Genomic DNA, 72,089 nt, shown 5'->3' with positions numbered 1-72,089 from the left:
CCTTTACGACGAACCTTTTGTCACCTCCATAATCGAGAAACATATCCTTATTCCACTAAGGATAATTTTGACCAATTTCCAGTGATCTACTCCTAGATCACTATTGTACTCCCTTGCCAAACTCAGGGCAGGGTATACAATAGGTCTGGTACACAGCATGGCATACTTTATAGAACCTATGGTTGAGGCATAGGGAATGACTTTCATTCTCTCTCTATCTTCTGCCGTGGTCGGGCTTTGAGTCTTACTCAATTTCACACCTTGTAATACAGGCAAGAACTCTTTCTTTGACTGTTCCATTTTGAACTACTTCGAAAACTTGTCAAGGTATGTACTCATTGAAAACTTATCAAGTGTCTTGATCTATCTCTATAGATCTTGATGCTCAATATGTAAGCAGCTTCACCGAGGTCTTTCTTTGAAAAACTCCTTTCAAACACTCCTTTATGCTTTGCAGAATAATTCTACATTATTTCCGATCAACAATATGTCATACACATATACTTATCAAAAATGTTGTAGTGCTCCCACTCACTTTCTTGTAAATACAGGCTTCATCGCAAGTCTGTATAAAACTATATGCTTTGATTAACTTATCAAAGTGTATATTCCAACTCCGAGATGCTTGCACCAGTCCATAGATGGATCGTTGGAGCTTGCATATTTTGTTAGTACCTTTAGGATTGACAAAACCTTCTGGTTGCATCATATACAACTCTTCTTTAATAAATCCATTAAGGAATGAAGTTTTGTTTATCCATTTGCCATATTTCATAAAATGCGGCAATTGCTAACATGATTCGGACAGACTTAAGCATAGATACGAGTGAGAAACTCTCATCATAGTCAAAACCTTGAACTTGTCGAAAACCTTTTGCGACAATTCTAGCTTTGTAGATAGTAACACTACTATCAGCGTCCGTCTTCCTCTTGAAGATCCATTTAATCTCAATGACTCGCCGATCATTGGGCAAGTCAATCAAAGTCCATACTTTGTTCTCATACATGGATCTCATCTCAGATTTCATGGCCTCAAACCATTTCGCGGAATCTGGGCTCATCATCGCTTCCTCATAGTTCGCAAGTTCGTCATGGTCTAGTAACATGACTTCCAGAACAGGATTACCGTACCACTCTAGTGCAGATCTCACTCTGGTTTACCTACGAGGTTCGGTAGTAACTTGATCTGAAGTTACATAATCATCATCATTAGCTTCCTCACTAATTGGTGTAGTAGTCACAGGAACAGATTTCTGTGATGAACTACTTTCCAATAAGGGAGCAGGTACAGTTACCTCATCAAGTTCTACTTTCCTCCCACTCACTTCTTTCGAGAGAAACTCCTTCTCTAGAAAGGATCCATTCTCAGCAATGAATATCTTGCCTTCGGATCTGTGATAGAAGGTGTACCCAACATTTTCTTTTGGGTATCCTATGAAGATTTACTTCTCCGATTTGGGTTCGAGCTTATCAAGTTGAAATTTTTTCACATAAGCATCACAGTCCCAAACTTTAAGAAACGACAGCTTAGGTTTCTCGCCAAACCACAGTTCATACGGCGTCGTCTCAACGGATTTAGATGGTGCCCTATTTAACGTGAATGTAGCTGTCTCTAATGCATAACCACAAAACGATAGTGGTAATCGGTAAGAGACATCATAGATCGCACCATATCTAATAAAGCACGGTTACGACGTTCGGACACACCATTACACTGTGGTGTTCCAGGTGGCGTGAGTAGTGAAACTATTTCACATTGTTTTAACTGAAGGCCAAACTCGTAACTCAAATATTTTACTTCTGCGATCATATCGTAGAAATTTTTATTTTTGTTACGATGATTCTCCACTTCACTCTGAAATTCTTTGAACTTTTCAAATATTTCAGACTTGTGTTTCATCAAGTAGATATACTCATATATGCTCAAATCATCTATGAAGATCAGAAAATAATGATACCTGCCGCGAGCCTCAATATTCATCGGACCACATACATCAGTATGTACGATTTCCAACAAATCTGTTGCTCGCTCCATTGTTCCGGAGAACAGAGTCTTAGTCATCTTGCCCATGAGGCATGGTTCGCAAGCATCAACTGATTCATAATCAAGTGATTCCAAAAGCCCATCAGCATGGATTTTCTTCATGCGCTTTACACCAATATGACCTAAACGGCAGTGCCACAAATAAGCTGCACTATCATTATTAACTTTGCATCTTTTGGCTTCAATATTATGAAAATGTGTATTACCACGATCGAGATCCAACAAACCATTTTCATTGGGTGTATGACCATAAAAGGTTTTATTCATGTAAACAGAACAACAATTATTCTCTAACTTACATGAATAACCGTATTGCAATAAACATGATCCAATCATATTTATTCTTAATGCAAACACCAAATAACATTTATTTAGGTTCAACACTAATCCCGAAAGTATAGGGAGTGTGCGATGATGATCATATCAATCTTGGAACCACTTCCAACACACATCGTCACTTCACCCTTAACTAGTCTCTGTTTATTTTGCAACTCCCATTTCGAGTTACTACTCTTAGCAAATGAACCAGTATCAAGTACCGAGGGGTTGCTATAAACACTAGTAAAGTACACATCAATAACATGTATATCAAATATAGCATTGTTCAGTTTGCCATCCTTCTTATCCGCCAAATACTTGGGGTAGTTCCGCTTGCAGTGACCAGTCCCTTTGCAGTAGAAGCACTTAGTCTCAGGCTTAGGTACAGACTTGGGCTTCTTCTATTGAGTAGCAACTTGCTTGCCGTTCTTCTTGAATTTCCCCTTCTTCCCTTTGCCCTTTTCTTGAAACTAGTGGTCTTGTCAACCATCAACACCTGATGCTTTTCTTGATTTCTACCTTCGTCGATTTCAGCATCACGAAGAGCTTGGGAATTGTTTTCGTCATCCCTTGCATACTATAGTTCATCACGAAGTTCTACTAACTTGGTGATGGTGACTAGAGAATTCTGTCAATCACTATTTTATCTGGAAGATTAACTTCCACTTGATTCAAGCGATTGTAGTACCCAGACAATCTGAGCACATGCTCACTGCTTGACCTATTCTCCTCCATCTTTTAGCTATAGAACTTGTTGGAGACTTCATATCTCTCAACGATCGGGTATTTGCTTGAAATATTAACTTCAACTCCTAGAACATCTCATATGGTCCATGATTTTCAAAACGTATTTGAAGTCCCGATTCTAAGCCGTTTAAGCATGGTGCACTAAACTATCAAGTAGTCATCATATTGAGCTAGCCAAACGTTCATAACATCTGCATCTGCTCCTGCAATAGGTTTGTCACCTAGCGGTGCATCAAGGACATAATTCTTCTGTGCAGCAATGAGGATAAACCTCAGATCACGGACCCAATCCGCGTCATTGCTACTAACACCTTTCAACTTAGTTTTCTCTAGGAACATATCAAAGATAAAACAGAGGAGCTAAACGTGAGCTATTGATCTACAACATAGATATGCTAATACTACCAGGACTAAGTTCATGATAAATTTAAGTTCAATTAATCATATTACTTAAGAACTCCCACTTAGAAAGACATCCCTCTAATATTCTAAGTGATCACGTGATCCAAATCAACTAAACCATAACCGATCATCACGTGAAATGGAGTAGCTTACAATGGTGAACATCAATATGTTGATCATATCTACTATATGATTCATGCTCGACCTTTCGGTCTCAGTGTTCCGAGGCCATATCTGCATATGCTAGGCTCGTCAAGTTTAACCTGAGTATTCTGCGTGTGCAAAACTGGCTTGCACCCGTTGTAGATGGACGTAGAGCTTATCACACCCGATCATCACGTGGTGTCTGGGCACGACGAACTTTGGCAATGGTGCATACTCAGGGAGAACACTTTTATCTTGAGATTTAGTGAGAGATCATCTTATAATGCTACCGTCAATCAAAGCAAGATAAGATGCATAAAAGATAAACATCACATGCAATCAATATAAGTGATATGATATGGCCATCATCATCTTGTGCTTGTGATCTCCATCTCCGAAGCACCGTCATGATCACCATCGTCACCGGCGTGACACCTTGATCACCATCGTAGCATCGTTGTCGTCTCGCCAATCTTATGCTTCCACGACTATCGCTACCGCTTAGTGATAAAGTAAAGCATTACAGCGCAATTGCATTGCATACAATAAAGCGACAACCATATGGCTCCTGCCAGTTGCCGATAACTCGGTTACAAAACATGATCATCTCATACAATAAAATTTAGCATCATGTCTTGACCATATCACATCACAACATGCCCTGCAAAAATAAGTTAGACGCCCTCTACTTTGTTGTTGCAAGTTTTACGTGGCTGCTACGGGCTTAGCAAGAACCGTTCTTACCTACGCATCAAAACCACAACGATAGTTTGTCAAGTTGGTGTTGTTTTAACCTTCGCAAGGACCGGGCGTAGCCACACTTGGTTCAACTAAAGTTGGAGAAACTGACACCCGCCAGCCACCTGTGTGCAAAGCACGTCGGTAGAACCAGTCTCGCGTAAGCATACGCGTAATGTTGGTCCGGGCCGCTTCATCCAACAATACCGCCGAACCAAAGTATGACATGCTGGTAAGCAGTATGACTTATATCGCCCACAACTCACTTGCGTTCTACTCATGCACAACATCAACGCATAAAACTTAGGCTCGGATGCCACTGTTGGGGAACATAGTAATTTCAAAAAATTTCCTACGCACACGCAAGATCATGGTGATGCATAGCAAAGAGAGGGGAGAGTATTGTCCACGTACCCTCGTAGACCGAAAGCGGAAGCATTAGCACAACGCGGTTGATGTAGTCGAACGTCTTCACGACCCGACCGATCCAAGTACCGAACGCACGGCACCTCCGAGTTCAGCACACGTTCAGCTCGATGACGTCCCGCAAACTCCGATCCAGCAGAGCTTCATGGGAGAGTTCCGTCAGCACGACGGCGTGGTGACAGTGATGATGTTGCTACCAACGCAGGGCTTCGCCTAAGCACCGCTACGATATGACCGAGGTGGAATATGGTGGAGGGGGGCACCGCACACGGCTGGGAGAGATCAACTGATCAACTTCTATCTAGAGGTGCCCCCTGCCCCTATATATAAAGGAGCAAGGGGAGAGGTGGCCGGCCTAGGAGGAGGGCGCGCCAAGGGGGGAGTCGGGAGTAGGACTCCTCCTTCCCTTGTTGGAGTAGGAGAGAAGGAAAGAGGGGGAGAGGAACAAGGAAAAGTGGGCTGCACCCCTTGTCCAATTCAGACCAGAGGGGGGGCGCGCGCCTCCTTCCTTTTGGCCTCTCTCCTCTATTCCTGTATGGCCCAATAAGGCCCATATACTCCCCGACGAATTCCCGTAACTCTCCGGTACTCCGAAAAATACCCGAATCACTTGGAACCTTTCCGATGTCCGAATATAGTCGTCCAATATATCGATCTTTACGTCTCGACCATTTTGAGACTCCTCGTCATGTCCCCGATCTCATCCAGGACTCCGAACACCTTCGGTACATCAAAACTCATAAACTCATAATATAACTGTCATCTAAACCTTAAGCGTGCGGACCCTACGAGTTCGAGAACAATGTAGACATGACCGAGACACGTCTCCGGTCAATAACCAATAGCAGAACCTGGATGCTCATATTGGCTCCCACATATTCTACGAAGATCTTTATCGGTCAGACCGCATAACAACATACGTTGTTCCCTTTGTCATCGGTATGTTACTTGCCCGAGATTTGATCATCGGTATCTCAATACCTAGTTCAATCTCGTTACCGGCAAGTCTCTTTACTCGTTCCGTAATACATCATCCCGCAACTAACTCATTAGTTGCAATGCTTAAGTGATGTGCATTACCGAGAGGGCCTAGAGATACCTCTCCGACAGTCGGAGTGACAAATCCTAATCTCGAAATACGCCAACCCAACAAGCACCTTCGGAGACACCTGTAGAGCACCTTTATAATCACCCAGTTACATTGTGACGTTTGGTAGAACACAAAGTGTTCCTCCGGTAAACGGGAGTTGCATAATCTCATAGTCATAGAAACATGTATAAGTTATGAAGAAAGCAATAACAACAAACTAAACGATCAAGTGCTATGCTAACGGAATGGGTCCAAGTCAATCACATCATTCTCCTAATGATGTGATCCCATTAATCAAATGACAACTCATGTCTATGGTTAGGAAACATAACCATCTTTGATCAACGAGCTAGTCAAGTAGAGGCATACTAGTGACACTCTGTTTGTCTATGTATTCACACATGTATTATGTTTCCAGTTAACACAATTCTAGCATGAATAATAAACATTTATCATGATATAAGGAAATAAATAATAACTTTATCATTGCCTCTAGGGCATATTTCCTTCACAAGATCGTACCACCTCAAGAACACGAGAGAGAGAGACCAAACACATAGCTACTGGTACATACCCTCAGCCCCGAGGGAGAACTACTCCCTCCTCGTCATGGAGAGCACCGGGATGATGAAGATGGCCACTGGAGAGGGATTCCCCCCTCCGACAGGGTGCCGGAACGGGTCTAGATTGGTTTTCGGTGGCTACGGAGGCTTCTGGCGGCAGAACTCCCGATCTATTATGCTCCCCGATCGTTTTAGGGTATATGGGTATATATAGGAGGAAGAAGTACGTCAGGGGAGCCACGAGATGCCCACGAGGGTGGAGGGCGCGCCCAGGGGGGGTGGGCGCGCCCCCTGCCTCGTGGCTTCCTCGTTGCTTCCGTTACGTGGTCTCCAAGTCTCCCGGGTTGCTTTCCTTCCAAAAATAAGTTCCGTGAAGTTTCAGGTCAATTGGACTCCGTTTGATTTTCCTTTTCTGCGATACTCTAAATCAAGGAAAAAAAAACAGAAACTGGCACTGGGCTCTGGGTTAATAGGTTAGTCACAAAAATAATATAAAAGTGTATAATAAAGCCCATAAACATCCAAAACACATAATATTATAGCATGGAAGAATCAAAAATTATAGATACGTTGGAGACGTATCACATAACAACCAAGAGATGGCAATATCTTCCATGCTACACACATTATAGGCGGTTCCCAAACAGAATGGTAAAGTTTATACTCCCCCTTCCACCAACAAGCATCAATCCATGGCTTGCTCGAAACAATGGGTGCCTGCAACTAACAAGAGTCCCAGGGGGAGTTTTGTTTGCAATTATTTTGATTTGATTTGCATAAAGCATGGGACTGGGCATCCCGGTGACCAGCCACTTTCTCGTGAGTGAGGAGCGGAGTCCACTCCTCTTGAGAATAACCCGCCTAACATGGAAGATACGGACAGCCCTAGTTGATACATGAGCTATTCGAGCATACAAAACAGGATATTTATTTGAAGGTTTAGAGTTTGGCACATACAAATTTACTTGGAACGACAGGTAGATACCGTATATAGGTAGGTATGGTGGACTCATATGGAAGAACTTTGGGGTTTATGGAGTTGGATGCACAAGCAGTATTCCCGCTTAGTACAAGTGAAGGCTAGCAAAAGACTGGGAAGCGACCAGCTAGAGAGCGACAATAGTCATGAACATGCATTAAAATTAATCAACACTGAATGCAAGCATGAGTAGGATATAATCCACCATGAACATAAATATCGTGAAGGCTATGTTGATTTTGTTTCAACTACATGCGTGAACATGTGCCAAGTCAAGTCACTTAAATCATTCAGAGGAGGATACCACCCTATCATGCCACATCACAACCATTTTAATAGCGTGTTGGCATGCAAGGTAAACCATTATAACTCATAGCTAATCAAGCATGGCACAAGAAACTATGATCTCTAGTTGTCATTGCAAACATGTTTATTCATAATAGGCTGAATCAGGAATGATGAACTAATCATATTTACAAAAACAAAAGAGGTTGAGTTCATACCAGCTTTTCTCATCTTAGTTAGTCCATCATATATCGTCATAATTGCCTTTCACTTGCACGACCGAATGATGTGAATAATAATGAACTAAGCTGGAATCTGCAAGCATTCAATAAACAGGAGAAGACAAGGCAATATGGGCTCTTTTGTCAGATCAACAATAATGCATATAAGAGCCACTTCAACAATTTAATTATGGTCTTCTCCTATCGACCCCCAAAGAAAAGAAAAGAAATAAAACTATTTACACAGGAAAGCTCCCAACAAGCAAAAGAAGAACATGAAATCTTTTTGGGTTTTCTTTTTAATTACTACTATAAGCATGGAAAGTAAACTAATTAAAAGCTACAACTAAGTTTTTTGATTTTTCTTAAGGTTTATTAAACACACAAGAAGAGAACATAAAAAGGAAAATAAACTAGCATGGATGATACAATGAAAAAGTATGAGCACCGACATCTAGCAATGATTGTGTGAACATAAATGTAATGTCGGTGAGAAATACGTACTCCCCCAAGCTTAGGCTTTTGGCCTAAGTTGGTCTATGGCCACGGCTGGCTTGGTGGATATCCATAATAGTAGTTGGGGTCGTACTGAGATGAAGAAGACTCTGATTGCCACTGGTTGGCAATCATCTCCGGATCCCACTGGTAATTAGACTGTCGTGGAGGATCAACTGGTGGTTCTGACTTTGGCTCTGTGGCTGGTGCAGGGTTCCGGTAGGCGTGAATGTCCTTCGGCGAGACAAGGTACTGGCCTGCAGGTAAATCAAACAAGCAAGGAGCAGGCAAGGTAATAGTCTCCGAATGATGTTTATCAAAGAACAATTTGTATTTAAGCTCCCCCTCCCTATTCTTTATAATGAAATCATGTCCTACCATACTCTTATAATCTAAATAAACACGAGGCAACAATTTTTCTTCCTTCTCATAATGCCTAATAGGTATGTTAAAATGTGCAGCTAGGCGTGAAGCATAGATACCACCAAAGATGGGGCCCTTTGTACGGTTCAGACTCAACCGTTTAGCAATAATACCGCCCATACTCACAGAATTATCACAGAATAACCCGTGGAACAAAATGATAATATCAGGAATACTAAGGTTTCCACAGTTTCCATGACCAATTAAGCAACGACTAGCAAATATTGCGAAGTAGCATAAAACAGGAAAATGTATGCTAGTGATTCGTGCATCGGAAACCTTCCTTGTTTCCCCTACAGTGATGGTATCAATAAACCCATCCACATCATCATGATGTGGTTACTCTATTTTGCCCTCGAAAGGGATCAAACAAACCCGACAAAAATCATAATGTGACATCTTCTTAACCACATCATATAAATGAAACTCTACTGAAGGAGGTGATTCCCTAGGATAATAGTAGAAATTTTGCACAAAAGTATTGGTGAGTAGATGCTGTTCGCGTTGGTCGTGGAGGAAGTCGGTGAGGCCTGCATTCTTAGCCAATTCATAAAAATCCTCATAAATCTCGGTGGCTCTCAAGAAATCATCGGAGGGCCATTCACACGGCCTAACCTCCGTGGTGCGAGGCAAATTATATTTGGGCTTCTGTGCCTCTTCATTTTGCTTTTCCCTTGAGCTTCGGCTCGATGAGCCCCTAAAAAATCTCTTCATCATTTTCTGAAAAATTCTGAAATTTTTAGTAACTTCAAAATAAAAGTGAACGAAACTCAATAATATTGATAGCAACTACTCCTACAAGTGCCTAGAGCCTTTATCATGCATCAAAACTACTTGGAACAATATAAATTTGACATGCAAGCTAAAAAACATGGTCATCTAGGCAGCACAAATTTGCAATGAATAAAGCACTAGAACAAAAACTAATTGGACCAATGGAAGAGTCACCTACCAAGGAACAATCTCCCCAAGCAGTTTTGTGAGAGGTGCTTTGAGCAAGGAGATCGAAAATGGCAGCAAAATGAGCTTGGACTCGGGTTTGAGCTGGTTATTCGTGTTTGTGGGAGGAAGGAGTGTGTGGGTGAAAGTATAAGTGGAGGAGGGCCACCGTAGGCCCACCAGGCAGGGGGCACGCCCAGGGGGGGTAGGGCGCGCCCCTGACCCTCGTGGCCAGGTGCCAGCTCCTCCTGATGTGTTCTCAGTGCCAGATATTCACAAATATTCCAGAAAAAATCATATTTAAATTTCATGGCATTTGGAGAACTTTTATTTTCGGGGTATTTTTATATTGCACGGATAATTCAGATAACAGACAGAAAATACTAATTTTATTTTATTTAATATAAATAACAGAAAGTAAAAGTGGGAAGAAGGTTGTGCCTTCTAGTTTCATCCATCTCATGCTCATCTAAAGGAATCCACTAACAAGGTTGATCAAGTCTTGTTAACGAACTCATTCCGAATAACATGGAACCGGAGAAATTTCGAATAACACTATGTTACCTCAACGGGGATATGCACATCCCCAATAATAAGAATATCATATTTCTTCTTGACAGTAGGAAGAGGAAATTCAAAACCTCCAAATATAACCGATGTAAATTTTCCAATAGAATTGATACTATGGACTTGAGGTTGTTTCCTCGGAAAGTGTACCATATGCTCATTACCATTAACATGAAAAGTGACATTGCCTTTAGTGCAATCAATAACAGCCCCTGCAGTATTCAAAAAGTGTCTTCCAAGAATAATAGACATACTATCATCCTCAGGAATATCAAGAATAACAAAGTCTGTTAAAATAGTAACGTTTGCAACTACAACAGGCACATCCTCACAAATACCGACAGGTATAGCAGTTGATTTATCAGCCATTTGCAAAGATATTTCAGTAGGTGTCAACTTATTCAAATCAAGTCTATGATATAAAGAGAGAGGCATAACACTAACACCGGCTCCAAGATCACATAAAGCAGTTTTAACATAGTTTCTTTTAATAGAGCATGGTATAGTGGGTACTCCTGGATCTCCAAGTTTCTTTGGTATTCCACCCTCAAAAGTATAATTAGCAAGCATGGTGGAAATTTCAGCTTCCGGTATCTTTCTTTTATTTGTAACAATATCTTCCATATACTTAGCATAAGGATTCATTTTGAGCATATCAGTTAATCGCATACGCAAAAAGATAGGTCTAATCATTTCAGCAAAGCGCTCAAAATCCTCATCATCCTTTTTCTTGGATGGTTTGGGAGGAAAAGGCATGGGTTTCTGAACCCATGGTTCTCTTTCTTTACCATGTTTCCTAGCAACAAAGTCTTTCTTATCATAACATTGATTCTTTGATTGTGGGTTATCAAGATCAACAGCAGGTTCAATTTCTATATCATTATCATTACTAGGTTGAGCATCATCATGAACATTATCATTAACATTATCACTAGTTTCAGGTTCATCACCAGATTGTGTTTCAGCATCAGAAATAGAAATATCATTTGGATTCTCAGGTGTTTCAGTAATAGGTTTACTAGAAGCATGCAAAGTCCTATCATTTTTCTTTTTCTTCCTATTAGAAGGACTAGGTGCATCTACATTATTTCTCTGACAATCTTGCTCAATTCTCTTAGGATGGCCTTCAGGATACAAAGGTTCCTTAGTCATTTTACCACCTCTAGTGATAACTCTAACAACATTATCATTATTTTTACTATTCAATTTATTGAGCAAATCATTTTGAGCTTTAAGTACTTGTTCTACTTGAGTGGTAACCATAGAAGCATGTTTGCTAATAAGTTTAAGTTCACCTTTAACATTAGCCATATAATCACCCAAGTGTTCAGGCATATTTCAATTGTATTTCAATTGTCTACCAAAATAAGCATTAAAATCTTCTTGCTTAGCCATAAATTTATCAAACTCATCTAAGCATGGGCTAGCAAACTTAGTAAATGGGATTTCAGCTTTATCATATCTATAGAGAGAATTTACCTTTACTACCTGTGTCGGGTTATCAAGACCATGAGTTTCTTCAATAGGTAATGGATTAAGATCATATGTTTCTTCAACAGGCGGTAAATTAAGACCATGTATTTCTTTAATAGGAGGTAAATTCTTAACATCTTCAGCTTTAATACCTTTTTCTTTCATAGATTTCTTCGCCTCTTGCATATCTTCAGGACTGAGAAATAGAATACCTCTCTTATTCGGAGTTGGTTTAGGAATAGGCTCAGGAACTGGCTCAGGAGGTGTCCAATTATTTTCATTTGTCAACATATTATTCAATAGAATTTCAGCTTCATCCGGTGTTCTTTCCCTGAAAACAGAACCAGCACAACTATCCAGGTAATCTCTGGAGGCATCGGTTAGTCCATTATAAATGATATCAAGTATTTCATTTTTCTTAAGAGGGGATCAGGCAAAGCATTAAGTAATTTGAGAAGCCTCCCCCAAGCTTGTGGGAGACTCTCTTCTTCTATTTGCACAAAATTATATATATCCCTCAAAGCAGCTTGTTTCTTATGAGCAGGGAAATATTTAGCACAGAAGTAATAAATCGTATCCTGGGGACTACGCACACAACCAGGATCAAGAGAATTAAACCATATCTTAGCATCACCCTTTAATGAGAACGTAAATATTTTGAGGATATAAAAGTAACGAGTTCTCTCATCATTAGTGAACAGGGTAGCTATATCATTTAATTTAGTAAGATGTGCCACAACAGTTTTAGATTCATAGCCATGAAAAGGATCAGATTCAACCAAAGTAATTATATCAGGATCAACAGTGAATTCATAATCCTTATCGGTAACACAGATAGGTGAAGTAGAAAAAGCAGGGCCAGGTTTCATTCTAGCATTTAGAGATTGCTGATTCCATTTAGCTAATAACCTCTTGAGTTCGTATCTATCTTTGCAAGCTAAAATAGCTAAAGAAGCTTCTTTATCAAAAACATAACCCTTAGGAATAACGGGCAAGTCTTCATCATCACTTTCATCAGTATTATCAGATTCAATATTTTCATTTTCTCTAACCCTAGCAAGTTGTTCATCAAGAAATTCATCAAGTGGCACAGTAGTATCAAGCATAGAAGTAGTTTCATAATAAGTATCATGCATAGCAGAAGTGGCATCATCAATAACATGCGACATATCAGAACGAATAGCAGAAGCAGGTTTAGGTGTCGCAAGCTTACTCAAAACATAAGGTGAATCAAGTGTAGAGCTAGATGGCAGTTCCTTACCTCCCCTCGTAGTTGAGGGATAAATCTTGGTTTTTGGATCTCTCAAGTTCTTCATAATATTAAGCAGATATAAATCCCAAGTGACTCAAAGAATAGAGCTATGCTCCCCAGCAACGGCACCAGAAAATAGTCTTGCTAACCCACAAGTATAGGGGATTGCAACAGTTTTCGAGGGTAGAGTATTCAACCCAAATTTATTGATTCGACACAAGGGGAGCCAAAGAATATTCTCAAGTATTAGCAGTTGAGTTGTCAATTCAACCGCACCTGGAAACTTAATATCTGCAGCAAAGTATTTAGTAGCAAAATAATATGATAGTAGTGGTAACGGTAGCAAAAGGTAATAGTAGCAAAAGTAATGTTTTTGGTATTTTGTAATAATGATAGCAATAGCAACGGAAAAGTAAATAAGCGAAGAACAATATATGGAAAGCTCGTAGGCAATGGATCAGTGACGGAGAATTATGCCGGATGCGGTTCATCATGTAACAGTCATAACCTAGGGTGACACAGAACTAGCTCTAGTTCATCAATGTAATGTAGGCATGTATTCCGAATATAGTCATACGTGCTTATGGAAAAGAACTTGCATGACATCTTTTGTCCTACCCTCCCGTGGTAGCGGGGTCGTAACGGAAACTAAGGGATATTAAGGCCTCCTTTTAATAGAGTACCGGAACAAAGAATTAACACATAGTGAATACATGAACTCCTCAAACTACGGTCATCACCGGTAAGTATCCCGATTATTGTCACTTCGGGGTTAATGGATCATAACACATAATAGGTGACTATAGACTTGCAGATAGGATCAAGAACTCTCATATATTGATGAAAACATAATAGGTTCAGATCTGAAATCATGGCACTCGGGCCCTAGTGACAAGCATTAAGCATAGCAAAGTCATAGCAACATCAATCTCAGAACATAGTGGATACTAGGGATCAAACCCTAACAAAACTAACTCTATTACATGATAGATCTCATGTAACACCCACGATGCAGCTATATCTCCCACGTGTCGGAGCACGACTTAGAGGCATAGCCGCATAGTAGGCATGTCGCAAGAGGAGTAATCTTTACACATCCCATGTACTAAAAAAGAAAGGGATAAAGAGTTGGCTTACAATTGCCACTTCACACAATACATAATATAGCATTACATCATCCAGATACAATCAAGGTCCGACTATGGAACCAAATAAAGAAACACAACCCCTAATGCAAAAGATCCCCGATCGCCCCAACTGGGCTCCACTACTGATCAATTGGAAACGAAACAACACAACAAACACGATCTTCACCGAGCTCCCACTTGAGTTCAGTTGCGTCACCTGCACTGGTATCATCGGCACCTGCAACTGTTTGGAAGTATCTGTGAGTCACGAGGACCCAGCAATCTCACACCCTCGTGATCAAGACTATTTAAGCTTTAGGTAGGAAAAGGGGTAGTGAGGTGGAGCTACAGCAAGCACTAGCATATATCACTACTGGAATCAGCTAGTTTGCCATCTGCCAGTTCTTTGCCGTCCGCTAGCGGACGGCAAAGAAGCTCTTTGCCATCAGCTTCCGAAAAGCGGACGGCAAAGAACTGGCTGATGGCAAAGACCATGTTTGCCATCAGCCAGTTCTTTGCCGTCCGCTAGCGGACGGCAAAGAGGGAGGGGCCCCACTGACAAACTGGAAAAAAACCTAACGGGGCCCCCTCTTTGCCGTCCGCTAGCGGACGGCAAAGAGCAAGAAGGCGGACGGCAAGGTGCCGCGGACGGCAAAGAGGGAGGCCCCACGTAACGTTAACGGGGCCGCGCCCCACACCCCCCTCTCTCTCTTTCTCTCCCACCTCTCGCCACCCCGTCGCACCACGCCCCGCCGCCGCCCCAGCGCCCCCCGTCGCCGCCCCAGCGCCCCCCGCCGCCGCCCCCGCCGCCCTGCCGTCTGGGAGCCGGCACCTCCGCTCCCCGCCGCCCCGGCCAGGCCCGGCGCCCCCGCCGCCGCCCCAGGCCGCCCCGCCCCCCCGCTCCTCCGCCGCCCCAGGCCGCACCGCCCCCCTCCTCCACCCTGCAGGTGAGCTTCTTCTTTTTTTCTTTTTTTCCTTTTTTCTGTTTTTTTAGTTTTAGGTTTATGTTTATTTAGATTTAGTTTTAGTTTTAGGATTAGTTTTTAGGTTTATAGGTTTAGTTTTAGTTTAGTTTTAGGTTTAGATTTAGTTTTTTTCTTTTTCTGTTTTTTTAGTTTTAGGTTTAGGTTTAGTTTAGTTTTAGGAAAGAAGAAAAGAGAAAAAGAAGAGATCAGGAGAAGAAGAAGAGAAGAAGAAGAGGAGGAGGAGAAGAAAAAAGAAGAAGAGGAAGAAGAAGAAGAAGAAAAAAGAGGAGAGGAGGAGAAGAAGAAGAGGAAAAAGGAAAGGAGGAAGAAGAAGAAGAAAAAAGAGGAGAGGAGGAGAAGAAGAGGAAAAAGGAAAGAGGAAGAAGAGAAGAAGAAGAAGAAGAAGAAAAGAAGAAGAAGGAAAAAAAGGAAGAAAAGGAAAAAGAGGAAGAAGAAGAAAAGGAAAAAACCGACCCGACACGGTACCCTGACCCCGACCCGGCACCTGACACGACACCCCGACCCCGAGACCCCGACCCCGACACCCCGACTCCGACCCGCCCGACCCCGACCCCGACACCCCGACCCCCCGAGCCTGACCCGACACCCCGACCCCGAGCCTGACCCGACACCAGACCCCGACCCCGAAACAACACCCCGACACCGACACAGCACTACCCCGACATCGACACGACACCCCGACCCCCCGACCCCGAAACAGCACCCCGACCCCGACACGGCACCCCGACACCGACAGGACACCCCGACCACCGACACCTCCCGAAAAGGTGTTCTTTGGCCTTCCAGAGGCCGAGGGGTCATATATTTGTGAATTATTAGTTAGGTCATATATTTTTCGATTTTGTTATGAAAAACATCATATATAATTGTGTTGATCATGTAGTTTTAAATGTGCAGTTGTTTCATCGCTGCGAGGTTTGGTGTTCGACGACCTCGCCGTGCGTTTGACGAGCTCTGCCCCTTCGTTCGTGGGTGAGCACAAATGACAAGTCCTCCTCCCCCATTAATTATTTGATCTATTCCGATGAAACTTGATAGCTAGCTATATATGTGTCTTGAATCATCAGTATGCGTAACCAATATGTGTCTCCTGTTCGAAAGCGTCATAGTTATAAATATGCATGCATTTGCATATTTATAACCTTGATTCTTTTGAATTGTCCAACGCTATCCATGGACAGCCCGAGTATGTGTAGATTGGGTTCGTTTTTCCATATGCTTTCCTCCGGATCCGACGCATATATTTCGTCAGTGCCTCCCCTGTTGTTCTCCGGGTACACATCCTCTCTGTTTATTGCAGAGACGTGTATCAGGAGAACAGCGGGGAGGTGCTGCCGAAATTTTGCGTCGGATCCGGAGCATAGCATGGGAAAATAAACCCAATCTACACATACACGGGTGGGATTAGGACCTATCATTACCTATTAGAGTGTAGGTTGCATGGACGTAATAAAATTGACAAAGTAGATCAACTGATATAATTGTTGTGTGTCCAATAGCTCTGAAAGTCAAGATGAGTGACCGTGCTTGGATGTATACCGGTCACACTGGTCAGAACAAATGGAGCGCTGAATGGTTCACAAAAACTAAGGGGTTTGTGCAAGCCGCATTTGCAAATGGCCAAAAGAAAACCTGGTGCCCCTGTTTCCGGTGCGGCAATTGGGAAAAGAAGACAGAGGCTGAAATGGGCAAACACCTGCAGAAGAGTGGTTTTACGCCCGATTATACGGTGTGGACATTTCATGGTGAGTCTGCCCAACGTGACCGAGCTGAGGTGGATCGTCGTCGCACCGACGAGCATGGTACCGCGATGGAAAACATGGTGCAAGGCTATGATGATGCTCGGGATTCGGACGAAGAGATGGAGGAATCTGCAAAGGCCTTCAATGAAATGTTGGAGTCTTCGAAACGTTCGCTCCACGAGCACACTGAGCTTTGTCAGTTGGATGCCATCTCACAAGTAATGGCTCTGAAGGCTCAGTTCAACTTGGGCAGAGAATGCTATGACGCAATTATGACAGTATTTGGACGCTTTCTACCCAAAGGCCATGTAATGCCTGCAAACCTGTACCAGTCGGACAAAATCCTCCGTGCACTGAAGATGCCCTATGAGAAGATACATGCCTGTGACAAAGGATGTGCCTTATTTAGGCTTGACTATGCGGACTTGAACTATTGTCCCATTTGCAAGTCTTCCAGGTATATTGTGGTAGACAACGGTATGGGTGAGAAGACACAGACCAAAATCCCCGTTAGTGTTCTTCGGTATATGCCAATCGTACCAAGACTTTAACGTCTTTTCATGGTCGAAGAGATGGCCAGACAGATGACATGGCACAAAACAGGCAAAAGAACCGAACTAGATGCAGATGGGAATCTGATGATGGTACACACATCGGATGGTGTTGCGTGGAAAAAGTTTGATGAATTACATGCTGACAAAGCGGCAGATCCGAGGCATCCTCGAGTCGGCATCAGCACGGATGGGTTCAGTGTGTTTGGTATGACGGCAGCCCAATACAGTTGTTGGCCCGTATTTGTCTTTCCACTCAATCTCCCCCCCGGACAGATTATGCAAAGAAAGAACATTTTCCTGACGTTGATAATTCCAGGACCCAACTATCCGGGTAAAAATATGAATGTGTACATACAGCCGCTTAAGGACGAATTGCAAGAAGCCTGGGATAATGGGTTCAAGACATACGACTCCTTTAGCAAACGGAACTTCATAATCCGTGTCTGGTACATGTACTCGACGCATGACTTGCCGGCGTATGCGCTATTCGTTGGCTGGTGTGTGCATGGAAGGTTCCCGTGCCCCACATGCAAGGGAGCTCTTGAGTTTCGTTGGCTTCAGGCCGGTTGCAAGTTTTCTTGCTTCGACATGCATAGACAGTTCCTGGATCCTCGCCATAAGTTCAGGAAAGACAAGAAGAACTTCATCAGGGGTAGAGTTGTTAAAAACTCTGCACCACCTGCATTGACAGGCCAACAGACCCTGGATCAGTTAAACGCTCTCGAGCCAGATCCACAACGTCCAGGGTACTTCAAGGGGTATAATACTAAGCATGCGTGGACTCACAAAACATGCTTATGGGATCTGCCTTACTTCAAAGACCTCCTTTGCCCACACAACATCGACGTGATGCACACTGAGAAGAATATCGCCGAGGCACTTTTTGGTACATTGTTCGGCATAGATGGGAAGTCAAAGGATAATACTAAGGCTAGAGTCGATATGGAGGCGCTATGTGATAGGCCGTTACAAAACATAAAAGAACCGAAAGGAAAGCAGAACTGGACGAAGCCAAAGGCATGGTTCAATCTTGGAAGGCCAGCTATGAGGGAAATTCTCTTGTGGGTGAACAGCAGTTGATGTTCCCCGATGGGTATGCAGCGAATCTAAAGAGGGGAGCGAATCTTGATAAACTGAAGATATTTGGTCTCAAGAGTCATGATTGGCACATATGGATTGAGCGGGTAATGCCGGTGATGTTGCGTGGCTTCATCCCTGAGGATGAATGGCTAGTACTGGCAGAACTCAGCTATTTCTTCCGTGTTCTTTGTGCGAAAGAACTATCGCCTGGCGTGCTAGAAGAAATGGAAGAGTTGGCACCGGAGTTGATCTGCAAGTTAGAGAAGATCTTTCCACCGGGCTTCTTTAATCCAATGCAGCATTTGATTTTGCATCTCCCGACCGAGGCAAGATTGGGGGGGCCCGTGCAAAATCGTTGGTTCTACCCAACTGAGAGGATGCAGAAGACGCTTCGAGAAAAATGTAAAAATAAACGTAGAATTGAAGCATCGATGGCTGAGGCATTCATCACAGAGGAGGCGGCAAACTTCGTAACAGCGCACTACGAAGCCAAAAATCGTCATTTGCATAATCCGAAGCCTCGGTACAATGCTGACGAGCCTAAAAAGGGTGGATCCAACCTCAGCCTATTCAAAGGGAATCTCGCACCAGCTAGTGTTTCACATCCAGTATCTTTGGATAACGAAGAATGGCGGACCATTTCGTTGTATATCTTCAACAACCTGATAGAAGTGCGGCCGTACATCGAGTAAGTTCTCGGTACATTGTTTCGCAACTTCTATTTCCTTTGAACTACTCTTATTCCTGGATATGTCATACAGTCGATACGTCACCATATTCTCGTATGGAGCGGAGATCCAAAAGGATTCCGTCGAAGAGTATGAGCTTCTCGCAAAGCAAGGAGGTGGCTATCCCGGTTTCATCTCTTGGTTCAAGCAAGGAGGTGGCTATCCCGACACGGCACATGTTATCGAGAACGTCTGCAAGCGCCTACTCCAGAACTTACGGCACGAGGCTCGGGTGCAGGCTGTTCGAGACTACTACGCCTTGCGTGGTATCAAGAAGACCAAGCCGGCGTGCCGCGATAAGTTCCTGAGTAAGGAGCAGTACATGAAGGTAATTCTTAAGGCCTTCTCTACTTAAGTTCCTTCATTTAGTAATTCTTAGCCGTAGCGCTCAAGTTTCTATTTGCTAACTTAGGCGCCTCCGAGATGGTGTGCGGATCGGATGGATTGTTGGGAGGTGTTGGTCGATGAGTGGTGCTCACAACGATGGCTAGCCCTCCACAACGAGGCCAAGGACAAACGTGCCCAAATGGAAGGTGTGCCACACCATCAAGGCAGCTCCAACTTATATCAGTTCGGGCGCAACTGGGTATGTGGTTTGCTTCATGATTCATGCAATTCATTCATCATGCTAGCTTGAGCCCTTTAATTACTAATTTTCATTTTTTCTCTCTTTCAGGCATGCTACAATAAGGCGGATAAGGTGCCAGAGGTGTACGACCTGTATGCCATGGCCCACACTGCCTCTTTCAAGAAAGTCAAGGCTTTCTCTCAGTCTGACCTCGATGATGCAAACAACTTCACCAACATCTCCTCCCACAACAAGCTCGTGAGATATAGAGATGAGGGGAAGGCGAGGAAAGGGGAGGACTTTAACCCGAGCCAGGGTCCCATTGATCCAGAGTTGTTGATGATATCTGGTGGCGGGAGGTCCCATGGCTCCATAGCCATTGGAGATGGACTTATCCGTTGTCCTAGCACTCTCCCGGAGATCAAGGCGCGCCAGTCGAGCTCCGCTCCTGAGATAAGGCCTCGTGAACGGCCAGTGCAACTCGCCATCAAGGTTAGTGATACGTACTCAGTTATCTTTCTCCATTACATTGTGTGCGCTTCCATCAATGATTACAAATGGTCATGTGAGTGGTGTTGCAAGCTGCTATACAGAGTGAGAGAGATAGAACGGAGAAACTTCTGGCGGAGGCGGCGGAGAGGCAGCGGGAGTTGGAGGAGAGGACGACAAAGATGATGGAGGAGGAGAGGGCACGGAATGACATGCAGGCAAGGGCCATGTACGAGCTCCTTGTGGTAAGTTTCTTCTGCAGATTAGCCAAAACATTCATGTAGTGTTTGTCTCATTACTAACTAGTATGACTGAGTCGTCAAAACCAAATGTGCAGTCTGTGTGCGGGAAGACAGGTCAGACCGCTCCGCCGATGCCAGTGATTGCTCCTGGGACCACGGTGAGTTTTATTGAATGGACATTACTTGCTAGTCTTAACATTTGAGTGTCATCATGCTAACAAGACATTGGAAATGATCTTTGGTGCAGCGTAACTCCAGACAAGCATCGCACGATCCTTCTCCAGCTACCGACACGAGCCACCCCGCTCCTACACCTCCTACATCTTGGTAAGTTTATCTAGTGTTTTTCTTAACACATGCATAAAGACCTAGACTTAGCTTTATTTCCTCCAATGCTTACCATAATGACCTAGACTTAGCTTCTTCACCTCCAAAATGACTTAATAAGCTTACTGACCTCCAAAACCATCCATTTTACCTAAGTTAGCTCTAAAACGATCTGTACTTAGCTTACTTATGTCAAAAATTGCATAATTAGCTTAGTTAGCTTATAGACGATCCATTTTACCTACGTTAGCTTTAAAATGACCCATTTTACCTAGGTTAGCTTATAAATGATCCATTTCATCCAAGTTAGCTCAAAAATGACCCATTTTACCTAGATTAGCTCCTAAATGATCCATTTTACCTACGTTAGCTTTAAAATGACCCATTTCACCTAGGTTAACTCCAAAATGACCAATCTTACCTAGGTTATCTCATAAACGATCCATTTCAACTAATTTAGCTCATAAACGATCCATTTCACCTAGGTTACCTAAAAAACGATCCATTTCACCTAAATTAGCTCTTAAATGATCCATTTCACCTAAGTTAGCTCAAAAAGATCCATTTCAACTAAATTAGCTCATAAATGATCCATTTCACCTAAGTTAGCTCAAAAACGATCCATTTCAACTAAGTTAGCTCATAAATGATCCATTTCATCTAAGTTAGCTAAAAAAGATCCATTTCACCTTAGTTACCTGAAAAACGATCCATTTGACCTTAGTTAGCTCATAAACGACCCATTTCAACTAAGTTAGCTCATAAATGATCCATTTCACCTTAGCTAGCTCATAAACGACCCATTTCAACTTAGTTAGCTCATATATGATCCATTTCATGTAAGTTAGCTCATAAATGACATACTCTTCTTGTTCTAGTCTTCTTCTTGTTCTACTCTTCTTCTTGTTCTACTCTTCTTGTTCTAACTTTCTTATTTTTCATTTTGCAGAGATCATTCACTTGACGAAAGCTTGCATAGATGGAGTGCTCCTTATCCCTTTCTCTGTTTCTTTTGTATCGTTGAACTTGTTATGTATGATGGAACTATGCATGTAATATATATGGTTGGATGATGAAGTTATGTGTTGGATATCTTATATGTTTGCTCTGTAATGGCCTTTTGAAATATATCTATATATGTCATCTATATTTGTGATGAAAATTGTTGGATTTAATAAAAAAAACAGATAAAAGAGCCAATATGCAGGCTCTTTGCCGTCTGCCACCGACGGCAACGGGCTCTTTGCCGTCCGCCACCGACGGCAAAGAGGACACGTGGCATCCAGCTGTGCTTCCTGGGAGCTGACCCATTTGGTCAGTTTGCCTACAGTGGCAGACGACAAAGACTTTGCCATCAGTCGCAGACGGCAAAGAACCTACACTTTGCCATCAGTGGCAGACGGCAAAGAACCTGCCATGTAGTGACGTGTAGATGACATCATACGGCGGATGGCAAAGACACTAGAAATTTTGCCGTCAGCGGCGGACGGCAAAGGCCTGCCGTTAGCCACTTAACGGACTGACAGCGCAATTATTGCCGTCCGCCTTCTTTGCCGTCTGCCGCGCTCTCTTTGCCGTCCGCCGCAGACGGCAAAGACTTTGCCGTCATTAGCAGACGGCAAAGTAGCTGTTTACCGAAGCCTACTTTGCCGGAGCCGTTTGCCGTCCGCCGTTCATGCCTTTGCCGTCCGCCGTGGCGGACGGCAAAGTAGCTGATTCCTGTAGTGTATGGTGGCCAACATACGCAAATAAGAGCGAGAAGAGAAACAAAGCAACGGTCATGAACTAGAAGTGATCAAGAAGCCATCCTGAAACTACTTACGTTCAAGCATAACACAAGAACCGTGTTCACTTCCCGGACTCCACCAGAAAGAGACCATCACGGCTACACACGCGGTTGATTCATTTTAATTAAATTAAGTGTCAAGTTTTCTACAACTGGATATTAACAAATTCCCATCCGCCCATAACCGCGGGCACGGCTTTCGAAAGTTCAAAACCCTGCAGGGGTGTCCCAACTTAGCCCATCACAAGCTCTCACAGTCAACGAAGGATATTCCTTCTCCCAGGAAGACCCGATCAGACTCAGAATCCTGGTTACAAGACATTTCGACAATGGTAAAACAAGACCAGCAAAGCCTCCCGATGTGCTAACAAATCCCGATAGGAGCTGCACATATCTCGTTCTCAGGGCACACTGGATGAACACTACGTACAACTAAAACCAACCCTCAAGTTTCCCCGAGGTGGCGCTGCAAGTGGCTCTGTTTTGGACCAACACTCAGAGGAGCACTGGCCTGGGGGTTTAAAATAAAGATGACCCTTGAGTCTGCAGAACCCAAGGGAAAAAGGCTTAGGTGGCAAATGGTAAAACCAAGGTTGGGCCTTGATGGAGGAGTTTTATTCAAAGCGAACTATCAGGGGGTTCCCATTATAACACAACCGCGTAAGGAACGCAAAATCAAGGAACATAACACCTGTATGACGGAAACTGGGCGGCAAGAGTGGAACAAAACACCAGGCATAAGGCCGAGCCTTCCACCCTTTACCAAGTATATAGATGCATTAAAGTAAACAAGATATAATAATGATATCCCAACAAATATCCATGTTCCAACATGGAAAAAACTTCATCTTCACCTGCAACTAGCAACGTAAGAGGGGCTGAGCAAAGCGGTAACATAGCCAAACAACAGTTTGCTAGGAAAGGTGGGTTAGAGGCTTGACATGGCAATATGGGAGGCATGATATAGCAAGTGGTAGGTATCGCAGCATAACAATAGAGTGAGCAACTAGCAAGCAAAGATAGAAGTGATTTCGAGGGTATGGTCATCTTGCCTGAGATCCCGCAAGGAAGAAAAACGAGTTCATGAAGAAGACAAACGGACGTAGTCGAATGAATCCTCACAACTCCGGAACGGAACCGAAGGTAACGAGAGAAGCAACCCGGAAAGAAGCAAGCCACATAGTAAACAACCAACACATAACCATGGCATGATGCACAACCAAGTATGATGCATGTCCGGTTTAATGAGGCATGGCATGGCAAAGTGCACAAGCAAAACTACAAGTTAAGTGAAGCTCGATATGCAACGAGTTGCATATTGACGAAACACCACATCAATTATTTAGTTCGCTCTTGGTTATGAACCCAACAATATTAGAAGTTGTCAAACATGGCAAGAGGTGAAGCATATGAAAACTACCTATCTAGACAAGTTTAAATGAGGCCGGAACACCAAACAACAATTCTGAAAAATCCCCATGTGCAATTTATGGATTTTGTACTGTTCTACCCTAAACCCAATTTTAGAGTTATTAAACATGCAAAGTAAAGCCACCAAGTTAAACTAGGCATTTTTCTACCCCATTTACATATAAAGTTTATTTAAAATGGAGCTATGGTTATTAAGTTATGAAATAAATCATTTTAGCATGGCATTTGAGCAAATTAAAGCAAACATCATTTTAAGCATTTCAAACATTAATGAAAGTGGCAAATTATTAATCTACACAAAATTCTAAGGAAGTTTCATATATTAAGTTTTTTACATGTGATGCATGGTTGGTGAGTTATTAAATGCAAGAAGAACAGGGACTTTTCTGTAAACAGTCATCTCTGGAATAATGGCAAAATTCGCAGGACCAGGGAAAAACCATAGCGGGTCGAATCTGGCTGGCCCAGAAGTGGAAGGGTGGGGCGTAGCGGTGGCTCACCATGGGCCGAGGCCCACTTGGTGCAGAGGCAGGACCGGGCAGACTGGGTCGCGCGGGGCGTGGAAGGAGCTGGGCCTTGCAACTGGCCTCGCTGGCGCCGGATCGGGCCAACGACGGGGCGATGCTCGTCCTGTGGCTCAAAGCAGAGGGAGCCAGTAGGCGCGGCTTGGACTCCGGCGACGACGAGGTAGAGCAACGGCAAGGCGAGGCAGGGACCCGCCGGATCCGGCGGGGGTCGGAACTTGGACGACGACGACGAGGTCGACGACAAGCACCAGCGGCGGCGGCTTGCTGCGAGGGAGAGAGAGAGAGAGAGTTGGTGAGGAGAAGGATGGGGAAAGGTAAGGGAGAGAGAGCCGGCAGCGTGACCTGGGCGCCGGTCGGAGCAGGGGTCGCCGGCGGATCTGGCCTGGGGGTGGAGGAGGCCGGTGACGGCGGCGCTCCGGCGCGGTGGCGAGGTCGAGCAGACAGAATGGTCGGGGTCGAGGGGATCCTCCCCTCGATCCAGATCGAGAGCGAGGGAGCTTGAGGCGCAGGGGCGATCGGGCCCAGGGCAGCCCGGGGCGGGTCTCCCATGGGCTTCGTGGGCCGCGGCGGTGGGAATCGGTTGGGGCGACGTGGCAGAAGCGGAGAGGCTGAGGGTGGCGGCGCTGGGCGGCGGCTGGCCGCTGGCGGTGCGCCAAGTGGCGAAGGTGGGCTGGCGGCGCCAGATCCGAGGGAAAAATGGCGGCTGGCTGCGGAATTTGAGGAGGGGTGTAGGTAGGAGGCCAAAATGGCATGTGGATGGTGTTTATATAAGGAAGGGGTTAGGGTTTGGTGGGTTTGAGGCCGTTTTAGAGCGTCCGATCGCGATCCGGTGGTTCCGATCGGAGGGGGGTTTAGAGAGCTAGTTGTGGGCTATGTAGAGGGCCATGGGCTGAGAGGAGAGAATATAAGTGCAGCCCGGCAAGACTTTCGGAGACCGAAAACTTCCGATGTTTGACCGACTATATTGCCGCCATAGTTTAACGGTTGGGGTATCAAACGAACTTTGAATGCGATGAAACTTGGCAGGCGGTCTACTGACAACATAACAAAACCGCACGCCAACTTTCAACCCATTCCAAGAACATTTTTCGGCCACTTATAAAATAAAATTTCGGACATGCCGCGGGCGCGTGCAAGTGTGGTTGGACTCAGAACGGACAGTGGAGAGAACAGGGGAACCCGGACGGATGCAAGTTTTGAGAACATGATGATGCAATGCGGATGGTGACATGGCAACGTCAGCGAATAACTGGAAGACACCTGGCACATCGGTCTCGGGGTGTCACAACACTCCACCACTATGAGAGGATCTTGTCCCGAGATCTAGGACGGCACCGGAGGGAAACGGAAGAGGAAGAGAAGAGGTAAAACTAAGTTGCTTCTTTGACAAACGGGTGAAACCACAAACCTTGAGAGGTTGAACAAATTGAAAGAAAGAAAAACCACGAAGATGAACAAAGTTGAAAACAATCCGTTAGAAAGGAGGAACAAGGAACATTACGGGAACCTTGTAGGTTTAAAGACATAAGAAGAGGGTTACAATGGACAAGGAGTACATGCAAGCACTCTGGTAGAACGAGATGCAAGACTTGATAAGGCAAAAAGAACTTTAGCAGAGGGCACAACACTCCGGTTAAATGAATAAAAACGAAAAAAACACGATCCTTACAACTTGAGATGATGAGAGAAAAGAGCAACATCACAATGCCTTCGGAACAAATGAATGGAAAACTAGATGGTTGGAAAGAAAAGAATGGAGAAGAAGAATGGCAACTCTCGCAATTAAAATTACAAGGGCATGCTTACGAAGAAAAGGTTGAACGGAGTTGTTGGAAAATCAACAACAACAAAACAAGCTTGCAGTGGGCTTATGGAGAACATCTCAAAACTATGAGGTGAAATTCTGCCACTAATGAAAAGAATAGATTGGATTGATGTCAACAAGGAGACGAGAAGCTTATTTCACCGGGATGATAACTGAAGAACTCGAGTCATTTATAAGCACCATAAATAGCAACAATCCTTAGGGAAAGCTTTAGGTGAAATATAACCCAAGATAACTCCAATGGAGGAATGATTGGTTGAAAAGATGTCTTGAGCGAATAGAAAATGATGGATTTAGATATGTCACTCTTGAAAACTTGTGAATCATGAAACATGAAGGGAAATAATCAACAATGACATAACACCACCTCAAAAGATGAGATATGAAAGAATTGCACTTGGGGATGCAAGATTAAGAATTCTTGAACTCCTCAAAACAAAACATGTGTTGGGCACCATGTTGATTAAAGAGTATAGCTTAGAGGATCAATATTCCGAGAGAAATCTTGAAGAAAAATTTAAGAATGAAAAGAATCCTTGATGAACCACCATGTAGAGTCTCCATGAAGAATTCTGGTAATAAAAGAATGATCAAAAGAAGTGAAGGATGAAAGAATAAGATTGAGTCCTTGCAATGGTTGGATGAAGCTTTGCGACGAGATAAAGTGGAAACTTGGAACTCCGGAAGAAAAGACAAAGCATCTCGAACCGAGAATGTGATATGATGAACCACTCCGGAAAGAAGAAATTAGATCACTTGGATGAAACAATAATAAGAATTACGTTATGCGTATCCTTCACCAATTAAATTGATGACGAGCAACGGATTTGGCATACTACTTATTCTCGTAGAAAGCATTAATATAGATATAGCACCAACTTGGGAAGGTCTTCTGCGAACCACCGGTAGGATTGGGAAGAATGAATGAATTGATATGATAAACGAAGGAAGAAGAATCTTGGAAGAACCACCATAAGAATTGAAAACGAACAAAGAAAAGATAGCGAAACACCGGGAGGAATTAGAAAATGAATGAAGATACTTGAGAGAATTTAGATGCAAGTGAACGAAGAGATCTCGAGTTTATTAGATAATACTTGAATGATGCACCGGTAAGATTTAGAGAAAGAGAGCTGAAAACTGAGAATGAATAATTCTGATATGATGGCCTCCGGAGAATCAAACTGAAAAGACTCCTGAAATGCTCCGGATAGATAAAAAGAATTCTCACAATAAAAAACAATTATGAGAGGATGGCATCAAGCTTGAACTACGCATCTTCGAGAGAACGGACCAAGATTTAGAGGAAACACTTCTTCAGTCTTCACATCCGAGAATGACGACGAGAAACACCACAAAGAATTGTTGAGGCACTCCGGAATGAAAATTAGAAAGGTTGAACCAATGATGAAAAGAATTATAAGATCTTGGAGAAACCATCTGACTGATGATAATTCATTCTTACGTCAAACTTGGAGAAGAATTTGAAAATCACTCCGGAAAGAATTAGAAGAGTCAGGTAAGATCCTGGGAAAGACCTATGGGTTAGGGCCCACTCAAAAGAAACACCGTTGAATGATTTCTTGAAAAGAGAGATTGCACCGGTTGAATTAAATGGCTTGAATGAGATAACAACCTTGAAATAGGTTGAACGGATCGAATGAGATAACATCTTCTGAGATATCTTCGCACTCCGGAACAAATGAATAGAGAGAGGTGAATGATTAAGAGGTGCAACGGCATGGGAAAGCATTTGAAACAATGAAAGGAATATGATCAACACCGAAAACTTGAATTGAATCCATCGGAGAAGAAAAAGAATGAAGAATATTGAACTTGTAGCTTCCTTAGCATCTTCATGAGAATCATCGGATAAGAACATTGATGGAAAAGAATGGAGAGACTTCACATCCATAAAATAACTACTTGATTAAGAACTATGAGTCCTTGAAGAAACAAAGGGTGGGAGGGCGGGAAAACAAAGGCAACTTGGGACGGATGAAGCAAACACCGTTGACGAAAACTGAGTTGATCTTGTGGATGTTGAAAAAATGATAGGATCATCTTGAAGAGAACCACACCGGTTGAAAAGGATTGACATGACAATCTCGATTATCATGAAGGATTAGTATTCACATAGAAATATGAGAACACCGCTTGGAAAAGGTATGGAATCAACACTTGACATCGAAGCAACTCGAATACCACAACTGAAAAACAAAACAAAGGATTGACTTGCAAAATAAGCCGGAAACAAACATATGATAGATCCCATATCGTATCATGTGTCTGTTCGAAAGATATTCTAGGAGCTACTTGAATTCCCACTTATAAACTCCCGAAACTTTCTGGTTATGCAATCAGGTTTTGGGGATACAGGGGAAGCATAATATCTCACCCAACACTAGCAAATCCTACATCCAGTTGTATCCATCTTTCAACACATAACCAAGAAACCTTCGGAAATCATTTACCTCAACCTTCGAAAAGCATCCGTTATACGAGTTATGGCAATCCTCCCGAACTCCCGCCCCAGTACTGGATGGCGTCGAGGTTATCTCACCAACAACTGCATAAAAGATATTTTCGATGTCGGCGAACTCACGTATTCCAGAACTGCAACGATAAAATTGTGACGACAGCACCTCGGAGCTCAACTCCCCGGGACACTGCCACAACCCCTAAATGTCAGGAGGCACCAAGAATAATGTTCTCGTCACAAAACCATCGGAACGATTCCAAGATACCCGCATGATCCTAAAAAAATTTCGTGAAATTTGAGAAGAGAAGAGTCAAAACTCTACGTCAGGAGGCCTCACCAGAGCGACGAAGGGACCGGGGAGTAAAAAGAATCCTACTCTCCGATATATATAATCCTATAAGACTCAAAACATTTTTTAGACTCAACAACGCCAGCGATTCGATCAAGCAGGGGGATCCTAAGTCGGGGATGGCTCTGATTACCAACTTGTAACACCCACGATGCGGCTATATCTCCCACGTGTTGGAGCATGACTTAGAGGCATAGCCGCATAGTAGGCATGTCGCAACAGGGGTAATCTTTACACATCCCATGTACTGAAAAAGAAAGGGATAAAAAGTTGGCTTACAATCGCCACTTCACACAATACACAAATATAGCATTACATCATCCAGATACAATCAAGGTCCGACTATGAAACCAAATAAAGAAAGACAACCCTTAATGCAAAAGATCCCCGATCGCCCCAACTGGGCTCCACTACTGATCAACTGGAAACGAAACAACACAACGAACACGATCTTCACCGAGCTCCCACATGAGCTCAGTTACGTCACCTGCACTAGTATCATCGGCACCTGCAACTGTTTGGAAGTATCTATGAGTCACGGGGACTCAGCAATCTCACACCCTCGTGATCAAGACTATTTAAGCTTTAGGTAGGAAAAGGGGTAGTGAGGTGGAGCTGCAGCAAGCACTAGCATATATGGTGGCTAACATACACAAATAAGAGCGAGAAGAGAAACAAAGCAACGGTCGTGAACTAGAAGTGATCAAGAAGTGAACCTGAAACTACTTACGTTCAAGCATAACACAAGAACCGTCTTCACTTCCCAGACTCCGCCAGAAAGAGACCATCACGGCTACGCACGTGGTTGATTCATTTTAATTAAATTAAGTGTCAAGTTTTCTACAACCGATTATTAACAAATTCCCATCTGCCCATAACTGCGGGCACGACTTTCGAAAGTTCAAAACCCTGCAGGGGTGTCCCAACTTAGCCCATCACAAGCTCTCACGGGATATTCTTTCTCCTAGGAAGACCCGATCAGACTCGGAATCCCGGTTACAAGACATTTCGACAATGGTAAAATAAGACCAGCAAAGCCGCCCGATGTGCCGACAAATCCCGACAGGAGCTGCACATATCTCGTTCTCAGGGCACACCGGATGAACACTACATACAACTAAAACCAACACTCAAGTTTCCCCTAGGTGGCACTGCAAGTGGCTCTGTTTTGGACCAATAGTCAGAGGAGCACTGGCCCAGGGGTTTAAAATAAAGATGACCCTTGAGTCTGCAGAACCCAAGGGAAAAACGCTTAGGTGGCAAATGGTAAAACCAAGGTTGGCCCTTGCTGGAGGAGTTTTATTCAAAGCAAACTGTCAAGGGGTTCCCATTATAACCCAACCGCGCAAGGAACACAAAATGAAGGAACATAACACTGTATGACGGAAACAAGGGCGGCAAGAGTGGAACGAAACACCAGGCATAAGGCCGAGCCTTCCACCCTTTACCAAGTATATAGATGCATTAAACTAAACAAGATATAATAATGATATCCCAACAAATATCCATGTTCCAACATGGAACAAACTTCATCTTCACCTGCAACTAGCAACGCTATAAGAGGGGCTGAGCAAAGCGGTAACATAGCCAAACAACGGTTTGCTAGGAAAGGTGGGTTAGAGGCTTGACATGGCAATATGGGAGCCATGATATAGCAAGTGGTAGGTATCGCAACAAAGCAATAGAGCGAGCAACTAGCAAGCAAAGATAGAAGTGATTTCGAGGGTATGGTCATCTTGCCTGAGATCCCGCAAGGAAGAAGAACGAGTCCATGAAGAAGACAAACGGACGTAGTCGAACGAATCCTCACAACTCCGGAACGGAACCGAAGCTAACGAGAGAAGCAACCCGAAAAGAAGCAAGCAACATAGTAAACAACCAACACATAACCATGGCATGATGCACAACCAAGTATGATGCATGTTCGGTTTAATGAGGCATGGCATGGCAAAGTGCACAAGCAAAACTACAAGTTAAGTGGAGCTCGATATGCAACGAGTTGCATATTGACGAAACACCACATCAATTATGTAGTTCACTCTTGGTTATGAACCCAACAATATTAAAAGTTTTCAAACATGGAAAGAGGTGAAGCATATAAAAACTACCTATCTAGACAAGTTTAAATGAGGCCGAAACACCAAACAACAATTCCGAAAAATCCCCATGTGCAATTTATGGATTTTGTACTGTTCTACCCTAAACCCAATTTTAGAGTTATTAAACATACAAAGTAAAGCCACCAGGTTAAACTAGGCATTTTTCTACCCTATTTACATATAAAGTTTATTTAAAATGGAGCTACGGTTATTAAGTTATGAAATAAATCATTTTAGCATGGCATTTGAGCAAACTAAAGCAAACATCATTTTAAGAATTTCAAACATGAATGAAAGTGGCAAATTATTAATCTACACAAAATTCTAAGCAAGTTTCATATATTAAGTTTTTACATGTGATGCATGGTTGGTGAGTTATTAAATGCAAGAAGAACAGGGACTTTTCTGTAAACAGTCATCTCTGGAATAATGGCAAAATTCGCAGGACCAGGGAAAAACCATAGCGGGCCGAATCTGGCCGGCCCAAAAGTGGAAGGGTGGGGTGCAGCGGTGGCTCACCATGGGCCGAGGCCCACTTGGTGCAGAGGCTGGACCGGGCGGACTGGGCCCCGCGGCGGGTGGAAGGAGCTTGGCCTTGCAGCTGGCCTCGCTGGCGCCGGATCGGGCCAACGACGGGGCGACGCTCGTCCTGTGGCTCGAAGCAGAGGGAGCCAGCAGGCGCGGCTTGGACTCCGGCGATGACGAGGTAGAGCAGCGGCGAGGCGAGGCAGGGACCCGCCGGATCCGGCGGGGGTCGGAACTTGGACGACGACGACGAGGTCGACGGCGAGCACCAGCGGCGGTGGCTTGCTGCGAGGGAGAGAGAGAGAGAGCTGGTGAGGAGAAGGATGGGGAAAGGTAAGGCAGAGAGAGCTGGCAGCCTGACCTGGGCGCCGGTCGAAGTAGGGGTCGCCGGCGAATCTGGCCTGGGGGTGGAGGAGGCCGGTAACGGCGGCGCTCTGGCGCTGTGGCGAGGTCGAGCAGACGGAACGGTCGGGGTCGAGGAGCTCCTCCCCTCGATCCAGATCGAGAGCGAGGGAGCTTGAGGCGCGGGGGTGATCGGGCCCAAGGCGGCCCGGGACGGGTCTCCCGTGGGCTTCGCGGGCTGCGGCGGTGGGAACCCGTTGGGGCGACGTGGCTGGCCGCTGGTGGCGGGCCAAGTGGCGGAGGTGCGCTGGCGGCGCCAGATCCGAGGGAAAAACGGCGGCTGGCTGCGGAATTTGAGGAGGGGGGTAGGTAGGAGGCCAAAATGGCATGTGGAGGGTGTTTATATAAGGAAGGGGTTAGGGTTTGGTGGGTTTGAGGCCGTTTCAAGGCGTCCGATCGCGATCTGGTGGTTCCGATCGGAGGGGGTTTAGAGAGCTAGTTGTGGGCTGTGTAGAGGGCCATGGGCTGAGAGGAGAGAAGAGAAGTGCAGCCCGGCAAGACTTTCGGAGACCGAAAACGTCCGATATTTGACCGGCTATATTGCCACTATAGTTTAACGGTTGGGCTATCAAACGGACTTTGAATGCGGTGAACCTTGGCAGGCGGTCTACTGACAACATAACAACACCGCATGCCAACTTTCAACCCATTCCGAGAACATTTTTTGGTCACTTATAAAATAAAATTTCGGACATGCCGCGGGCGTGTGCAAGTGTGGTTGGACTCAGAATGGACAGCGGAGAGAACGGGGGAACCCGGACAGATGCAAGTTTTGAGAACATGATGATGCAATGCGGATGGTGACATGGCAACATCAGCGAATAACTGGAAGACACCTGGCACACCGGTCTCGGGGCGTCACATCTCATCCAACCCATCACCGTCCAGCTAGCCTACGATGGAATTACTCACGCACGGTGGTGAGCATCATGAAATTGGTGATGGAGGATGGTTGATGATGACGATGGCGACGGATTCCCCTCTCCGGAGCCCCGAACGGACTCCAGATCAGCCCTCTCGAGAGGTTTTCGGGCTTGGCGGCGGCTCCGTATCGTAAAACGCGATGATTTCTTCTCTCTGATTTTTTTCTCCCCGAAAGCAAATATATAGAGTTGGTCTTGAGGTCGGAGGAGCTCCATGATAACCCACAAGTATAGGGGATCGCAACAGCTTTCGAGGGTAGAGTATTCAACCCAAATTTATTGATTCGACACAAGGGGAGCCAAAGAATATTCTCAAGTATTAGCAGCCGAGTTGTCAATTCAACCACACCTAGAAACTTAGTATCTGCATTAGAGTGTTTAGTAGCAAAGTAATATGATAGTGATGGTAACGGTAACAAAAGAGTAATGAAAGCAAAGTAATGTTTTTGGTATTTTGTAGTGATTGTAACAATAGCAACGGGAAAGTAAATAAGCGTAAACCAGTATATGGAAAGCTTGTAGGCATCGGATCAATGATGGATAATTATGCCGGATGCGGTTCATCATGTAATAGTCATAACATAGGGTGACACAGAACTAGCTCCAATTCGTCAATGTAATGTGGGCATGTATTCCGAATATAGTCATACGTGCTAATGGAAAAGAACTTGCATGACATCTTTTGTCCTACCCTCCCGTGGCAGCAGGGTCCTAATGGAAACTAAGGGATATTAAGGCCTCCTTTTAATAGAGAACCGGAACAAAGCATTAGCACATAGTGAATACATGAACTCCTCAAACTACGGTCATCACCGGTAAGTATCCCGATTATTGTCACTTCGGGGTTAACGGATCATAACACATAATAGGTGACTATAGACTTGCAAGATAGGATCTAGAACTCTCATATATTGATGAAAACATAATAGGTTCAGATCTGAAATCATGGCACTCGGGCCCTAGTGACAAGCATTAAGCATAGAAAAGTCATAGCAACATCAATCTCAGAACATAGTGGATACTAGGGATCAAACCCTAACAAAACTAACTTGATTACATGGTGAATCTCATCCAACCCATCACCATCCAGCAAGCCTATGATGGAATTACTCACGCACGGCGGTGAGCATCATGAAATTGGTGATGGAGGATGGTTGATGATGACGACGGCGACGAATCCCCCTCTCCGGAGCCCCGAACGGACTCCAGATCAGCCCTCCCGAGAGGTTTTAGGGCTTGGCGGCGGCTCCGTATCGTAAAACGCGATGATTTCTTCTCTCCTATTTTTTTCTCCCCGAAAGCAGTTATATAGAGTTGGAGTTGGATTCGGGGGGTCTCCAGGGGGCCCATGAGGTAGGGAGGCGCGCCCTTGGGGGGGGGGGGCGCCCCCACCCTCGTGATATGGGTGTGGGCCCCCTGGTCTTCATCTTTGGCAAGGATTTTTTATTATTTATTGTAAGATATTCCGTGGAGTTTCAGGTCATTCCGAGAACTTTTGTTTTCTGCACATAAAACAACATCATGGCAATTCTGCTGAAAACAGCGTCAGTCCGGGTTAGTTCCATTCAAATCATACAAGTTAGAGTCCAAAACAAGGGCAAAAGTGTTTGGAAAAGTAGATACGACGGAGACGTATCACTCCAGGGGGCCCACGAGGTAGGGGGGCAGGCGCGTCCCCACCCTCGTGGACAGGTGGTGGGCCCCCTGGTCTTCATCTTTTGCAGGTATTTTTTATATTTTCCGAATAGATGTTCTGTGAAGTTTCAGGTCATTCCAAGAACTTTCGTTTCTGCACATAAATAACACCATGGTAATTCTGCTGAAAACAGCGTCAGTCCGGGTTAGTTCCATTCAAATCATGCAAGTTAGAGTCCAAAATAAGGGTAAAAGTGTTTGGAAAAGTAGATATAACGAAGTGGTATCGGTCCCAGAAGAAGAAATGTTTTGAAACCGGTAAGACCGAGTCTCAGAAGAATAACAAGGGTGGAGCCTCTAAAGAGACTGAATGTTTCTACTGCAAACAGAAAGGTCACTAGAAGCATAAGTGCAAGAAGTATTTGGCGGATAAGATGAATGGTTCTTCCGGTTAAGGTATAATCGTTATACAAAGTTAATGTTATTCTACTTGTAAATTTATGTATGTCATGAGTATTTGATACTTATTGGTTGCTCCTGTTTTGCAAACCGATACAGGGACTACAGAAAGCTCACAAGGAGAGAAGAAATAAAGTCGTGATACAAGTTGGGAATGGTGATGGGATCGCTACTCGGTGACCATCGAAGTCATGTCTTTAGTTTATCTTCATGATTTATCTTAGAAATAAAATAATTGTTATTCGGGGTTATGTAATTGATAACCCACAAGTATAGGGGATCGCAACAGTTTTCGAGGGTAGAGTATTCAACCCAAATTTATAGGTTCGACACAATGGGAGCCAAAGAATATTTGCAGGTATTAGCAACTGAGTTGTCAATTCAACCACACCTGGAGACTAATTATCTACATCAACGTGATCAGTAGCAAAGTCGTATGATAGTTTTGATAGTAGTGACAGCAGCAATGATAACGGTAACAGTGATAGCAGTAGTTTTGTAGCAAGTGCAACATTAATGATAGCAATAGTAACTTAGCAAGAACAATATAAGATAAATTCGTAGGCATTGGATCGGTGACTTGTTGGATGATATTCGTCATGAGATAGTTATAACCTAGGGCAATACGGCACTAGCTCCAGTTCATCAATATAATGTAGGAATGTATTCCGTAAATAGTCATGCGTGCTTATGGAAAGAACTTGCATGGCATCTTTTGTCCTACCCTCCCGTGGCAGCAGGGTCCTATTGGAAACTAAGGGATATAAGGCCTCCTTTTAATAGAGAACCGAAACAAAGCATTAACACACGGTGAATACATGAACTCCTCAAACTACGGTCATCACCGGGAGTGGTCCCGACTATTGTCACTCCAGGGTTGCTGGATCATAACATGTAGTAGGTGACTATAACTTGCAAGATCAGATCTAGAACATGGATATAATGCTGATAACATAAACGGTTCGGATCTGAATTCATGGCACCCGGGCCCAAAGTGACAAGCATTAAGCATGGCAAAGTCATAGCAACATCAATCTTCGAACATAGTGGATACTAGGGATCATGCCCTAACAAAACTAACTCAATTACATGATGATTCTGATCCAACTCCTCACTGACCAGCAAGCCTATGAAGAAATTACTCACTCCTGGTGGGGAGCATCATGGAATTGGCGACGGAGAAGGGTTGGTGATGACGAAGAACGAAGATCCCCCTCTCCGGAGCCCCAAACGGACTCCAGATCTGGCCTCCCGATGAAGAACAGGAGGTGACGGCGACTCCGTCTCGTGGATCGCAATAATTATTTCTCCCTGATTTTTTTCTAGAAAAATAGGATTTTATAGCGTCGGTTTCAGGGTCTGTGGGGCCACGAGGTGGGGACAACCCACTTGGGCGTGCTAAGAGGGGGGCATGCCCTGGTGGGTTGTGCCCACCCAGGTGCCCCCCCTCTAGTGGATCTTGGCTTTAGAAATTCTTATTTATTGCATAAAAAATCCTTGCAAAGTTTCGTTCCATTCCGAGAACTTTTATTTCTGCACAAAAACACCACACATGGTAGTTCTGCTGAAAACAACGTCAGTCTGGGATTAGTTTCATTCAAATCATGCAAATTAGAGTCCAAAACAAGAGGAAAAACGTTAGGAAAAGTAGATACGTTGGAGACGTATCAGTAATGCATTATCCTATTGATTATGTGATGGATATTCTTATAAGTTTTAAACAATAGTTGTTCGGATTATTATGAGAATATGATTTTTGATTAAACCTCTATTTTGTGACGGTTTATCCATGATGACTCTTGAAGTTGGTGATCTATAACATTAAAGCTAAACGTCTTGAGAAGACTGCTACTTGTGAGTTGCGTTGTTATATCCTCGAAGAGGAGAGGATGAAGCAGTACAATAGAGATACGTATTTCCCTTAGTTAAGAACCAAGGTTATCAGTCCAGTAGGAGAACCACATGAAACCTCGTTAACAACCTACACATAAAAGAGCAAATACTTGCACCCAACGCAGTCAAGGGGGTTATCAATCCCCTTGGCGGTTATTTGCAAGGATCAAATCTGATAGTGATAGATAGATAGATAAAACATAAACTAAAATAATGGTAAATAAATTACAGTAATGTATTTTTGTATTTAATATATGATAAATGTAGACCCGAGGGCCATAGTTTTCACTAGAGGCTTCTCTCTCAAACAAAAATCATATGATAGGTAATCAAATTACTATTGGGCAATTGTTGGAAAAGCGCATATTTATGACGATATTCAAGGCAATGGTCATGTATATAGGCATCATGTCCAAGACAAGTAGACCGACTCCTGCCTGCATCTACTACTATTACTCCACCCATCAACAGCTATCCAGCATGCATCTAGGGTATTAAGTTCATGAAAAATGGAGTAACGCCTTAAGAAAGATAACATGATGTAGACAAAGTAAACCCAAGCAATATGAACAAACCCCGTCATTTTCCCCTTAATGGAAACAATACAAATACGTGTCATGCCCCCTTCTGTCACTAGGACTGAGCACTGCAAGATTGAACCCATTACAAAGCACCTCTCCCATTGCAAGATAAATCAATCTAGTTGGCCAAACCAAATGGATAGATCGGAGAGAAATACAAAGCTATAATAATCATTCATAAAAGAATTCAGAGAAGACTTAGTTAATATTCATGAATAACCTGATCATCAACCCACAATTCATCGGGTCCCAACAAACACACTGCAAAAGAAGGTTACATCGAATAGATCCCCAAGAATAGCGAGGAGAACATTGTATTGAAGATTAAAGAGAGAGAAGACGCCATATAGCTACTAGCTATGGAACCATAGGTCTGTGGTAAACTACTCATGCATCATCGGAAGGGTATCAAGGTTGATTTAGAAGCCCTCCGTGATCAATCCCCCCTCCAGCAGAGTACCGGAAAAGGCCTCCAGATGCGGAAGAACAGAAACTTGCGGCGGCGAAAAAAGTATTTGAGGTGGCTCTCTGATGTATTGGGAATATTTGGGAATTTATAAAGGTGGAATTAGGTCAAGAGGTGCCATGAGGGGCCCACAAGCTTGGGGGCACGCCTCCCGAGCTTGTCGGTCCCTCGTGGCTCTTCAGGTCTTCTGCCAAACCTTCTAGGGTCCCTTCGCTCCATAAAAAAATAATCCAAAGTTTTTTCTCCATTTGGACTCTGTTTGATATTGATTTTCTGAAAACCCCAAAACAAGCAAAGAACAACAACTGGCACTAGGCACTAGCTCAATAGGCTAGTCCCCAGAAATGATATAAAATTGCATATAGAACATCCAAGATTGATACTATAATAGCATGGAACAATAAAAAAATTATAGATACGTTGGAGATGTATCAAGCATCCCCAAGCTTAATTCCTGCTCGTCCTCAAGTAGGTAAATGATAAAAACAAATTTTTTGATGTGGAATGCTACCTAACATGTATATCATATAATCTTTCTTTTATGGTATGAATATTTAAATCCGAATGATTCAAAACAATAGTCTATAATTTGACATAAAGACGTTAATACTCAGGCATACTAACAAACAATCATGCCTTTCAAAATATAAATGCTAAAGAACGTTATCCCTACAAAATCATATAGCCTTGTCATGCTCCATCTTCTTAATGCAAAGTATAAATCATGCACTACCCCGGTGTCAGCCAAGCAATTGGTTCATAATTTTTAATGCGCTTCAGCTTTTTCAACCCCCACGCAATACATTAGCACATGCCATGGATATAGCACTATGGGTAGAATAGAATGCAGTGGTAAAGATTAATTTGGAGAAGAGAAAAACGGAGAAAGTCTCACATTTACGGGCTATGGAGATGCTGATCAATTGATGTCAGTGCAAGGATTAGGGATTGCCATGCAACAGATGCACTAAGAGCTATAAGTGTATGAAAGCTCAAAATGAAAACTAAGTGGGTGTGCATACAACTTGCTTGCTCTAAAAGACCTCGGGCATTTGAGGAAGCCCATCTTCGGAATATACAAGCCAAGTTCTATAATGAAAAATTCCCTCTAGTATATGAAAGTGACTATATAGGAGACTCTCTATATGAAAAACATGGTGCTACTTTGAAGCGCAAGTGTGGAAAAAGATAGTAACATTGTCCCTTCTCTCTTTTTCTCTCTTTTTCTTGGTGGGCTATTTGTGGCCTCTTTTTTCTGGGCTCTTTCTGGCCTCTCTTTTTATTTCCTCACTGGGATAATGCTCTAATAATGAATCATGATGATCATCGCACTTCTGTTTACTTACAACTAAAAATTACAATTCGATACTAGAACAAAATATGACTCTATATGAATGCCTTTGGCGGTGTACAAGGATGTGCAATGATCTAGCGTAACAAGTATAAAAAATGACGAATGGTGGTTGAGCCACAAATACTATATATGTCAGCTATATGATCATGCAAAGCAATATGGCAATGATGATGTGTGTCATAATAACGGAACGATGGAAGTTGCATGGCAATATATCTCAGAATGGTTATGAAAATGCCATAATAGGTAGGTATGATGGCTATTTTGAGGAATATATAAAGAGGCTTATGTGTGATAGAGTGTTTGGATGCACCAGCGAAGTTTGCACCACATCTCGAGGTGAGAAAGGACAATGCATGATACCGAAGAGACTAGCAAATGGCGGAAAGGTGATAGTGCGTATAATCCATGGACTCACATTAGTCATAAAGAACTCACATATTTATTACAAAAGTCTATTAGCCCTCGAGGCAAAGTACTACTATGCATGCCCCTAGGTGGGAGGTTGATAGGAGTTAACCATCGTGCGCCCCCGACCTTCACGCGAAGTGATACGTCTCCAACATATCTATAATTTTTTATTGTTCCATGCTATTATATTATTTGTTTTGGATATTTTATATGCATTAATATGCTATTTTATACTATTTTGGGACTAACCTATTAACCTAGAGCCCAGTGCCAGTTTATGTTTTTCCTTGTTTTTTAGCTTCGCAGAAAAGTAATATCGAACAGAGTCCAAACGAAATAAAACTTTCGTGATGATTTTTCTTGGACCAAAAGACACCCGGGACACTTGGAGTGCAAGTCAGAAGAGCTAAGAGGCGGTGACAAGGGTGGAAGGCGCACCCTAGGGGGGCGCCCCTACCTTGTGGGCCCCTTGGCGACCCCCTAACCTAGTTCTTCCTCCTATATATTCACATATATTTCCGAACCTCCAGAAGCATCCACGAAAACACTTTTCCACCGCCGCAACCTTCTGTTCCCATGAGATCCCATCTTGGGGCCTTTTCTGGCATCCTGCCATAGGGGGATTCGATCACGGAGGGCATCTACATCAGCACCATTGCCCTTCCTATGAAGCATGAGTAGTTTACCTCAGACCTACGGGTCCATAGCTAGTAGCTAGATGGCTTCTTCTCTCTCTTTGATTCTCAATACCATGTTCTCCTCGATGTTCTTGGAGATCTATCCGATGCAATCTTCTTCTGCGGTGTGTTTGTCGAGATTTGATGAATTGTGGATTTATGATCAGATTATCTATGAATATTATTTGAATCTTCTCTGAATTCTTATATGCATGATTTGATATCTTTGTATTTCTCTTCGAACTATTGGTTTGGTTCGGCCAACTAGATTGGTTTTTCTTGCAATGTGAGAAGTGCTTAGCTTTGGGTTCAATCTTGCGGTGTCCTCACCCAGTGACAAAGTAGGGGTAGCGAGGCACGTATTGTATTGTTGTCATTGAGGATAAAAAGATGGGTTTTACATCATCTTGCTTGAGTTTATTCATCTACATCATGTCATCTTACTTAAAGCATTACTCTGGTCTTTATGAACTTAATACTCTAGATGCAGGCAGGAGTTGGTCGATGCGTGGAGTAATAGTAGTAGATGCAGGCAGGAGTCGGTCTACTTGACACGGACATGATGCCTATATCACATAATCATTGCCTTGGATATCATCATAACTTTGCGCTTTTCTATCAATTGCCCAACAGTAATTTGTTCACCCACCGTATTATTTGCCTTCATGAGAGAAGCCTCTAGTGAAACCTATGCCCCCCGAGTCTATTTTCCATCATATTAGTTTTCGATCTACTATTTTGCAATCTTTTATTTTCAGATCTATAAACCAAAAAATCGAAAACTACTTAGTTATCTTTTTGTTTATTTTTATTTATCTCTATCAGATCTCACCTTTGCAAGTGACCGTGAAGGGATTGACAACCCCTTTATCGCGTTGGGTGCAAGTGTTTGATTGTTTGTGCAGGTATTGGTGATTTGCGCGTTCTTCTCCTACTGTATTGATACCTTTGTTTTTAATTGAGGGAAATACTTATCTCTACCGTGCCGCATCACCCTTTCCTCTTCAAGGGAAAAACAAACGCAGGCTCAAGAAATAGCAGGAAGCAAGACACTCAATAATAAATCGTGCCCTAACTTCTTAGCATGATGAGAGACTATACGTGCATGCTTCGGGAATCACTAACCTTAACACCAATATTCTTACTAAACCACAATTACTCACTAGCACAACCCACATATTACCATCTCTATATCTCAAAGCTATTGCAAGGAATCAAACTTATCATATTCCGTGATCTACATGGAAGTTTTTATTATATCCCTCTTGAATACCTATCGTATTAGGACCAATTTCATAACCCGTGCATATTGCCATTACTATTTATTAAACTCTCAAAATAATATAAGTGAAGCATGGGAGTGCAAATATAACCACCTCCGTGCTCTAAAAGAAATAAGTGAAGCACTAGAGCAATTGCATAGCTCAAAAGATATAAGTGAAGCACCTACAATATTCTAACAAATCACGAATAAATGTGTGTCCCTCTCAAAAGGTGTATTCATCAAAGATGATTGTGGCAAACTAAAAAGCAAATAAAGCAAAGACTCGTATAATACACCACGCTCCAAGCAAAACTCATATCATGTGATGAATAAAAATATAGCTTGAAGTTATATACCGATTGTTGGTAGAAGAAAGAGGGGATGCCTTCCGGGGCATCCCCAAGCTTAGAGTCTTGTGTATCCTTGAATATTACCTTGGGGTGCCTTGGGCATCCCCAATCTTAGGGTCTTGCCACTCCTTATTCCTTCATCCATCGTGATCTCACTCAAAACTTGAAAACTTCAGCACACAAAACTGAACAGAAAACTTGTGAGATCCGTTTGTATAACAAGAAAAATCATAAACTTTAGGTACTGTTGTTAACCCATTCATATTTTATTGTTGCATAATACCTAATGTATTCTAACTTCCCCATGACTTATACCCCCCGATACAATCCATAAATTCATTAAAACAAGCAAACTATGCAGCGAAAACAAAATATGTAAAAAACAGAACAGACTGTGATGATCTGCACAAACTCAATAGTTTTGTAACCCCAAAAAATTCTCTGAACAATTAGGACAACGTAGGCAATTTTTATATCAACCATGTGTAAAAAATCAGGATTTTATCGCATTCAAGTGAATTTAAACAATTATGTTACTCGGCGCAATTTTTTTTGTTTTTCACAGAATCAAATCAACTATCAACCAAATCACCCCAAAGGCTTTAGTTGACACAAACACTAATTTAAACACAAAAACACAACCATAATAGTAGCATAATTGTGTGCACACTCAAAAACAGAAAACAAAAAAGGAAAAGTAAAGATAACTATTGGGTTGCCTCCCAACAAGTGTTATTGTTTTACGCCCCTAACTAGACGTAAGGGATACTTTCAAGTGTTGTCATCCTTAGTTTTAAGAGATCTAGCAATCGCTATTTCACTCTCTTTGCCATTATCAATAATATGAACTAAACGATCAAGCTTGGTGCTAAGAGTTTTTATTTCTTTTAAAACACAAAGAGCATCAACCCTTTGTTTCAAAGTATCAAATCTCCTATTTTGTGACATCACACTGCCATTTATTTTAGAAGCAAGATTAAATATCTCTCCAAAGTTGGATTCCATACTATTTTTAGTTTATTTTATTATCTCAGTTTGTCGATTGCTTACTAGAATGGCAGGTTCAATAGTTTCTACTTTTGGTTGTCCAAATATGCTTTTCATCTTTTCATAGGTGTCAAAGGCATTATTCCAAGGAAATCATTTTCAAACATAGAATCCTTGTGTTCTCGATGCTCAATCAAACCCCTTTTTTTTATGAAATCTTCCTCTGGGCTCTTCTATCCGTCTTCCGAATCTTCTTCCAAGTCTTCCTTTAAAGTATCATATTTTTCTTTTGCGCTCTTCCCAGGGCTGTCATATTCTTCTTCTCAGCTCAACTGTGAATGGCCCAAACAGAATATAGTCGTGCAACAAAATAACATACAGCTCAACTTCTTCGGTTGTTATTATGTCCAAATTAGTTGGACACGAGAGACCATCCACCTTTAAAACAAGCATGATTGCAGCTACAGGGCATAAGAAATAGCGACCAGCAGACAGCTATCTGGCCAAATCATACTCGAGACACATTGAGCCTTTTCACTGGAATCTGGCCAGGCATCCCGACGGCTACAGCTGGTGGTGAAAGATAACCACGCATGATCCGTTCAACACGAGTGATCACAGGAATACTTCAACAGCTCACACAAAACCTAACCTAATAAAAAGGCAATGGCTGCCAGCCATGCGCTGAATTTGTTTTGTACTTCCTCCGTCCGCGAATAAGTGTACTTCTACATTTTGTTCTAAGTTTGATGTTTTAAAATTTGACCAATTCTATAGAAAATAGTAGTAGCATATATAACATCAAATTGGTACTACTTTAGTGTCATAAATGCTGTTATTTTTTCTTATGAAGTTGGTCAAAGTTTTAATACTTTGACGGACAAAAACTAGATGTACACTTATTTGCAGACGGATGAGGACGGCCGTCTCTTCGTCCTTGCCTCCTTGGACAACATGAGCAAAGAACAAAGTCACTCCCCGCAAAAAAAAAAAGAACAAAGTCACTGATAATGGACCCAACCATTCATGGACAAATTCTCCTTATCCTTAATAATGTCGAACACTTGATTTATGTGAGCATCAGATGACCATCTTGCGAGATTTAGGACGATCGATTGACGGGAGCAAATTAATCAGCAAACACAATGTGCATTTTGCATGGATAATTCATTCCTTGACCCCTAAAGTAATCTTGCCACTGTCATTCTGGGTTTGTTCAATCTGTTTGTTATTCATAACACACAACAGCTCATCTCACCAACACCTGCAGCCTAAAAATTATCTGATCACTGACCTCCCCGTCCCCGGACAAGAACACAAACGATCGAGAGAAGCACGGACACCAACAGAGCGCGATCAATGATGACGCGCGACATGGATCGAATCCGCACGGAGGTTGAAGGCGATGGATGGTCGGGCCTCTCTCAGGTCGACGGCTCGGTCAGGAGAAGACGTTGTCGAAGGCGGCGGCGGTGATGGCGCGGGAGAACTCACGGAAGTTGATCCGGCCGTCGCCGTCAGTGTCGGCCTCCTCGATCATTCCGGTGAGCTCCTTGGCGGTGAGCGCGTGGCCGAGCTTGGCCATGGAGTGCGCGAGCTCGGCGGCGGTGATGAAGCCGTTGCCGTCGCGGTCGAAGATCTCGAAGAGCCTGCGGAGCTGGTCCTCGGAGTAGGGGGAACGGTCGTCGAGGAGTTCGGGGGAGACGAGGGCGACGAACTCGGAGAACTCGACGAGGCCGTTGGAGTTGGTGTCGGCGCGGTGGATGAGGGCGTCGAGCTCGTCGGTGCTGGGCTTGAGGCCGAGGGAGCGGAGGAGGGAGCCCAGCTCCAGCTGCGTCAGGCTGCCGTCCTTGTTGCGGTCGAAGGACCGGAAGATCTGCCGCAACTCCGACAGCTGGTCCGCGTCGTCCTGCGTCTCGGGCTGCGCCTGCGCCTGCGCCTGCTGCTGCTGCTGCTGATTGGCGGTGGCGGTGGCGTCAGGGTCGTCTCCGGCGGCGGCGGTCGTCGCGGGTGCCTCGCTCATGGCGCACTGGAGCGATCGGGAGGCTGGGAGGAGGAAGAGGAAGAGGGGGCGGTCGAGAGCGTTGGAGGTTGTTGGGTCGGGAGAATTTTGGGTGGTGCGCGCGGAGAAGGCGGGGGACTGGCAACTACGAGGAAGTTGGCGCGCCGGAGAGGCGGATCGGGGAAGACGGACACGATTGTACTGGACCTCCCCTGATCAATTGATCATGGCGACGTGCTCCGCATAGTTGAAATGCACCGGGTATATATTACACCACGGCGAAGAAAGAGAAGCCGCAAAATGGTTGGTTCGAATTTATCTTGCCGCATTTACAAATCACCAATTATTGTATATATATCCGGACAAAGAAAAAATTTCATTTATATCTATATATATTCCTTCATTCAAGTATAAATATCAAGTATAAAAGGCACGAATTAAGTTTGATCCGATTTATAAAAAATGCAGTCAATATAAAATAGCAGCTTAAGTTTAATCCAAGCTATTTAATATATTCAATATAAAAAAGCATGAATTAAGTTTGATCCAATTTGTTATAGTATATTCAATATAAAATTCACTACTTAATTAAGTTTGATCTGAGCTATTTAATCTACTCAATATAAAAAAACGAATTATGAACCAACCTATTATAAAGTAACAAAGAAAATATCACCCATTCACTAATCTCCCGCCTCCCACTCCGAGTTTTTCCCCAGAACTCCTTTGCTCCAGTTTTTTATTTTATTTGCTGACCCCCTCCTCCCAGTTCATTCATTGAACCACAAGTGCGCATGTCTCCAAAGAAGGAAACTACCGTGACCTCTTGTCGTGGTGGGCACACGGTAGATGCCAAAGGGTGGCTAAAGAAAAGAGAAGGCTCGAGGGCACAGGTGGGCTCCAGAGGCAATGCCGGCATGAGCGAGCGAGGGACGCAAGACATATCCAGGTTCGGGACTCTCCGGAGAGATAACACCCCTAGTCCTGCCGAGTGTGGTTTATATGAACTAGTACAGAGTTGCTCCTAGAGCTGTTTGGATGAAGAAGGAAGACATGCCAAGGCTTAGGCTGCTCCCTCTCCTGTGTGTGTGGGCTACTGATCGTTTGCTTGACCCCCCCTGCATGGATGCCTCCTGGGGGGGTGGGGGGGGGTGGGGGGGGTTATAGGTCACCCCCCAGGGCTATAATGGTAAAGTTACATGGATGTGGGGCTGGGTTGTCAGCGTCCGGGAAGCTGGTGCTGGGACCCGCCGGGTGCCAGGGCTCGCTGGGTTCTTCGGGCGTGGGCCCCGTGTGCCAGAGGGCACTATTCTCCGTCTTGTCGATCATCACGGAGTGTCCGGGTCGACTCGGCTACAATGGCGCACCGCCTGGTCGCTGTCGGTTCTATATCCGACATATCTCGTAGTAAGGGTCCTAAGCTAGGCATCTTGGAGCGATGGTAACATGGACACGGGATTTTACCCAGGTTCAGACCCTCTTGATGGAGGTAAAACCCTACATCCTGCTTTTGATTGTATTCATATGGTGTGTAGTACAGAGTACACGTATCTACCACGAGATTGTTCTAATGAATATTAGATTGTCTATTGACTAGCCTGGCCTCGGTTTATATATGCACCGTAGGCCTAGGGTTTAGAGGAGTCCTTGTCTTGTGCGCCAAGTCTTGTGGAATCCTCCTTGTATGCGGCATGGGCTGTCCGAAGTGGCCCATAAGTGAACCGCCATCGGGGTCCTTGGCCCGATCCAGCTGGTCGGGAGACGATGTGGTGAGTACCCCTAAGTCCAGGACACCGTCAGTAGCCCCCTGAACCGGTCTTCAAATTGAGGATGCTCCTCGATTCTTCCGAACTATTCTTCATCTTCGGTCGTCGGTCTTGAAAACTGGTTCAACAAATCTCCTCATCTTCGATCTTGAGGACCGCTGAAGTGAATCCAAAGAGTTTACACATCGGGTATCTGAGGAGCCCCTTTAAGTTTTCGGCCTTTAGGAATGCCTTGTTATTTTTTACGCCACACCTCGGGTTTGAAGTTGTTTCCCTGTGGCGATGTCCTCTTGCGTCCGAGCTCCAAGGCCGGACTACATCCGAGGTATCTTTTGCAGCCGAACACCAACATCGGACCGCTTCTGAGCTCCAACGTCGGACTGTATCCGAAGTGTCATAGATTACCTCGTGTTTAAATTTTTTGAAGGAGGTTACCCGAGCTTATCGCTGAAAAAGTTCTTTATGGAGCCAGCCGCTCGCAGGCAAGTTTTATGCCGGACTGCTTCCGAGGTGATGAACCACCTTGAGCTTGGGCCGATTGTTTGCGGATTTTATTTCTGATTGATGCAATTTATTTACTGACGAGATATATAGCCAGTATCCCTCAAGGTGTGTGTGGGCCTAAAATCCGAGATGCACATTAGAGGAGATAGTGATCGGCGGACGGGCCCTTGAGAGAGGGTTTTGAGAAGTCGTCGTAATATATTAGCTTGATGCCGGATAAGTCCCAGATGGTACCTATTGTTGTCCGAAGACACATTTGCATATAGTTCGGTCAAGCCAAACACTGAGCATTTTGAATTTTCTGTATTGAATAGGCAATGCAGTAGCCCCCGAGACACTGGTCGGGTGGCAACACCAGATCAGAGGATCAATGTGCCCCTTTAATGTTAGTAAATGATAAGCCCAAAGCCCAGTAGCCCCCGAGCCGTAATGTGGGCACAGATGGCCGAATTAAGGATCGATATCCAGAGTAAAATCACAAATTTTGTGTAATGATTCTACGTATCCAAGCACTCTACATTATTAATGCTCGGATCCACATTGTACAAAACTTTGATGACCGACCATCGGCTTCAACCTCCTCGATTAGTAGCCGGGGAGTGTTTGTCCTACTTTATAAAGCCTTTATAAGGGCAAAGACTTATGACAAACAAGGCAATCCGGCCATATGGTTTTAAAAACAAAGGTACACGGAGAGATATGTTATATTACTTTTTAACGTAAGAAACATCTTCCAAAAAAATAGTCCCGCTATCGGTTCCTTTCTTTGGCTTGTCATGTTGATCAAGATCATGAAACCTCACCTCTGATCAATGTGGGAAGAAAATATCGAGGATTTAGTGTGGGGAAAGTTCCCGAACTCTGTGGTCTTAATGAACCGAAATTTTCACTTCCGTCGCTGCCGACCAATTATATTCTTAATATAGCTAGCTTTCGGCTTCACCCAGTCCGAGGTACTAATCCGGATGACCCGGTAGTAACAATCACAGAGGTGCTCCTAGCTGAACAATCGGGAACTTAGGGTTAAACACAGGAGCCAGGCAACCCAGCTTGGCCAAAATCTGAAGCCAAATTTGATGCATATTTATGGATTTATAACGATAATTACGGAAGGCAGCGCTTGTATATTGAATACAAACACTGAGAATATATGTTTATTTTGACTCTGTTGCGACCGTTTATCAGCTGAAAGTGGCCCATCGTCGGTTTCTACCCCTTTGTAGATACTACGCAGGGTGTTTCCGCAGTAACAAAACAACTCTTAGCCGACGTCTCGGTGCTCGAAGGCGGTTGTGTTAGCGGAAACAAGGCAATCAGATACGCGAGCTTTATAACTTTCACTTAGTCGCAGGAGCTTTAAACTGGGGAAGCTAGCTACAAGCCCCGGTTAGTGTTCGGCACCGACCGAAGTCTAACCATTAACACTTCGGCCAATGTTATGAAAGGCCCATTGGTTTAACACGGAGTAATCGGTATCGATCTATAGTTTGACACCTGATACGTCTCCAACGTATCTATAACTTTCGATTGCTCCATGCTATATTATCTACTATTTTGGACGTTATTGGGCTTTATTATCCACTTTTATATTATTTTTGGGACTAACCTATTAACCGGAGGCCCAGCCCAGAATTGCTGTTTTTTTCGCCTATTTTAGGGTTTTGAAGAAAAGGAATATCAAACGGAGTCCAAACGGAATGAAACCTTCGGGAACGTGATTTTCTCAACGAACAAGACCTGGGAGACTTGGACCCTACGTCAAGAAAGAAAAGAGGAGGCCACAAGGTAGGGGGCGCGCCTACCCCCCAGGGGCGCCCTCCACCCTCGTGGCCCCCTGTTGCTCCACCGACGTACTCCTTCCTCCTATATATACCTACGTACCCCAAACGATCAGAGACGGAGCCAAAACCCTAATTCCACCACCGTAACTTTCTGTATCCACGAGATCCCATCTTGGGGCCTGTTTCGGAGCTCCGCCGGAGGGGCATCGGTCACGGAGGGCTTCTACATCAACACCATAGCCCCTCCGATGAAGTGTGAGTAGTTTACCTCAGACCTACGGGTCCATAGTTAGTAGCTAGATGGCTTCTTCTCTCTTTTTGGATCTCAATACAATGTTCTCCCCCTCTCTTGTGGGGAACTATTCGACGTTGTAAGTGCATCTAGTGCCACCCCTAGTTGGTTTTGGAGAATTGACGACAAACCTAGTTGAGGGACTAATGTGTTTGTGAGAATTGCAGGATAACACAGGTAGAAGTCCCTCATTGATTCGGTTTTCCTACCAGAGATGACCCCTAAAAATGTATGAAGACATTGAAGTCAAAGGTGGTATATGAAGATATTCACATTGAAGACTATGACAAGAGAAGACACCACATGAAGCCTATGGAGCTCGAAGACTTAGATCTTTCGCAGTTCTCTTTCTTCTGTGTTGAGTCATAGGAACCACCGTACTGTTAAGTGGGGTCCAAGAGAACCAGTCAGAATGACTGAAGTGATGCTTAAACAAAACCTATGTCTTCGAGTGAAGACTTTGAGAGCAAATCTTGTCCAGAGTCGGGCAAGTCAGCTTTGCTTGAAGCCCAAGTAAAGTTGCCGTGTGAGTTTGAAATCTGACCGTTGGAACACGTGTCAGTTCCTTAGTGACCCAGGGTCATTTCGGACAAATCAGGTCGGGTTGCCAAGTGGCTATAAATAGCCCACCCCCTACAACCATAAACGGTTGGCTGCTCAGATTCAAGCCTTTGAGAGAGAATTCCTTGCGAGGATAAAGCCCTAACCACCCAGAGCCAAAGAGAATTAGGCATCACTTAAGTCTTCTTGTCTGTGTGATCTGAAGACTTATTACACTTGAGGACTGTGCATCCTCCAGCCGGTTAGGCGTCGCGTTCTGAGCATCCAAGAGACATTGTGGATTGCCGGTGAACGAAGTCTATGAAGGTTTGGGAGTCTACCTTGAAGACTTACCAGAGTGATTGGGCAATGTCTGTGTGACCTTAGCTCAAGGGGAATACGGTGAGGACTGGGTGTCCTGAGCTGCGTGTTCAGGACTGGGTGTCCGGGACTGTGTGTCCTAAGGTTTAAATACCTAGCCGCCCCAACCAGACGTACAGTTGTCACAGCAACTGGGACTGGTCCAACAAATCATTGTCTTCAGCGAGTCACTGGTTTCATCTTCCCTTCCCTTTACTTACTGTTACTCCTTGTGAAGTCATTGTATGTTCGCACTATCTTTTGTCTTCACTGAGTGACTACGTGTTCTGTGTGGCTTCACAATATCTTCCTACCTGATCCTTACTACATTGCTGCTATTAGTCATTGTGCTTTCACTCTATTGAATACTTGACTATGGCTTGCCTAGTGTAGTCTACCTTCCGCTGCAGGGTAATAGGTTTATTTCTATTGTTTGTCTTCATAACTTCCACGTTTTGAAGACTGTCATAAAAATCGCCTATTCACCCCCCCTCTAGTCGATATAACGCACTTTCAATTGGTATCAGAGCAAGGTGCTCCCTTGTTCTGTGTGATTCGGTTTAACCACCTGGAGTTTTAGCTATGTCGACTGCAGGGATAATTAAAGTCTCTGCTGCGTGCCCCGTCTTCGATGGAACTGAATATCCCTACTGGAAGAATAAGATGCGCATGCATCTTGAAGCCATTGACGTCGACCTATGGTATGTCGTCAAGAACGGCGTTCCCAAGGCTGGAGAAGGTGTCACTGCTACTGATGTCAAGAAGTTCGTTCAACTGGACTCTACTGTCAAGAATATCATCTGTGGTCATCTGACCAAAGGACAGTATGGCCGTGTGAGTGCTTTGGAAACATCTAAGCTGGTCTGGGACTGGCTCTCCAAGGTCAATGAAGGCGTCTCAACCCAGAGAGATCAGAGAATCAGTGTCCTTCGCAACCTCTTCAACCGCTTCAAGAGAAATGACAATGAGAATGTCCAGCTCACATTTGACCGACTCACTGACATCACAAATGAGCTTCAAGCCCTCGGCGCTACTGAGATCACCAAACATGAAGTCGTCAAGACACTACTGAGATCACTTGATAGTTGCTTTGACACCCTAGCCCTGATGATTCAAGAACGTCCTAATTTCAAGACACTCGATCCGTCTGACATACTTGAGAGGCTCAACACACATGATTTTCAGCTTTCTGAGAAAAGAGATATCTACGGTCCAAACTATGGGCGAACTCGTGCCTTGAAGGCAAAAGCTGTCTCCTCATCTGAAGAAGAATCTGACAGCAGTTCGGATGATCCTGAAGACATTGGAAGGGAACTTGCTATGCTTGTGAAGAAGTTCCAAAAATTCACCAAGAAGAAAGGTTTCAGAAAATCTTCCCGATCAAGCTCAAGGAATGATGAAGCTTCTGCTCACGACTACAAGAAGAAAACATGTCACAAGTGCAAGAAACTTGGCCACTTCATCTCTGAGTGTCCACAGTGGGACAATGAGAACAAAAAGAAGAAGAATAGCAAGGAATATGAATCTGACGACAAGAAGAAGAAGAAATACTCAAAGTCTTCTTCCAAGTATTCCTCAAAGTCTTCATCACACAAGAAGAGCTCATCTGGCAAGGCACATGCGTTTGTTGGCAAGGAAATGGATTTAGAGGAGGAGTCCGCTTCTGAGGAGGCGGAGGTGGAGTCTGAGGAGGAGTCCGATTCAGGCGTCGCAAGTCTGGCTACAGCATACATTGCCAAGTCCATCTTCAACACTGAAGACAATGACTTCATCACCGACACCGATGCAAATGACAAGGACTACTCCGCTTCTACCTACTGCTTCATGGCACGCGGTGCCAAGGTAAACACACGCACTACTCACTATCAAACATCTAGTGACGATGATTCTGATTGTGGTTCAAAACCCAGCTACAAAACACTTGCTAAAATTTCAACTGAACAACAGAAAGCTATGGAACATATTCAAAAACTGTTAGACAGAAGCGATGATCTATTAGGTGCTGAAATGACTCGATCTGAATCCTTAATTGAAGACATAAAAAATCTTCACGTTAAGTATGAGGAACTTGAAAGTCGTCATGAAACTCTCTCAACAACTCATGAAAAGATTTCCTATGATTATCTTCAAAGGAAGCAAGATCTTGAGAAATTGAGAGCGGCTCATGAAGATCTTCAAAAGGAAAACGAGTCACTTCGCGCCAAACAGATCAGTTCCGCTCAGGAAGGATTTGAACCACCATGTCTTAAATGCATTGAGCGTGATAATGCTACTTCTGTTGCTGAATGTTCTACTGCTACTACTGTTGCAATATCTTCAACTGTTGATGTGGTAACTAACCCCTCTGCTGAGGATACCACTGCTATTGCTGATGAGAATGCTAGGTTGAAGACATTGCTTGAAACAGGGATGTACAAAAGTCTTAAAGGGCATCAGACACTATGTGATGTCCTCAAAAAGCAGATTCTGAACCGAAACCCGAGGAAAGAGGGTGTTGGGTTCGTAAGGAAAATGAATGTTGATGGCTCTTACTGGAAACCCGAGCAGTACCCCAAAACCATGTGGGTTGCTGCAAAGGAACCTTCAGCAGATCCATCCAATCTATCTGGCTTCACTTGTGCTAACCCCATTATCATTGATGAATCCCTTGATGCAAACTATAAACTATTTAAGAATCAGAATGGTGAAGTGTTTGCCAGGTACATCGGTACTAACTACAGGAATGGACCGCCTATGAAGAAGATTTGGGTTCCGAAAAGGTGTCTGGAGAATCTTCCTATGAATGTCATCATGACACCTCACGTGAAGAAGACAAACCTCAGACCAAAGGCTTCATATGGTCCAAAGGATTCATACAGACAGAGGACTCACCTGAGTCGCACTAACGTAAATGTTTTGTAGGGAAACCATACTCAGGCATATGAATATGAGAGCGGTTCATCAAACCGCCGTGTTCATAAGACCAAGAACTATTCTGCTTATTCTTATGAGTACTATTGTCCGCCTGCAAGACTGTTTGCTAGGGCTCCAAAGCCAAAGTTCTCAGATGCTGCACTTAGACTTATTGCTTCTAAGCCACCCTTGAAGATGTGGGTGGCTAAGAAAGCTTAACTCTCTTTTGCAGGGAAAGGTCTCCAGCAGAAAACCAAAATCGTCTGACGCTATTGCTGGGGACCTTAAACATCTTGTAGGGCGCAAGATCAAATGCCCGAATGGTCTTACTATGTACTTCATTCCTGAATCGCTTGCTACTCTCCCTATTAGTCCTAATCTGGATCTAAGCTTTCATAACCCACTGGTTCGTCAAATGTTTTTGCTTCACAATGCTCTTCGTGAAGCCTATCCCCCTAACTGCACTGTAGGGTACGACACCAGCGTCTTCAGAATGGATTATTGATAGTGGGTGTACAAATCACATGACTGGCAAAAGAAGCCTTCTTATGGACTCAACCTTACGTCCATCCGACAAGAGCCACATCACATTTGCTTACACTGGTAAAAGTAAGGTATTGGGTCTAGGTAGAGTTGCAATCTCAAGGGATCAACACATGGATAAAGTCATGCTTGTTGAATCCCTTGGCTTCAACTTAATGTCTGTCTCAATGCTTTGCGATTTAAACATGATCGTAATATTTGGAAAATATCGTTGCCTTGTTCTAATGGAATATGACAAGTCTCTAGTATTTGAAGGGTATCGAAAAGATGATTTGTACGTGGTAGATTTCTCAACAGGACCACAGCTTGCCATATGTCTTCTAGCAAAAGCTTCAGAATGCTGGCTCTGGCATCGGAGGCTTGGGCATGCTGGCATGAGGAACCTCCACACCCTGGCAAAGAAGAAGCATGTCATAGGCATCGAGGGCGTCAAGTTCAAGAAAGATCACTTATGCGGTGCCTGTGAGGCAGGAAAGATGACGAGGGCCAAACATCCCTCGAAGACAATCATGACCACTACTCGACCCTTCGAACTGCTTCACATGGATCTTTTCGGTCCCACTCATTACTTAACTCTTACTACTACTGCTTGTCTCTATGGCTTTGTCATTGTTGATGATTATTATAGATATACTTGGGTGCACATAATCCTTTACAAGACTGAAGTGCAGGATGTCTTCAGACGCTTCGCCAATCGAGCAATGAACAACTATGGCGCCAAGATAAAGCATATCAGAAGTGACAATGGCACTGAATTCAAGAACACTGGCCTTGATACATATCTTGATACCATCACACATGAATTCTCAGCCCCGTACACGCCACAGCAGAATGGGGTCGTCGAACGCAAGAACATAACACTCATTGAGATGGCCAGAACGATGCTAGATGAATACAAGACTCCAAGAAAATTCTGGCCTGAAGCCATTGATACTGCATGCCATACAATCAATCGGGTTTATCTTCACAAGCTTCTGAACAAGACATCTTATGAGCTCCTTACTGGCAAGAAGCCAAATGTCAGTTACTTCAGAGTATTTGGCGCCAGGTGCTGGATCAAGGACCCACATCACACCTCAAAGTTTGCACCAAAAGCACATGAGGGTTTTATGCTTGGATATGGAAAGGATTCGCACTCCTACAGAGTCTTCAATCTCTTTCATTACAAAGTGGTTGAAACAGTGGATGTGCGGTTCGATGAGACCAACGGTTCACAAAGAGAGCAACTGCCAAATGTGCTAGATGAAGTTCCATCCAGTGAATCAATCAAGTTAATGGGAACTGGAGAAATTATACCTTCTGAAGCTCATCCTGAAGAAGAACTGGAGAAATTGCACCTGATCAACATGAAGACAATGCTCAGCCTGAAGACATTCCTTCTAACAACGACAATGACCAGCAAGAGCAAAATCTTCGCCCTGTACATCCTCGCATTGCCAATGAAGTGCAGATTGAAAGAATAATTGATAGCATCAATGCACCCGGTCCACTCACTTGTTCAAGGGCAACTCAGCTAGCAAATTTCTCTGGGCACTTCACATTCGTCTCAATAACAGAACCCAAGAAAGTTGAAGAAGCCTTCATGGAACCTGAATGGATTCAAGCTATGCAAGACGAGCTTCAACAGTTTGAGCTGAATAATGTATGGGAACTAGTCAAGCGTCCCGATCCTCGGAAGCACAACATAATAGGCACCAAATGGATATACCGCAACAAGCAAGATGAGCATGGTCAAGTTGTCAGAAACAAAGCTCGTCTCGTTGCTCAAGGATATACTCAAGTGGAAGGCATTGACTTCGATGAAACATTTGCTCCTGTGGCTAGACTTGAAGCCATACGCATACTGCTGGCCTATGCAAATCATCACAACATACTTCTTTATCAAATGGATGTGAAGAGCGCCTTCCTCAATGGCAAGATTGAAGAAGAAGTGTATGTTGCACAACCTCCTGGCTTTGAAGATCCAAAACATCCTGACATGGTATACAAGCTCAACAAGGCACTGTATGGCCTCAAACAAGCCGCTCGGGCCTGGTATGACACACTCAAATACTTCCTGAAGAGCAAAGGCTTCATACCTGGTTCTCTCGACCCCACTCTCTTCACGAAGACATATGATGGTGAACTGTTTGTGTGCTAAATATATGTGGATGACATTATCTTCGGCTGCACCAATCAGAAGTACAGTGAAGAGTTTGGATATATGATGCAAGAGCAATATCAAATGTCTATGATGGGAGAGCTGAAGTTCTTTCTCGGTCTTCAAATACGACAGCAACGAAACGACATCTTCATATCTCAAGAGAAGTATCTCAAAGATTGCCTGAAGAAGTTCGGTATGCAAGACTGCAAAGGCTTCACGACGCCAATGCCAGCCAAGCATCATCTGGGTCCTGACGACAATGATAAAGAGTTCGATCAAAAGGTATACCACTCCATGATTGGTTCTTTACTTTATCTATGTGCATCTAGGCCAGATATTATGCTTAGTGTTTGCATGTGTGCTCGATTTCAAGCGGCACCAAAGGAGTCGCATCACTTAGCTGTGAAGCGAATTCTTCGATATTTGGCTCACACCCCAACTCTAGGATTATGGTATCCAAAGGGCTCAGAGTTTGATCTGGTTGGATTCTCGGATGCTGATTATGCTGGTGACAAAGTTGATCGCATGTCTACATCAGGCACATGTCACTTTCTGGGACGATCACTTGTATGTTGGTCTTCAAAGAAGCAGAACTGTGTATCTCTCTCCACTGCTGAATCTGAATACATTGTTGCTGGATCTTGCTGCGCTCAGCTTCTGTGGATGAAGCAAACGCTCAAAGACTATGGCATTCATCTGAAGCAAGTGCCACTCTACTGCGACAATGAAAGCGCCATCAAAATTGCCAACAACCCAGTTCAGCACTCGAAGACAAAGCACATTGAAATTCGTCATCACTTTCTCAGAGATCATGTTGTGAAGGAAGATATTGATATCATACACGTCAACACTGAAGAGCAATTGGCACATATCTTCACCAAGCCCTTGGATGAGAAGAGATTTTGCAAGTTACGGTGTGAGCTAAATATCCTGGAATCCTCAAATGTCCTGTGATCAGGCACACATCCTAACCCTTATGCATATTGATGACTTAGATGTGCAACACACGAAGTAAAGTATATCGTCAATCAATGAAGACATACATTCTAAGTGTGAATACATTCATGTGGAATTTGACTTTGGAGCGCCACGATAATTGTGCGCCATGTCTGGGTCTAATACTTCCTATACGGTGGGTAACGCCACCACCAAATGTTCTATTTTGATGTGTTTCACTCATGGCGTTACCTTGCTATGTCTTCACATTTGGTTTGGCTTCAATCTCAACATGTCTTCATGATTATCTTCACTATGTTGATTATATATATATATACACTAGTGTTCTGTCCTCTACAGCATTCACTTATAGCTATGTCTTCTTGTTGAATCTTTTGAACTAAGTGAATGTGATCGGACCCTAACCTCTCTATGCTATCTATCTCAAACTCTATCTCTCCAAATCATATGCATTCTATTGAAACTGTCAAATGTCTTCTCTGCGTCCTTGTCAGCAGAAGATACAAAGACAAACCTTAAGTCCACCTTCAATGCTCATTCCTCCACATGAAACCCGGAGAAGTAGGAACGACCACCCGACAATCCAGGCGTGCGTGGCACGTGGAACAAACCCCAAAATTCTGCATGATGGCCACGTGTTCCTCAGATGCGAATCGCCAGGGGCACCTGTGTAATAACACAGTGCCGCCCCTGTACCTATAAATACACACTTCACGGCGGTCATTATCTCTTCTTCCACTCTCGCACGAACCCTAGCGCCACCGCTAGCCCTCGACGACGCCGGCGACAAAGCGCTTCGCTGCCGCAACCTCTCCGACGCCGTCTTCACGCCAACCGCGAACATCGTCCTCTCCGCCGTCGCTGTAGGTGTCCTCCGTCGCCAAGTTAGGGCACAGAAGATCAAACTGCTCGGCCTCATCTTCCACTCCGTCTAGCAGTTCTTAGTGTGGTAAATAAAACTTCTTTTTTACGGCACCATTGATCCTATGGCTTTGTCACTTTCTACCACAAGCAGTTTCTATTCACACAAGTTAGATCTCTCTCATACTGCATCTCATAACATGCCTAGTATATTCACTTATGCTTCACAAAGTAGTTAGATTCCTCACTTGTACTGATCTCTGGATTCGTACAAATCTGGAACCAACTCCTTATCTATGAGTGAATGTCTTCGCACGATGAGGACAATGTCTTCTAAACTGATTTATATTCAAAATCTTCTGAGAATGCATATGACCTCTTCCCCTTCTCTCGCACCTTAATGCTGTCACAGGTACATGTCCGTGGGAGAATCCCTTGGTTCTCATAGTCTGCATTCATTTGCAGAATTCTTACAGCATCATATAAATTCTCCCGAAGCAAGTTCCTGTTTGTCCAGCAAGCGAAAATCTTTGAAGCCTTTGAACGTGTTGAAGCCTTTCAGTTTAAAGTTCATGGCTTCAGAGAAATCATCAAGGAAGGGTGGAAGAAAGCGTCATGGAGAAACATCTAGAGATCTGCCAGATGACCTCTCAGAACTGTACAAGACAGATCCTGAAGAGGATTACAATCAGCGCAAGACCCGAATCCAATGGATTCGAAGATATTGGGCAGAACAATGGTTCAAATACCGATTTGTAACCCAGGAATATGCTGAGAAAAATGCCATCAAGAGACCGTGGGGAGACATCCTATACAAGAATCTTCAACCCAGGTCCAGAGATGAAGCCATTGAACAAGGCTTCTATCCCTGCATGGTCCGTGGGCCACAGCCTGTTGATGCACACCCATCGTCACTACTATGGTGTCATGACGACATTCTGTTCAAGCGCAAGTTCCAGTTTGCCCAGAACTCAGCGAAGCAAAACAAGAAGACATTGGGACTAGACTTCAACCCTGGTCCCTCAGCTCCAAGGGCTGATGGCACACGAGATGTAGAACCCAATGTTGTCGGTCCTTTCTACAACCTTGAAGGCCTCATCACCCATATCTTGGTTCAAGGAACTGCAGTGAATGAGCCTGCAGCTGATGCTGAATCAGATGAAGCGCCTGCAGCGCCAAAGCCAAAGAAGTTGAAGAAGCCTAAAGCTTCAAAGCCTGCCCCTTCACCAAAAATCTCACGGGCGAAGCCACTGGCAACTGCACCTCCTGAAGATAGTGTGCAGTCCGAAGATTTATCACGCATCTCCAAGCCCCAGAAGGTCAAGATGCCTCTGCCACACACCGGCCAAGAGCTAACAGCTGCTGCCATTTTGCGCAATGATGCCATTGATCTGTCAAGTGATGAAGATCTTGCAGATGACGCTCTTGAGCAACTCATCAAGAGCAAAGAAGAAGCAGAAATCTTCAATGATCTACCTCTCTTTGATGTAACAATCATCCACAACTTCATTGATGAATGGTTTGACACGCCAAACATCAGCTTCGACGATCTCCAACTACCCATTGGCCTCAGTGTCGCATTCCATGGCGCCATTGCTTCAGAGTTAGCTATCGCCCAGCGCATTGTTGAACTAAAGCAGAAGGTTAACTTTGAGAAATCTCAGTTCAAGAAGCATATGGCCAAGCTCAGCGTGCAAGACGTGGAGAATTTCAAGATTATGCTGCACGAGCTCAAGGAAGCCTTTCTAAAGAAACGTGCAGAAGCTCAGGGTTCTCGTGAGCGCATGAAGGTCCTAGCTGATAGGTGTGTGCAAGCCTACAATGAGGCTGAGAAGCGCAAGGCCCTTGGGCGTCCTGGCATCGACCCCAGGATGGCTGCCAAGAAGTAGAAGAAGCCCGCTATGGCTGAACCTGAAGCACCAAGGCAGGAGGCAGATCCCCTTGTCTTCCCAACTAGCATGACTGGCCCGAAGCCAAAGGTCAGGTCAACCGCTTCAGAACTGAAGAAGACCAGGACTGCTGAGGCTGAAGCAAGGAAGAGAAAACATCCTGAAGCCTCTGCTACTGCCCCCGCCAAGAAGAAAAGAATGACCAAGAAGGAACGGGCTGCTCCCATAGAGCCCTTGATTGTTGAACCCATTTCCATGGTCCACCCCGACGCCGATCCACAAGAACGTCAACTGACTGTCCATGAGCCTGCTTTCACAGACGCTCATGAAGCTGAAGACTTTCCAGCAGCTGATCCCATCGCTGCTGAAGACATTGGTCATCATGACCATGTTGAAGATGATGCAGCCCTTCCTCAGCTAGAACACCAACAGGTATCATCGCCTATGCTAACGCACAGCGAACTCATCAGCATTGGTCGTCCACTGACGCCAATTGCACAGGATGCTTCATGGGCGGATCGCCCACAAGAGAATGAAGACCTTGAGGCCCAGCCAACAGCAACTCCACAGGCGTCACCCGCATTGTGCAGGCTTCGCAAAGGTCCAAGGCCTCAAGTCTCCGCTGAAGACAATCCGGCTGCATCAGCCGCGGAAGAAGAAGTCCCACAAGTTGCCACTCCCCTGTCCCACCAAGAAGCAGTTCTCGAGGAGAACGTGATCGTGACCGATCCTCCTGCTCGTCAAGTGGAGGTTGAACATCTTGAGGCTGCCACCAAAAACACCACTGAAGCCACTGACGCTGTCATGGCTGAAGCTAATGTGGAGCCCTCACCAACAAAAGCACCAGAAGTCAGCGAAGCCACTGATCCCGCCACTTATGTTCCTGAGTCTGCTGCCGGTCCCCAGTTCGACTATCATGTTGAGCACAGGCCTCAGGTACAGAAGCCAATCCCAAGATTGCCAAGGTTCCCAGGTCCTGCATCAGCACCTGGCTCCTTCAATATCAATGGCTTCAGAGCAGACAACACATTCTTCAACAGCTCCAGGAACCCCTACTCCAAGGAAAGAATATCATCTGATCGGTTCTGGAGTTATCCGCAGCGAAGCTATTACTCATGCGTTCTTTACAACCAAGGTCGCATCTTCCCACACAAGCGCCTTGACATTGAAGCAATAGCTGGTCTGCCCTGTCTGGAAGAAGCTCTGGATTGCTTCAAAGAGGTTGGACTGCTGCTGTTCGTCACTGACCAAGAGCATTGGAATGAAGAGTTGCTGCTCCAATTCTATGCCACACTTCACATCCGCGGGTATAACAGAGATCCGAAGACTTGGGTCCTGGAGTGGATGACAGGAAACATTCATCACGAAGCCAAAGCCTTTGACATCATTGAGCTCGCTGGTTTTCCCACTCCTGGCGATCTCTACGAGCATGGCTGTCAGCTTCATAGTGAAGCTATTGAGAGCATCTTTCAGAAGACTGAACCTAATATAAGTCAGATGCTCAGTATGATGAAGCCATTGCCCCAAGATGCTGCTTATCCCATGGAGTTCTTCATTGAAGACCTTGAGTATCTGCCAAGAACCATTTATCACATCATAAGGCGAACTCTCTGGCCAATCAAAGGACATTCTCCCCATGCCAAGCTGGAAGGTGCAATGAAGACTTTGGTCTTCTACATTCTTCATGGAAAATGCTTCAATACACAGGATTTCTTCATTCGCCAACTTGCTGCATCTGGCTCTGATCTGTTTGGTTTGAAGTTCTACGCCCCTTGGGTGATGCGACTGATCAAACTTCACTCCGCTATCTCATATCAGCCCTCGGCCCGCAACCATCGGATCTTTTTGCCTGATGTGGATATGTCTATTGAAGCCATCTATCCTGAGCCTGCCAAGGAACCTCTCAGTCTTCAGAATGCAAAGCATCAAAGTTTCACTCAGAACGTTGAAGGTGTGGAAGCCGTAACTCGTGTGTATCCTTTGGCTGGCACTACACGTGCACCGCATCCTGCTCTCACTGAAGCCACTGACAGTACAACTGCTCCACGACCCAAGAAGCGCACTCATGTTCTCAACGACCGAGAGCTTCTTGTGGATCTTCATCAGAAACAGGATAGGCATCATGACTGGCTGAAGCATCAGATGCAAAGCCTCTTGGTGGATGTTAATCGCATTCGCAATGTTGCCACCAAGAATGCTTTTGTTGCCCATGAAACCTCTCGCCGCACATGGAAAGGGCTAACGCTGATGTGTTCTGAAGATGATCTTCAAGAGGATGGCTTCACTGAGCGATTCAAGTTTGACTCCACACCTCCTCGAAGGGTAGTGCTGCGACGAACTCCATCCCTTGAAGACTCTGAGTTCTCTTCCTCTACTGCAACTGTGAATGCCAGAGTGATCGAGGATGAAGACGATGCTACTTCACCGCCACCTCCTTCAGCATGCTTCGACTCTGCTCCAAGCTCTTCAACACCGCCAAACACCACCAATGACCCTGCTGCTTGACCTACTCCTCATGGGAATGAGTAGATGCTCTATGTCTTCAAACCTTTTTGGTCCTTACTGACAAAAGGGGGAGAAGCATATGAGGTTGATAGTCTTCAAGCGGGTCCATATGGGCGGGTGCTTTATATTTTGGCTCGTGCTTACAACTCTCGTTTTGCTACATTTGGTTCTTTGAGTTGTAACACTTAAACTCGATGGTCGTCTGCTACTTATCTGCCACCTTATGTGCGACGATAAATTCCGCACTTAGATCATTCTGTAGACGTCCATTTTCCATTATGCATGTCATTATCTTCATATACTTTCACATGCATAGTGGATTGTCATCATAAGTTGAAGTGGATCTCCACAAGTACAACCTGCCATGTGCATTTGCATTCCAAAAGCAAATTACTTATATGCACATCTTCAGGGGGAGCCCTTGCAACTTATGAAGACAATTCCTTATCCTTTACAATTTCACAGATTATATTCCCCGTTGAAAACTTCAACTAGTTTGTCATCAATCACCAAAAAGGGTGAGATTGTAAGTGCATCTAGTGCCACCCCTAGTTGGTTTTGGAGAATTGACGACAAACCTAGTTGACGGACTAATGTGTTTGTGAGAATTGTAGGATAACACAGGTAGAAGTCCCTCATTGATTCGGTTTTCCTACTAGAGATGACCCCTAAAAATGTATGAAGACATTGAAGTCAAAGGTGGTATATGAAGATATTCACATTGAAGACTATGACAAGAGAAGACATGTAACACCCCGGTTGTAACTTTCCCTATTTGTACTCCAACTCTTGCCATTTCCGGCGTTAAGTTATATTTATTTCTCGGGTTCAGGTCTTTGTCTCCGTGTGTTGTTTTCTTTTTCATGCATCTCATATCATGTCGTCATGTGCATTGCATTTGCATACGTGTCCATCTCATGCATTCGAGCATTTTCCCCGTTGTCCATTTTGCATTCCGGCGCTTCGTTCTCCTCCGGTGGCCATTTCTAGCTTTCTTTCGTGTGTGGGGATTAAACATTTCCAGATTGGACCGAGACTTGCCAAGCGGCCTTGGTTTACCACCGGTAGACCGCCTGTCAAGTTTCGTATCATTTGGACTTCGTTTGATACTCCAACGGTTAACCGAGGGACCGGAAAGGCCTCGTGTGTGTTGCAGCCCAACACCCCTCTAATTTGGCCCAAAACCCACCAAACTCTGCTTCATGTCCTAGAGCGTTCGATCACGATCGCGTGGCCGAAAACCGCACCTCATTTGGACTCTCCTAGCTCCACTTATGCCTATATATACACCCCTCCATTTTCGGATCTCTCCCTCTTCCCGAAACCCTAGTCTAAAAAAAACAGATCTCGGGCGAGCCGGACAACGTCCGACCCCCCCGGACAATCGCCGCCGCCTACTGGGGCGCGCCATGTGGCACGGGCGCCCCACTTCACCGCCTCTCAGCCGCCGGCCCGGGAGGCCCGTTCCCGGCCCCCGCGGCCCGAAGTCGCCGCCGCCAGCCTTGCCTACCCTGCCGCCCGCGCCGCCTTCGCCCCCTCCGCGACCGGCCGCCGCCTGCAGCCGAGTCCGGCGCCGGCCGCCCCGTTCCTCGTCGCCGGCGAGAGGAGAGCCCCACGCCGGCCGCCTCGAAGATTGCGCCGCCCCACCGCGCCAAATCGCCGCCGCGGCCGGGCCCCCGCCTCCGCCGGCCGCCTCGTCGCCGGCCGCTCCGCCCGCGCCGCCGCCGCCGTCAGCTACAGTGCCGCCGCCGCCTCGAGAACCGTGCCCCGATCTGGATCTGAGGAGAGACTAGGGTTGACCCCTCTTTTTTTACTAAGTCCTCAGAATTTTTACTCCATATGCTCCTGTTTGAGGCCATGTAACTTTACATCCGTAGCTCCGATTTGGACATATAGTATATCAAAATGTTCGCCTCGACGTGTACATCATTTCATTCCACTGCATCATTTTCATTTGAGCTCATCTTGATGCCCAAAATGCTGTTAGAAGGAGGCTTCGTGAGTTAATTGTCAGATCTGCTAGTTCATCTTATACTTTTGTCATTTTTGCCATCATTATTGTGTGCATGCTATGCCTGTGAGTCCTTCATATGTTTTGTTAAGGATTTTGTCTTCTTTCCAGAGGTGCAACCCATGCATTTTTAGGATGTGTGTGGTGACTTGTGCAAGCTCGCAAAGAGAGGCACCCGGTAAATCTGTTTTCAGAGACTTAGTAGTTTTCACTAAGTTTGGGATTATTTAGTTCATGATGCCATATGTTCAGCTTGTTTTCTAGTGATCCGTGGCTCTTTTGAGGATGGTCAGTAAAGGAGTTTTGTTAATCATGTTATGCTCTATCCATCCATGTCTTTGTTTGCAATTATGGAGCACCCTATCTTGAGTCAATCAAGCTCTCATTTTGCTTCGTTGCGAATCTGGGCAGATCGTCAATTCGTTTGCGATTTTGCCGATGCTATTGTAGTTGATCCGTGCATGCCATTCCATTGTTCTTGCCATGTCTAGCTTGTATTTTGTGCCTTCTTAATGGATGTATGCCTGCCTTGCCATGACTTGCACCGTGGTGAGTGCATCGAGCTCGTTTACATGCCTTCGTGAGTTATATTTCAGCATGTCTCAGTTTTCACTGTCTGAGAACTGATTGTGTTTTTGCTATGTTCGTGTGCCCGTTAGTATATTTTGTGATCCCTTTTGGCCCCAGGTCACTTTGGGTCTTTTGTTAAGCTTGTTGAGTAGCTCCATGCCATGTTCTTCTTTGTCATAATCAGGTCATGTATCATGTTGTTTTGCTGCTCCGAAGAGGGCTTCGTGATCTGAAATTTCAGACAAGTGTTAATTTCACTGTCTGGAATCTGTTTTGCATTTGCGTTTTTGTCATGCTTGTTTGAACCTCATAATGGATGAATTGGCCGTCGCTCAGTGCTAGTCTTTTGTTAAGCATCTTGTGTGCATCCCTGCCATGTATTTTGTTGTCATGTTTGGTGGCTGTAGCATGTTCGTTGCATTGCGTTTAGATGCCTACTTGCTGTAAATCGCAGACCGGTGTCATATCTTAAAACGCTTGCCATTTCCAAACCGTAACTCCGATTCCAATGATCTTTATATCGTTTTCAAGCGATTTCATCTCATCTTTCCAGTGGCACCCTTGGAATTCCAAGTTGAGGCCAGGTTCATGCATTTCCTGTCATATCTTGCATTTTGCATCCCGCATCGCATCCCGCATAGCATATCTTTATTTCATCATATTGCTTGGTCTTGCACGTGGTTGATTGTATCCTTGTTGCTTGTTTGTCTTGTTGGGTAGAGCCAGGAGACGAGTTCGCTACCGAGGAGCCCGTTGAGTTTGCTTGTGAGGATCCAGTCAACTCTGACAACTGTGCAGGCAAGATGATCATACCCTCGAAATCACTACTATCTTTGCCTATGCTAGTTTGCTCGCTCTTTGCTATGCCAATGCTACGATGCCTACCATTTTGCTTGTCAGCCTCCCAATTGCCATGTTGAAACCTCTAACCCACCATGTCCTAGCAAACCATTGATTGGCTATGTTACCGCTTTGCTCAGCCCCTCTTATAGCGTTGCTAGTTGCAGGTGAAGACTGGAGCCGTTCCTTGTTGGAACATTTTATTACTTGTTGGGATATCATTATATTGCCTATGTTATCTTAATGCATCTATATACTTGGTAAAGGGTGGAAGGCTCGGCCTCTCGCCTAGTGTTTTGTTCCACTCTTGCCGCCCTAGTTTCCGTCATATCGGTGTTATGTTCCCGGATTTTGCGTTCCTTACGCGGTTGGGTTATAATGGGAACCCCTTGATAGTTCGCCTTGATTAAAGCTTTTCCAGCAATGCCCAACCTTGGTTTTACCATTCCACCTAGCCTCTTTTTCCCTTGGGTTACCGGAGCCCAAGGGTCATCTTTTTTAAACCCCCCCGGGCCAGTGCTCCTCTGAGTGTTGGTCCGACCGAGTAGACTGCGGGGCCACCTCGGGGCAACTTGAGGGTTGGTTTTACTCGTAGGATAGTCTCATCTGAGTGTGCCCTGAGAAAGAGATATGTGCAGCTCCTATCGGGATTTGTCGGCACATTCGGGCGGTGTTGCTGGTCTTGTTTTAACCTGTCGAAGTGTCTTGAGTTATCGAGATACCGAGTCTGATCGGAACGTCTTGGGAGGAGGTATATTCCTTCGTTGACCGTGAGAGCTTGTCATGGGATAAGTTGGGACCCCCCTGCAGGGATTGAACTTTCGAAAGCCGTGCCCGCGGTTATGGGCAGATGGGAATTTGTTAATGTCCGGTTGTTGATAACTTGAACCCTAATTAATTAAAATGAATCAACTGAGTGTGTTACCGTGATGGCCTCTTCTCGGTGGATTCCGGGAAGTGGACACGGTGTTGGAGTAATGTTTGCGCAGGTTTCCTTCTAGTTTCTCGCTCGTGCTTTGCCTCCTCTTCTCGCTCTCTTTTGCGAATAAGATAGCCACCATATATGCTAGTCGCTTGCTGCAGCTCCACTTATAATTGCCTTACCCTTCCTATAAGCTTAAATAGTCTTGATCGCGAGGGTGTGAGATTGCTGAGTCCCTGTGGCTCACAGATACTATAACTCCAGATGCAGGTCCAGGTGATTCCGCTCCAGGTGACGAGTACGAGCTCAAGTGGGAGTTCGACGAGGACTCTCAGCGATACTACGTGTCTTTTCCTGATGATCAGTAGTGGTGCCTAGTTGGGGTTCGATTCAGGGCCTTGTCGCATGTTGGGTTTTCTTCTATTTTGGCGCCGTAGTCGGGCCATGAGTGTTTGTATGATGGATGTTATTTATGTACTTTGATATGACGTGGCGAGTGTAAGCCAACTATGTTTCTCCCCCTCTTATTATATATTACATGGGATGTTGTAATGATTGCCTGACTTGCGACATTGCTTTCAATGCGGTCATGTCTCTAAGTCGTGCCTCGACACGTGGGAGCTATAGCCGCATCGAGGGCGTTACAAGTTGGTAATCAGAGCCTTCCCCGACCTTAGGAGCCCCATTGCTTGATCGTTTTAGCAGCCGAGTTGTGTCTAGAAAAATGTTTTGAGTCTTTAGGAATTATATATCGGAGAGTTTAGGAATTCTTTTTACTTCCCAGTCTCCTCATCGCTCTGGTAAGGCATCCTGACGTAGAGTTTTGACTCTTCTCTTCTCAAATTTCACTAAAAATTTTTAGGATCACGCGAGTATCTTGGAACCGTTCCGATGGCTTATGATGAGAACATTGACTTGGTGCCTCCTGTCAGGGGTTTAGTGGAAGTGTCCCGGGGAGTTGAGCTCTGAGGTGTTGTCATCATAATTTTATTGTTGCAATTCTGGAATACTTGAGATATGTTCGCCGACATCGAAAATCTCTTTTATGCAGTTCGTTGGTGAGATAACCTCGACGCCACCCAGTACTGGGGCGGGAGTTCGGGAGTATAGCCATAACTTGTATAACGGATGCTTTTCAAAGGTTGAGGTAGATGGTTTCCGAAGTTTTCTTGGTTATGTGTTGAAGGATGGATACAGTTGGATGTATGATTTGCTAGTTTGGGTGAGATATTATGCTTCCCCTGTATCCCCAACACCTGATTGCATAACCGGAAAGGTTCGGGAGTTTCATAGGTGGGAATTCTAGTAGCTCTAGTTCTCCTTCCACGGATATTGGTTTGAGATTGGGATTTCTTACCGATTATTCGTTCTTGATCCGTACCTTGTTGATTTATTTCCCTACCTTAATTCTACGTGGCTTCTCAATTTATGGATATGTGACCATTTGAAGAGGAATGCATTCGTTCATTTTGTTCGGATGTGAAGACTTTATGTTGCAATTTTCATTCCGTTGGTTTCAGCTTCATTTATCTGTCTATGTGCTAACGGTGGTCAACCTCTTCAGGATGGCTCCCGCTAAGAGCACCAGTCAGAACCAGAATCAAGATCCGCCACCGCCTCCACCTCCTCCAGAGGCATGGCAAGCTGTGATGGCCGCAACCAATGCAAACACTCAGCTGATCATGCAAATTCTTCAAGAGCGCAATCAAGGCAGTCAAGGGAATCAAGGCAGCAATCAGAGTCACTTTGCTACACTCAACCAGTTCCTTGCTAACGGGCCAAAGACTTTCAGCAATTGTGTTGAGGCAACCGATGCTGATGATTGGCTTGTGGATCTGTGTAAGCATTTCGAGTGCAGTAACGTCAGGCCTGAGGACTTTGTCAAGTTCACTTCCTTCCAACTCAAAGATCAAGCTGCAGAATGGTTCCAGCAGTACAAGGATTCCAGAGGTGGACTTGTTATCACTTGGGATGATTTCCGTCGAGATTTCCGAGCTCATCATATTCCGCAGAGCGTGGTTGAAAGCAAGCGTGAAGAATTCCGCAATCTGAAGCAAGGCTCTTTGTCTGTCTATGACTACAACAAATTGTTCTGGAAGCTTGCCCGCTTTGCCAAGCAGGACGTGCCTGATGAGAAGAGCATGATATATCAGTTCAGGGGTGGTCTCATAGAAGATATTCAGCTCGCTCTTGTTCTCTTCAAGCCCTTGAGATACGATGAGTTCTACAACATGGCACTGAAGCAAGAGGCTGCTTAGTTGAGGTGTGATGCTTCCAGGAAGCGAGTTAGAGATGTTACTCCTTCTTCCTCTACTCAAGTGGCCAAGCAGCAGAAGTTTTGGCTTCCTCCTCCTCCGTTCCGTCAGCCGTATCATCAGAAGAGCAAAGGTGGCAGTGGTTCTTCCCACCCACCCAACCCAGGCTTTCAGAACAAGAATTCGTCTCAAGCTCCAAGATCGAGTGCTCCGTATCACCGTCCGCTTTCAGAGGTCATGTGCAACAAGTGCCAACAGAAGGGTCACTATGCCAACAAGTGTCTCAACCAGAGACGTCTTCCTCCTCCTCCTCCTGTGAGATCGGCAAGTACAGCTATGGTCAAGCATAACCCCAAGCACGCCAAGGTCAATTTGATGAATGCAGCTCAGGCAGAGGACTCGTCAGATGTGATCATGGGTAACCTTCCTGTTAACGATGTTCCTGCAAAAGTTCTATTTGACACTGGTGCATCGCATTCCTTTTTGTCATGCCCTTTTGCGTCGAAGCACAATGTTGATACCGAGATTATGCACAAAGTCATGCAAGTTGTTTCTCCCAGCAAGCTTTTGACTTCTAGTTTGGTTGCTCCCGATGTCTCTATCACGTTGGGCAATTACAAGTTTCTCTCTTCTCCGGTGGTGCTTGGTAACTCGGATATTGATCTTATTCTCGGAATGGATTGGCTTTCTAAGCACAAGGCTCAGCTTGATTGTGCAGCCAGGCAGATTCAATTGACTCATTCGTCTGAGGATGTAATTGTCTTTGCCGCTCGTGATGATACTATCCATCTGTTTTCTCTCAATGAGAAGGGTGAATTGGACGCTATTTCGCAAATTCCAGTCATTTGCGAATATCAAGACGTCTTTCCAGAAGAGCTCCCAGGAATGCCTCCGCACCGGCCAATTGAATTCGTTATTGAACTTGAGCCTGGCATGGAACCTGTGTGCAAACGTCCTTACAAGCTCGGACCTGAAGAGCTGAAGGAGCTGAAGAAGCAACTCGATGAGTAAGAAAGAATGGGTCTCATCCGGCCAAGTTCTTCTCCGTGGGGTTGTGGTGTTCTTTTTGTGAAGAAGAAGGATGGAACGGACCGACTTTGTGTTGATTACCGTCCAGTGAACAAGAAGACCATCAAGAACAAATACCCACTTCCCAACATCAATGAGCTGTTCGAACAACTCAAAGGTGCTCAAGTATTCTCCAAGCTTGATCTCCGTATGGGCTATCACCAGATTCGCATTCGTGAAGAAGATATTCCCAAGACAGCATTCAGAACAAGCTTTGGTTCATATGAATACACTGTCATGTCTTTTGGCCTCGCCAACGCTCCTCCGACGTTCTCTCGCATGATGAACTTCATCTTCAACGCCTACACCAATGACTTCGTTTTGGTCTATCTCGACGACATTCTGGTATTCTCGAAGAACAAGGAAGATCATGCCAAACACTTGCGTTTGGTTCTCGATAAGCTCAGGGAACATTAGTTCTACGCTAAGTTCTCCAAGTGTGAATTTTGGCTTGATGAGGTTCTTTATCTTGGTCATATCATCTCTGCCAAGGGCATTGCCGTGAATCCTGAGAAGGTGTCTGCAATTGTGAATTGGGAACCTCCTCAGAACGTGAAGCAACTCCGCAGTTTTCTCGGTCTCGCAAGCTATTGCCGAAGATTCATTGAAAACTTTTCTAAGATCGCGAAGCCTCTCTCAAATCTTCTTCAGAAGCACGTCAAGTACGTTTGGTCTCCGGAGTGTGATATTGCTTTCAACACTTTGAAAGAGAAGTTGATCACTGCTCCAGTTCTGACTCCGCCTGATGAATCCAAGCCGTACGAGGTCTTTTGTGATGCCTCTCTCCAAGGTCTTGGCGCAGTTTTGATGCAAGAGAAGAAAGTTGTTGCTTATACATCTCGCCAGTTGAAGCCTAATGAGAAGAACTACCCCACTCATGATCTCGAGTTGGCGGCAGTTGTGCATGCTCTTTTGACTTGGAGACATCTTCTATTGGGAAGAAAAGTGGATATTTTCACTGATCACAAGAGTCTCAAGTACATCTTCACTCAGCCTAATCTCAACCTAAGGCAAACTCGTTGGGTCGAAATGATTCAAGAGTATAATCCGAGTATTGAGTATACTCCAGGCAAGGCTAATGTGATTGCTGACGCTTTGAGCAGAAAGGCCTACTGCAACAGTCTGATTCTTAAGCCTTATCAACCCGAGCTTTGTGAAGCTTTCCGCAAGCTTAATCTGCAAGTTGTCCCTCAAGGTTTCCTCACCAACCTTCAAGTCTCTCCTACCTTAGAAGACCAGATTTGCCAAGCCCAGCTTCTTGATGCTATGGTGAAAAAGGTGAAGATTGGGATTGCCAAGAGTCAGTCCAAGTACAAGTGCTACCGCCTTGATGACAAGGACACTCTCTTCTTCGAGGATCGTATTGTTGTGCCCAAAGGTGACCTCCATTATGTGATTATGAACGAGGCTCACAATTCTCTCCTCTCCATCCACCCTGGGAGCACGAAGATGTATCAGGACCTCAAGCAAGCTTATTGGTGGACTCGAATGAAGCGCGAGATCGCTCAATTCGTAAATGAATGTGATGTCTGCAGAAGAGTGAAGGCAGAACACCAAAGGCCAGCTGGTCTCCTCCAACCTCTTGCCATTCCAGAATGGAAGTTTGACCACATTGAAATGGACTTCGTGACTGGGTTTCCAAAGTCCAAGCGTGGCAATGATGCTATATTCGTTGTCATCGACAAACTCACCAAAGTGGCTCACTTTCTGCCTATCAAAGAGTCGATCACTGCAGCTCAATTGGTGGAACTCTATACCTCTCGAATTGTCTCTCTGCACGGTATTCCACAAGTGATCTCTTCAGACCGTGGCAGCATCTTTACCTCCAAGTTTTGGGATTCTTTCCAGAAGGCCATGGGCACCAAAATCCGCTTCAGCACAGCTTTCCATCCTCAAACAAGCGGTCAAGTGGAGCGTGTCAACCAGATTCTTGAAGATATGCTCAGGGCTTGTGTGATCTCCTTCGGCATGAAATGGGAGGATTGTCTTCCTTATGCTGAATTCTCCTACAAC

The 72,089-nt window shown here is 44.6% G+C and overlaps 1 protein-coding gene across 1 annotated transcript; it reads right to left on the bottom strand.

Moving 5' to 3' along the window:
• Positions 1 to 44,398: 44,398 nt before the first annotated feature.
• Positions 44,399 to 45,646, bottom strand: LOC125533370 (probable calcium-binding protein CML11). Its single transcript, XM_048696974.1, has one exon. It carries the CDS (start codon positions 45,396 to 45,398, stop codon positions 44,817 to 44,819), a length of 582 nt encoding a protein of 193 aa, XP_048552931.1. The 5' UTR covers positions 45,399 to 45,646; the 3' UTR covers positions 44,399 to 44,816.
• Between the last annotated feature and the right edge of the window lie 26,443 nt (positions 45,647 to 72,089).

This window comes from Triticum urartu, chromosome 1 (genome assembly GCF_003073215.2).
Source record: "Triticum urartu cultivar G1812 chromosome 1, Tu2.1, whole genome shotgun sequence".
Taxonomy (NCBI): Eukaryota; Viridiplantae; Streptophyta; class Magnoliopsida; order Poales; family Poaceae; genus Triticum; species Triticum urartu.
This window is presented reverse-complemented; position numbering and strand designations above follow the sequence as displayed.

What these genes read in the sequence shown, in the direction of transcription:
- LOC125533370 (XM_048696974.1), bottom strand. Translation starts at nt 45,398, where the DNA reads ATGAGCGAGGCACCCGCGACGACCGCCGCCGCCGGAGACGACCCTGAC.